Source organism: Ipomoea nil, unplaced genomic scaffold (assembly GCF_001879475.1).
Source record: "Ipomoea nil cultivar Tokyo-kokei standard unplaced genomic scaffold, Asagao_1.1 scaffold2826, whole genome shotgun sequence".
Taxonomy (NCBI): domain Eukaryota; kingdom Viridiplantae; phylum Streptophyta; class Magnoliopsida; order Solanales; family Convolvulaceae; genus Ipomoea; species Ipomoea nil.
The window spans coordinates 3,646,814-3,707,761 of record NW_017619254.1 but is presented as its reverse complement, the minus strand read 5'-3'; the positions used below and the strand labels follow the sequence as shown (position 1 = coordinate 3,707,761).

The 60,948-nt window shown below is 34.7% G+C and overlaps 10 protein-coding genes across 15 annotated transcripts; 3 read left to right on the top strand and 7 right to left on the bottom strand.

Moving 5' to 3' along the window:
• Window positions 1-3,831: 3,831 nt before the first annotated feature.
• On the bottom strand, window positions 3,832-4,677 carry LOC109158764 (F-box protein At5g62510-like). Its single transcript, XM_019306661.1, has one exon. The coding sequence runs from the start codon at window positions 4,675-4,677 to the stop codon at window positions 3,832-3,834; it is 846 nt and encodes a 281-aa protein (XP_019162206.1).
• Window positions 4,678-6,957: 2,280 nt separating this feature from the next.
• On the top strand, window positions 6,958-8,087 carry LOC109158763 (cleavage stimulating factor 64-like). Its single transcript, XM_019306660.1, has one exon. The coding sequence runs from the start codon at window positions 7,038-7,040 to the stop codon at window positions 8,085-8,087; it is 1,050 nt and encodes a 349-aa protein (XP_019162205.1). The 5' UTR covers window positions 6,958-7,037.
• Window positions 8,088-10,711: 2,624 nt separating this feature from the next.
• On the top strand, window positions 10,712-14,608 carry LOC109158930 (serine/threonine-protein phosphatase 4 regulatory subunit 2-B). Of its 3 annotated transcripts, none has more exons than XM_019306854.1 (7): window positions 10,712-10,868; window positions 10,984-11,067; window positions 11,753-11,801; window positions 11,926-12,022; window positions 13,308-13,360; window positions 13,448-13,510; window positions 13,952-14,608. In XM_019306854.1, the coding sequence occupies exons 2-7, from the start codon at window positions 10,991-10,993 to the stop codon at window positions 14,228-14,230; spliced, it is 618 nt and encodes a 205-aa protein (XP_019162399.1). In that variant the 5' UTR covers window positions 10,712-10,868; window positions 10,984-10,990; the 3' UTR covers window positions 14,231-14,608. The 3 variants fall into 3 exon arrangements, with proteins under 3 accessions (XP_019162399.1, XP_019162398.1, XP_019162397.1); XM_019306853.1 differs by having other exon boundaries at window positions 10,981-11,067; XM_019306852.1 differs by having other exon boundaries at window positions 10,976-11,067.
• A 326-nt stretch (window positions 14,609-14,934) lies between these two features.
• Window positions 14,935-17,994, bottom strand: LOC109158929. The gene is made up of 7 exons (XM_019306851.1): window positions 17,325-17,994; window positions 16,571-16,625; window positions 16,162-16,236; window positions 15,913-16,004; window positions 15,685-15,766; window positions 15,413-15,496; window positions 14,935-15,325 (listed from the first exon to the last, which is right to left on the bottom strand). Exons 1-7 carry the CDS (start codon window positions 17,723-17,725, stop codon window positions 15,200-15,202), a joined length of 915 nt encoding a protein of 304 aa, XP_019162396.1. The 5' UTR covers window positions 17,726-17,994; the 3' UTR covers window positions 14,935-15,199.
• Window positions 17,995-19,811: 1,817 nt separating this feature from the next.
• Window positions 19,812-23,134, bottom strand: LOC109158932 (TATA-box-binding protein-like). Of its 2 annotated transcripts, XM_019306855.1 has the most exons (10): window positions 23,036-23,134; window positions 22,579-22,784; window positions 21,561-21,648; window positions 21,375-21,446; window positions 21,194-21,244; window positions 20,901-20,945; window positions 20,700-20,792; window positions 20,494-20,595; window positions 20,343-20,416; window positions 19,812-20,236 (listed from the first exon to the last, which is right to left on the bottom strand). In XM_019306855.1, coding segments are annotated over exons 2-10 (609 nt in total). In that variant the 5' UTR covers window positions 22,662-22,784; window positions 23,036-23,134; the 3' UTR covers window positions 19,812-20,235. The 2 variants fall into 2 exon arrangements, with proteins under 2 accessions (XP_019162400.1, XP_019162401.1); XM_019306856.1 differs by lacking the exon at window positions 23,036-23,134 and having other exon boundaries at window positions 22,579-23,014.
• Window positions 23,135-26,169: 3,035 nt separating this feature from the next.
• LOC109159307 (short-chain type dehydrogenase/reductase-like) lies at window positions 26,170-27,197 on the bottom strand. Of its 2 annotated transcripts, XM_019307425.1 has the most exons (2): window positions 26,694-27,197; window positions 26,170-26,648 (listed from the first exon to the last, which is right to left on the bottom strand). In XM_019307425.1, exons 1-2 carry the CDS (start codon window positions 27,113-27,115, stop codon window positions 26,294-26,296), a joined length of 777 nt encoding a protein of 258 aa, XP_019162970.1. In that variant the 5' UTR covers window positions 27,116-27,197; the 3' UTR covers window positions 26,170-26,293. The 2 variants fall into 2 exon arrangements, with proteins under 2 accessions (XP_019162970.1, XP_019162969.1); XM_019307424.1 differs by having other exon boundaries at window positions 26,170-27,196.
• A 4,319-nt stretch (window positions 27,198-31,516) lies between these two features.
• LOC109158661 (short-chain type dehydrogenase/reductase-like) lies at window positions 31,517-32,485 on the bottom strand. The gene has a single exon (XM_019306554.1). It carries the CDS (start codon window positions 32,439-32,441, stop codon window positions 31,650-31,652), a length of 792 nt encoding a protein of 263 aa, XP_019162099.1. The 5' UTR covers window positions 32,442-32,485; the 3' UTR covers window positions 31,517-31,649.
• A 1,345-nt stretch (window positions 32,486-33,830) lies between these two features.
• On the top strand, window positions 33,831-36,644 carry LOC109158675. 2 transcript variants are annotated; one of them, XM_019306567.1, is made up of 4 exons: window positions 33,831-34,029; window positions 34,636-35,921; window positions 36,000-36,042; window positions 36,082-36,644. In XM_019306567.1, the coding sequence occupies exons 2-4, from the start codon at window positions 34,641-34,643 to the stop codon at window positions 36,432-36,434; spliced, it is 1,677 nt and encodes a 558-aa protein (XP_019162112.1). In that variant the 5' UTR covers window positions 33,831-34,029; window positions 34,636-34,640; the 3' UTR covers window positions 36,435-36,644. The 2 variants fall into 2 exon arrangements, with proteins under 2 accessions (XP_019162112.1, XP_019162113.1); XM_019306568.1 differs by having other exon boundaries at window positions 36,000-36,045; window positions 36,085-36,644.
• Window positions 36,645-40,281: 3,637 nt separating this feature from the next.
• On the bottom strand, window positions 40,282-42,210 carry LOC109158654 (patatin-like protein 3). Its single transcript, XM_019306546.1, has 2 exons — window positions 41,163-42,210; window positions 40,282-41,056 (listed from the first exon to the last, which is right to left on the bottom strand). Exons 1-2 carry the CDS (start codon window positions 42,087-42,089, stop codon window positions 40,700-40,702), a joined length of 1,284 nt encoding a protein of 427 aa, XP_019162091.1. The 5' UTR covers window positions 42,090-42,210; the 3' UTR covers window positions 40,282-40,699.
• Window positions 42,211-57,541: 15,331 nt separating this feature from the next.
• Window positions 57,542-60,673, bottom strand: LOC109159247 (uncharacterized protein At3g03773). Its single transcript, XM_019307343.1, has 6 exons — window positions 60,523-60,673; window positions 60,174-60,391; window positions 59,449-59,605; window positions 58,447-58,475; window positions 58,305-58,353; window positions 57,542-57,770 (listed from the first exon to the last, which is right to left on the bottom strand). Exons 2-6 carry the CDS (start codon window positions 60,378-60,380, stop codon window positions 57,736-57,738), a joined length of 477 nt encoding a protein of 158 aa, XP_019162888.1. The 5' UTR covers window positions 60,381-60,391; window positions 60,523-60,673; the 3' UTR covers window positions 57,542-57,735.
• Window positions 60,674-60,948: the final 275 nt, after the last annotated feature.

Below are 60,948 nucleotides of genomic sequence, written 5' to 3'. Positions count from 1 at the left end.
AATAAAATAACAGCACGTTTGGTTCACGGAATGAATTTTGAGGTAATAGGAATGTTATTCCATAAGGAATGGAATAGGCAAGGAATAGAATAAGAATTGTATTCTATTGTTTGGTTCGTGGAAGGAATAGACTTTAGAAATTATATTACCGTGTTTGGTTGGTTTAAGGAATAGAAATGAAATATGTTTTAAAAGACATAAATACCCTTATAAAAATATGTGGTGGTGTCGATGGTAGCGGCGACGGCGATGGTGGCGGTGGCGGTGGTGGCGATGGTGGCGGCGGCGGCGGTGGTAGCGGTTGTAGTGCCGGTGTCGGTGCCGATGGTGGTGGTGGTGGTGGTGGTGGCGGCGGCGGCGGCCGTAGCGGCTGTGGTGCCGGTGTCGGTGCCGATGGCGGCGGTGGCGGCGGCGGCGGTGGTGCTGGTGGTGGTGGTGGTAGTGGTAGCGGCGGTGGTGGTGATGGTGGTAGCGACGGTGGTGGCGGTGCTGGCGGTGCTGCTGGTGTTGGTGGTGCTGGTGGTGTTGGTGGCGGCGGCGGTGCTGGTAGCGATGATGATGGTGGTGGTGGCGGCGGCGGTGCTGGTAGCGATGATGGTGGTGGGGTGGTGGTGCTGGTGGTGGTGACGGAGGGTAAAATAGGAAGTAGAAATTTTAAGTTATTCCTGATAACTCAGTAATAGCCTAATACCAGGGGGGGCCCTGGTAATAGATATTACCTTATCTGGGGGAATGGGAAATTGCCGGGAATATTATTCCCGGTAATAGAAACTGTTACCAAACAAAGGAATATGCCTATTACTGGGAATGCTATGCCATTCCAGGCCTATTCCGTGAACCAAACGGGCCATAAGGGTATTATCCACTTTCATTCCCTTATTCCTTGTCAGCCGCTTCCCTAACTATCGTCTCTCCAACTATGGCGCTTTTAGATTTTTGTTGTTTATATTGGTGCTCTGGATGCTTTTAGATTTTTGTTTTTATTTTTTTTGTTCATATTGGTGCTTTGGATGTTGATGGGTATAAAATCACCGTAATCGTATGATACAATAGTAGGTTGACTGGTCGTGTAACGTGACCGGGAAGCTCTTAATTACAATGTCCTTGTAGGTGAAAAGTCCTCTCTCAGGTAATAAATGAGGTATATATAGAGAGCCTAGGGAGCAGCGACCGACCTACCGGCATGATCGGCACGTGCATGGTGCCCATGCACCGGGTGTCGCGAGGGCAAGCATGCAGCCGCACATGTGGCAAGCGATTTCTGACGATACCTGATCCTTCACCCTGGCCAAAATGACCCGCGGAGATACCCGGCCTAGCCAGCTGGTCCATGTCCAGACCCGGAGGTCGGCCGCCGTGCAGAGCACTGGAGACCATCTGACCGGGTAACAATCGGCACATCGATGATCGGGTAAATGACTTGTCGAGCGTTCTTCACCCCGCACTGCCCGACCGTAGGTCACCGTACGTGCAGGGTATAATCCCCATCAGATGTCTTTATATTAGAATAAATTGTCTTGATTTTGTGTTATTGTATTTTTAAAATCTTTATTCCTTATAGGATCATACATAACCAAACAACATTATTGATAATCATTAACATTTCACCCTATTGCCAAACATGCAAAATACTTTCACCAAAACTCATTACAATTACCAAGTATTATTTGATACCCATTTTGATTCCCATGTGCGAACCAAACACCCTAATTTATTAATATCCACATATTTTGGTGTATATATATATATATATATATATATATATATATATATATATATATATATATATATATATATATATACACACACACACACACACAAATAATATGTGTATTATACAGACACATGATTTACCATTTATAAAAATTTAATTAAAACATAACTTACAATTATATTAATTATATAATAATTACAAAATATGAAGAAAAAAAATATATGATAGATAGATGTATGTCTATATGATAATAATGATGGATTCATCAATATTATAATTAACATAGTTATTTCGTAATAGAAGTACTATTTTTTTTTTGAGCAAAACGTCAAAGACTTCCATTACTGACTTAAATAATGCACGATACAAGATTGTGGGATATCAGTCCACACCCCTGAGACAGACATAGAAACGGTCGCCCGAACTAACTCATGAGCCACACGATTCGCTGACCTTTTGATATGGGAGACACTAACATTCTCCATGTCACTAGCAATCGATAGGCATTGCTTCACTACTAAACCAACATACGAAAAATCGGAACTACAAGAATTAAACGCATTACAAAAGTTTAAACAATCAGATTCAAGAATGATATTACTACGGTATTGCGATTTAAGCCATAACAATGCTTCCTTGACTCCAAGAACCTCCGCCATATAAAGGTCATCTACATCATCCAAACGCCCGCTTTTAGCCGCAACAAAACGACCCTCGGAATCCCGCACCAAAGCTAGCGCCATCCCCGGACAGTGCAGCGTCAACATTGCATTTGATAGTATGTCTTGCCGTCTTGGAGGCGGAGACCAGTTGGCAGTCTGGGTTGTGGCAGTAGTCTGGGCAGTATATGCATCTTTCCAACCAGTTTGCAGCCGCAACAATTGCTCACGGGCCACCTCAGCTGATGGCTGCTTATTATGCCACACAACATCATTCTGATGGCTGCTTATTATGCCACACAACATCATTGTGCATCAGCCATATGGTCCAGAGTCCTGCTGCCAGACGCACCACTTCGTCCACCGATGAACCACCGATCACCTAAGACATATAGCTAAGTATATCTCTTCCCCGCAACACATTCTCTGCATCCCAGACCTGTTCCGCAAAAGCATAGCCATAAAAGAGATGTTCTATTGTTTCCGAGACAAAACGGCACATCGGGCAACCCCCACCTATCCAAACTCTCTTTGTACACAGAATATCTCGAACCGGCAGAATGCTACGAGCACAACGCCATAAAAAGTTTTTTACCTTTGGAGGGATTGACAATGCCCATAACGCCTTCCACGCAAGAAATCCGTGAGTGACACCGTATAGAGTCGCCTCACCATCCGTGAGTGACACCGTATAGAGTCGCCTCACCTACTAACAAACGATAACCATGTAAGACCGTGTAGCAACCGCGAATGTCTCCTATCCAACGCCAACGATAACCATGTAAGACCGTGTAGCAACCGCGAATGTCTCCTATCCAACGCCAACTTTCACGAAACTGGTTACTCACCGGGGTCACTAAAATCCTGGGTACATCTTCCACAAGAAAAATATCTCTGAGAATATCAACGTCCCACCCCAGCATCGTTCAAAAAGGCCCCCCCAAAGGGCCCCCATCATCGTTTAAAAGGCGGCTATGCACCTTGGCCTCGCGTAGCTGCTCCACACACGGGGTATGTAATTGTATATTTGAAGGACCTCCAAGCCAGTCCCATCCCTCCAAGCCAGTCCCATCCCCATATCCTTGTGTCGCGGCCATCACCGATTCGGCGAGCAACGCCCAATTGTAAAGCTCTTCTTCCGGCAAAAGCTGGGATTCTGCCCTATTTGTGCGTCCATGAACCCCGTCGTAGGGTAATATTTTGCCTTTAATAAGCGGTTGACTAAGGAAATCTGGATGAATTAGAAGTACTATTAATAACATAGTTATAACTATGCAATAATAATTTTTAAAGTAATTAGTCTCCACTCATTCTTAATCATTGGTACATAATACATTAGTGGAAGGTTTCCATGACCCCTTTAGAAAAGTGAGAAATGTGGTATACAACAATCATGGAGCAACTAACTCCATCCCTCTTCTACCAATTATTAAGGATAAACAAAATCTAAAATATTATTCATTCCAAAAAAGATGCTGCAATCTCATCATCTATATGCACAGCAGTGACAACACGTCCCGTTTTTGGATACTTAGAAACTCCAGCTATCTCAACTCTTCTCCAAACATCTCTTCTAAATGAATAAACTAAAATCAAAGGAGACATCCTCTCACATAGAAACAATAAGAACACAATCTCCCCCATACTATTAGAAGCAAACCCTATGGAAATAGCTTGATCAAACGCCTCACTCTCCTCCAATGGAACAAGGACCGTCTGCTTCTCCCACTCCACCTCAAACGTCCATATCTCTATCTTGCACTCTGAAGAGGGCCATCCTTCTTGTCTAGGAATGAACATGATAATGAACGCTAGCCGACCATTCAACTTTATCCATGACACCCACCCATAATTCCGCTGCGGGCGGCATGACTGATAACAAGGTGGAAACGGTATGACCCTCAGAACCCTCTCTCTCGCAACATCCATCGCGACTATATATGGGGATTGGTCAGAAATCTGAGGTATGAAATAGATAATCCCACGAATGTGGACGGCAGCATAGGTGTATCCAGTGAAGAGGGGTCTTATCTCCCTCCATGACTTATCCACTCCCAGAGTAAAAACCCACTGCCGATTCGAAAACAGCTTGCTATCATAGTAGAGCGTCGACTTGAAAACCTTGTATCTCCCCGAAACCGGGTCAACCCCCATGGCCGCATAAGAGCAGACCATATCGCCATTGCCAATGATACTCCCACAGCTACTGAAATACCTCTCGCAGTGGGGCGGCAGGGAAATACGCCGCCCTGTACTAAGGTCGAAGAGAGCGCCGGCTCCAGTTACCTCGTGGACCATACACATCTTCCCATCGCCACAACCCGAACCGGCCAACCATACAAAACCTCGCGAATCTAATTGTTGGGCACTCTCGGCTTGGAGGAGCCGACCGTGGCTTTCTTCACTGTAACTCACGGAGTATAATCTTAATGGGCGACGTTTACGGGATGGTAATACGAAGATGATTCTGAACGCCAAGCGTGTTGGCTCCGGTAGGTAAGAATACAAGAATTTACAACTGCATCTCAATCGTACTACAGATTTTGCGGGGAGACCGGTGAGAATTTTGACAAGTATCTCTCGCGGAAGACAAACTATAGAAGCTGAAGGGTTCATCTGTGTTTGATCTTCCATCGATCTGCAAGCGATCATCTGTGTTTGATCTTCCATCGATCTGCAAATTCAATCAAGCTAGATTGGTAATTACGAGTACAGCTTTTTGGGTTATTGATCGATTTTGATGCTGGTAAAAACGGGCCGCCTATCAGTTCCTATGCCGCCGGAAATCTTTTTATATGTAGGGTTAAGGGGGTTGCTTTCGGTCAAATTAACGGTGAAATGTTGTCAATTTTATATTTAAAGTTGAATCCCAACCTTAAAGGAGCATGTGGAATGATGTAAATCACCGCACAAGAATCTGTCCACTTTGAACATAATTTTCACATTGCCGTAGCTGGGGTTCAAACATTAGTCTCTTATCTCAAATACTGCCATAAACCATTGAGCTAAGCCCGTGCAGGTCTATAAAATCATATCTATATGTAGGGGTGGACGTTTCGAGTTTCAGTTCGACTTTTTCGATTTCGGTTTTTTGATTTTTAAAAAATTAAACCATTCGGTTTAACAAATATAGTTCGGTTCGGTTTTGGTAGAAATTCACTATTTGAACGTTTCATTTTTTGCCTGCCCGATTATTTTTTTGCCTGCCCGATTATTCAATTGGCTCACTTGGAGTTTCACTTGAAGTGTTTTGTTGATGACAAAGATGAAGAATCATCCATCTGCATAGTTAATATTTGAAAAATAAGGATTATTAAAATATCAATGGGACTTACGACTTAGAGTTGAAGTTTGAAGACTTGAGGAGTTGAAGTTACTAATTATTATAATATTAAAAAAATGTTTTGCATGTATGCCCAACATTAAAAAAATTGATAAATGTAAAAAATTACAAGTTATAGTTCAAATTATATTTCGCAATTCCTTAAAGTAGTAAATTTTAATCATCGTATTTGGAAACTATAGAAATGAACAAAATGTATAATTTGTTTATTAATAATGTAAACAATTTTGATATAATTTATACTTTGTTTTTACAATAAATAAATAAAATATATATAATACTAATCTAGTACCCGGTCACATATCTTAGTGCATGTGCGTGCCTATATATATGCACACACATGATTTACCATTCATAAAAAATTAATTAAAATATAATCAACAATTAAAGTAATTATATAATGATTTTAATAAAATGATAATTAACGAATAGGAAAAAAGTGATCGTAGGTATAGGTGTATGATAATAATGATAGAGTTATGAAAGTTATAATGAAATAGTAACGGTGTCAGGATACTTTTGTCTAACAAGAATGTAGTACGAATAATTGTGTCCATTATAATTGAAGTGTACAACATTTAATGAAAAATGTATACTTTTATTAGCATATAGAAAATGGACATAAATCAATGATATAATCATGATTGAGACTTATTATGCCTTTAGATTAGATATGTATAATAATAATAATAATAATAATAATAATAATAATAATAATAATAATGATAATGATAATGATAATAATGATAATAATAATAATAAGGGGAAATTGTAATTTATGCCCCTTACAAATATGTCAATTATTAATGTCACTCCTGAATTACCAGTGGTGTAAATGTTGCCCCTCAATTTTCAAAATGTGACATATATTGCCCCTCCCCTAATATGAAGAAGGAGAAAAATTGTTGTCGAAGGAATGAGAACAATCGAAGAAAGAAAAATTGAGGAAAAAAACGTGATCTTCGAACAAGAAAGACGACGGGTAACCACATTTACATCACTAATAATTCAGAGGAGGGGCAATATATGTCACATTTTGAAAATTGAGGGGCAACATTTACAACACTAATAATTCAGGGATAACATTGATAATTGACCTATTTGTGAGGGGCATAAATTACAATTTCCCATAATAATAATAATAATACTTACCAATTGCCCTCCGATTGCCAATAATAGTTCCAGGTGAAAAGGGACTTCTGCGAATCCAAATCCGAATTGGAGTGGGAAAGTGATGAGAGGCTTAAATGGAAACGAATAATTGGGAGGAAGGATGAAATTGAATCTGCAGTTTAGCTTCTTCTGATTTCTGATTGTATTTATGGCCAATCCTGATTCTCAACGTCGCTGTGTTTTTGTTGGGAATATGCCATATAATACTACTGAGGAGAAGCTAGTTAAAATTTGTGAGGAGATTGGCCCTGTTGTTTCCTTGAGGCTAGTTACTGACAGAGAAACTGGAAAGCCCAAGGGTTATGGATTCTGTGAATACAATGATGAAGAAACTGCCCTGAGTGCTCGCCGTAATCTCCAGGGATATGAGATCAATGGTCGCCAATTAAAAGTTGATTTTGCTGAGAATCATAAAATTTCTGACAAGAATCGTGAAGAAGGCCGTGGTGGACATGAGCCAATTGGACATGCAGTAGCTACCACTGCTGCTACTGCCATGGCTGGAGCTCTTGGAGCTGCTCAAATGGATTCAAGTTTACATAATCACCCAATTGATCCTTTGTCACTTTATCTTTCCAAAATGTCAAGGAGTGAGCTGTATGAAATTATTTCTGATATGAAGGCTATAGCAACACAAAACAAGGAACAAGCTCGCCAAATATTACATACAATTCCTAACTTACCTAAAGCAATCTTCCAGGCACAACTAATGCTGGGATTGGTTACTCCTCAAATGTTACCTCAAGCAGGGATTGTTCAATCTGCTGCATTCCAGCCTTCATTGGCACCAAGCTCTTCGGCATTGTCTACTCCTCTGGACAACATTATTAAGGGTTGTCTTGAAACCCAGATTGTTGCTAACAATTCTGCTTCGCTCAATAAAACAATTCCCACTTCAGGTTTGCCAAAGAGAGCTAGAGCCCCAAATGATAGTATAGATGCGATGAATCATCGCCCATCAAAGTTGTCAAAACTAAATGATGGAAGGAGTTGCTATTCACCACCTGAATTAAATGTAGTTCTGAGAAGAGAAGAGGCTTCTAGTTTTGAGAAGCATGCTCTTCAGATAACCCCAGATGTAGAGTCAGCCTTATTGCAGCAAGTGATGAGTCTCACGCCACAACAGTTAAACTCATTGCCCCAAGATCAGCAACAACAGGTCTTTCAGCTTCAACGGATGCTTCGGCAGTCAGCATAAGCCAAAGTATCGGACTGAGAGTTCGGATCCCCAGTTATCAGTGAGCTGCTCTTCCACTCATCCGAACAAATATCGAAAGGGGGTCATCATCAGCACAGCCACGAAGCAGAATGTGTACAAAACGGTTGCCTTTGTGGCCATATAAAGTATGTGTTCAGTGTGGCATGCAATGCTAGCTGTTTCTTAAATCAATTCTCCTGTTGTAAATTTATCTTATTTTGTAAAGATTAGCATAGGATAAATGATAGAAAGGTTTTCCATTCATGTAACAATGTATTAACACAGATTGAATAGATAGGGAGGAGAAAATTTTGGGATTTAAAAAAAAAAAAAAAAAAACCCCATAATGTTAGGTCAAATGTTGGTTGTAATTGTTTTTTAAAATAAATGGTTGATATTATTTTGATTTTAATATTTTTTAATGATTTTCCTTATTTACCATCTATTATATTATTTTCTCTCTTAAATAATCCTAAATTTCGTTAGTATAAACTTTAGTAACGGAATATTCCATTAATTATTTATTATTCTTAACTTACTCATTAATTTGGATAAGAAAGTTCTTAGGTTCGAACCTTATCACAATTAAAGTTAGCATAATTGTTAAACATGTACTACGAATATGTTAAAATATATTAAAAAAATATAATATAAAATTTAACATAAAGTTTGGTTAAATAATTAGTCCGACTAAATACATAGCATTCAAAGTTGAACATCAAAGATATAAATTAGGAACTTTGAAAATAATTTGGTTTTATTGCATTAAAAGAAAAAAATATGCTATGTTTTTTTTTTATAGTTGAATTAATCTTCTTTTGATTATTTATAACAAAATTTAATATTTCAATTATGCTTTTGCATTATTTGATGATTTAGGTCATTATGTATTCATATTTTTTTGTATGTATTTTTATAATGGTACAATTGTACATTACTTTGCAAATATTATACTATTATTATTTTACCGAACAAAATTGTTCTTACATCATTGTCAGACTTGCGCGACCTAACTACAAAGTTGTTGATCATAAATACAATTACAATTGGACTCTAAAACGTAACGGTAGGACCATTTTCAACAATGTTGACATCCCACGGGCTCCAATTGAACAAGTTTACACATCATTGTTTTATCAATGCATTAAAACTTCTAAAAAAATTTGTTAGTTAATTTTTACTATATCATTATAATATCTATTGACCAGCGAATTATATCAACGGTTGTAATAATAATAGTTGTTTTAAAAAAATAAAAAAATAATAATAGTAATTTAATAAAAGAAATAAAATTTTTAAAAAATAAAAAAATAAAATAAAACATATGGGGAGTCGAACGTTCGGTTGCTATTTGTTTTGCCACTTTTACCACATCGGTAGGAAAAGTGGCATGGGAGCCTTGAGACTCCTATAAAAGGAGCCTTAAGGTTCCGATTTAAAAATAAGCTTGTCCATTCGTTGATGGGCAAGCAGTGAGCCAGCGAAATTGACTTTTGTTATTCAAGGAGTTGAAATGTCTCAAGAGTTTTTTTTTTTTTTTTTTTTTTTTAATATAGAGGTGTTTTGTGGAAATCATTCTCAAAAACGCTAAGTGACAATATTGTAAATTGCAATATTTGTATTTTATGTGGCTTGGAACAAATTGTTGCTTCAAACGGTTGAATAACCAAACACTTTCTTTAGCATTTTGATCTTTGTATTACATCATATTTACCGATTGTCCAATATCTTTGGGTTACATTATAATTAAAAAAATTTAAATTTTTACTACTTCATCTAAATTTCTTATAATTAGGAATTTATTTATCCATAATAATTTATTCAACAATAATTGTTGAACTAAATGAACACTGAGCAAAACACCTAAAGGACTAGTACCGTTGATTCATTCACTGATATTGTATATGTGTGCATTCATTAAATATATTAGAACCATTTGCAACAAAAATACTTGATTACTATTTAAAAAAAAAGTTTAGTAACAATTATAATGAATCTCATATATTACATTGTATTCATATATTATGAGTTGCATATTTAAATAAACAAATTTGACATTAAATTACTTATGTATGAACTTCTCATATATAATCTTGCATGATATACTTTCATCTCCGACATGGCAGTGATTTTTTTTTTAATTAATTTTAAATAATTATTTTAAATTTTGAGTGACCTATTAGAAACTTGAAAAATCTTCAAATTGAACTAATTGTATGAAATTGATTAATTTAGAGACATAATTTTATATTTTTTAAGTTTAATGGCCTAATTGAATTTTGATGTCTAATTTCATAACCTATTTGACCCATTTCTTTTTTATGAGTTCTACTACATAGACTCCCAAAATTCTACTCCCTCATTTATACTCCCTGAAGTGGTAATTCAGGATTGATTATTTTCATCATGTGGATCCACAGAAAAATGTCTACATCAAAAACATGTGAGAGAAAATACAAATTGAGAGTTTAAAATAGGAGTACACTAAGTATTTTCCCTTTTTTATTTTGACCGGACATGTCTCATCGGACAAAAATTCAGGAGATGTCTTGTCATACCAAATATATATATATATATATATATTTTGAAGAAGTACCAAATATATAAGAAGGTATAATGTAATTACTGTCAAACGGGTCGTTTTGAACTTTCGGGGCACAAGCCACAAGGGCATTGGGTCCAGTCAGTGCTATTGTGAACCAGACCCGCTTGAGTACTCAATTAGGGTTCTTCCGGTCCTCTCGTATTCATCAATCGGTCACCTTCTTCCGTCCTGTTAAGGCAATCTGCATTCTCTCTCTCTTTTATATGATACACTTTCGATTATGTATATGGTTTTATGGTTTTTCCGGTACCATACTTGAACTTTTTATTTGACTGTGGTGTAGAACCGCAGCGGAAGAATGGCAAACCAGCAAGAAATTTCTATCGAAGAACGTATACGCCTGCTGGAAGCAATAGCAGCTACTGGCAAGTTTTGGTATGCTTTTTTGTTTGTTTGTTTATTTGTTTCTCTTTGAAGTTTATATTTCCTGTCTTTTGCTTCAATAGGTTTTATAAGCACATTTACAGTGTGTTCTTTAAATGTTAACTTTTTTGCCACTATTCAAGTGGTTCCATTTGCATTAAGTGGTTTCTGTGTGTGTGGAGTTATGGAAACTGATGAATTGGCAGTCGTAGGATTAATCAGAATCCTGTAACATAATAATCTGGTCCTTTTCTGTTTCCTGTAATGAAGAAATAGTAAATTGTTATCTGACTGTTAATTGCCTGGTTTTTAAGTCTAGTTCTTCATCCATACTATTAGCTGGGCATTAAGCAAAGGCATTCAATGATGAAGTATATATAATCCAGAAAGCTTGTAGGAGTCTGATGGTTGATAATGTTTTGAAAATAATGAATAGTTATGCGAAAAGATTCTCAGTTTAGATGTAGTCTATGTCTATAGTCAAAATAGGGAAAAACAATCTACCCTATCTAAGTTCTGCAATTAAGGTTTGGCTCATGTATGACTTCTTGGACTTCTGTGTGTGTGTGTGTGTGCAGTCTGCAATTACCACATTGTTGACTTGGATTTTCCAATGCCATGGCTCTTGTCATTTTTTGTGTCTGCCATAAATTATAATAGTCTTCCTTGTAAATCATTGTGAACATTTTCCTATCAGGCATGATTGGGATAAGCTGAAGAGTATTCTATCCTTCCATCTTAAGCAGGTATGTGATGGTATACTGGACTGACAGCATATGGCAGTTGATTTCCTACTTCATCTTAAACTTAAATAGAATATATTCTTTACTTTCCTTTGTATGTTTACATGATTTTGTATCTTATGATAAGGTCCTGGAAGACTATCCTGAGGCAAAAATGACCAATGAACTGCAAATTTCTTCATTAGGAGAGCCCTTCCCAGATTTGGCGAAAAGGTTGGATGATGGTACTTCCAGTCATACCTTTCATTTTTTTTTTTCTTTGTATGAGTTCCTGCTAGTATTGTCTGATAGCCATTCCCAGGCTTCAAACACTTTAAATACTGCTATATCTTTGTCATGTTTCTTTGAGGTAAAATAGCCCAACTAAGCATTAACAGCATTCTAATTGCAGCCAGCTATGTCTCTGAAATTGAGATTGCAAATTTTTTATGTTCAATGTCAACACATTACAACCCTCATCCTTTGCCTAAGCTTGGGAAACAACATGGGCTGAGATTAAAAAATATATATTTATGTAACACAGTCCATGTAATTGAGTGCCATATCTGTTGTTATCTTGTTATTGCTTTCCACAATAGTTTTTCAACTATGTAAATGTTTCTCTTAGGTAGGGGTGAGCGTCGGTCAGTTTTTGGTTAATAACTGATTTTTTTTTTTTTTTTAATACACTAATACACTATAACAGTATAACTGACCGAAATAACTGAGCTTCTTCTCATAACCGAACCGATCAAAACCGAACTTTTTTGGTTGGTTATTTTTAACCGAACTTAATAAACTAAATGCTTGTAATTTCTTAAAAAATTTAGTCTAAACTCAAAATTTAAACACTAAAACACATTACTAGTTACTACAATAAAGCCACTTGCAAATTTCAAAATCAAATATCCAAGTTTAAACTTTAGAAATTTTATCTTCTAGAAACATGCTCATTCTCTCTTGTACCAAAGCCCAAAGGTAGCAATAAGCACTTTAAAACAATAATATTAAGTTAAAATATATTACAAAATTACTAGTTTTTTTTACTTGTTTAAGCATCGGTTTTCGGTCAGTCATCGCTTTTCATCAAGAAAATTGATGACCGAAATAACTTAAAATTTTTGAACTATAAAACCAATAACCTAACCGAACTTTTCGGGTGGTTCAGTTATAAGTCATCGTTTTTTTGCTCACCCCTAGTTTTAGGGCGACTTTATATCTGGATGAAATGATGAATAGACATAGATCTGACATTTTTACCATGGATAGTGGTGGAAGTTTACCTTAGGGCATCAGGACTTATGGTGGGAAAGAGGAGCAGTTTATTGTGGGATGGTATTAAAAAATAGAACTTCTGAATAGAATTACTTGAACTACTCTAAAATCTGGCTGAGAACAATTTGGTCGCAGCATCTAGCCTTTTTTTTTTTAACACCTTGTTTTCATGCTTCAAGTGTGAAGTTAAAATTTTTAACCCTTTTGCTCTGTTTTCACAGTTAAACTAAATTCATTCTGGACTTGCTTTTGCAGCTCTTATTAGCTTTGTTGATGGTCCACCATTTACATTACAAAGGCTGTGTGAGGTGTGTTAACATATTTTCTACCTTCTGTATATCTTTCTATTTGTTTAATATTTTTGTCCTTTACCCATTGCTTCTGGTATTGAGCAGATTTTGTTGGATGCACGAAACATTTACTCGAAGCTCTCAAAGCTTGCATTGGCACTAGAAAAGGTCTGATCTTGAATTTGTTTTGCACATTTATTCAACACTTTCCAGCTTTAAAAATTCCATTTGAGAAGTGGAACTTTTTCAGCGATATTGTAGAGTCATATAAAGTTTTGAAGCTGGTCAATGCCAAACTTCTCATCTGGTTAATTGAGGAGTCTCAATTAGGTTTCTGATGGATCCGGCCCGGGTTATAATATGTACTCCATTAAAAATAAAATAAAAAATCAAAGACCAAAAATCTGACAAAGTTTAGTGTCTTTGAATTATCACCACATAGGCACAGAGTAGTTACGGTAGATGTTGTAAATCAAAATCTTGCTGGCAAATATATTTTTCTTGGAATAACATAAAATTACGATTCTTTCCAAATTTATTCAGGGGTTTAATTTTGTTTGCTTAGACCACATTTCTGGTGTTATATAATGCATCTTCACCTCATTGCAGAATTTGTTGGTTACATCTACATTGACCATATCTGCTGATCCATCTGCTACGATGCTAGAAGCAGCTGAAGTGGATACAGAACCCGAGGGATCCCAGCAACCGTCAAATTCAGTACCAAATGGCATTACACCTACGGGTCAAGATCCTGATGAAATAATGGGTGAGGTCGAGGGGGCTGAAATTGTTGATGATGGTATGACAATTGACATGGAAACTTTAGAAGAGATGGTCAGATCTGAAACAAATTCTACTATTGCTGAACCACCTGGAGATTCATAGTTTCCATGCTGGGTATTGTTATAAATTAGTATCAGCTCATTTTCATCAAAGCTTGCAACTCCAGCCTACTTTAGCAAGCAGGAAAAAACTGGATTTCTGGTCTCATTCCCAAGTGGAACAAATCCATGTGCCGTATAGCCGCTCGTTTCATGGATGTTAGCATGTATCATGGCTATATTGAAGTTGTATGAGATCCCAAATATTCATTTTCCCTTAAAAGTTTATTCTCAATGTTGCCAAGATGGTTTTTAGGCTCTGCTTCCTTGTGATCTTTAACCTCAGATTTATGTTAGCTCAAATCATGAGTGGGATGTATTGAAATTGTATGTAATGGACTAATGGTATGCTTGTATGAGTGTGTTCTATTTCTAGTCTTAATAGAAGTTCCATTATTGAATTAGCTATTTTGGATTTTGCCTAAAACAAGTACTAATAATTATTCCTAAAAGTCTAATTATAACTCACATTTTCTGAGGCGTGTTTTTTATTTATTTATTTTAAATTTCATTGATTTGAGCCATTGATCTAGATTTATGGTTCAGATCTCATCCCATTTTTCACCTGGAACTATCTCCGCACTTGAACCGCTTTATATATATATATATATATATATATATATATATATAGCGGGTTATCCCACTTTGTATATAAAAGATCGAAATGTCATTGTATTTAACGACATTATGTTCCTGGTTGTCAATTGATTGACACAGGATTTTAACATTAGTGAAATTGACTTGTTATACCAGTCATTCAAAGAGAGGTTTATGATACAGCATATGAGCAATTGTTATACACAGGCTTAGAAACAATAACAGCATCAAGGGGATGCTTGCAGGGATAGAGCAAATGTGGGTTTCTTCTCCCAGTAAGACTACTGCTTTAGCTTTAGCTTTACCATTTTTAGCAAGTAGCAAGAGGGGCAGAATTTACAGGCTGCAGGGGACACCCTTGTTGTATGTATGTATATCAGGGTGCTGAAGATGGCATTGAGAGATACTGCCTCCATTCTTCAGGAGTCCCCTTCCTCTTCTCCAACATCTTTATAGCCGCCGCGGTTAACGGTATGGCAACTAGGTCATACTCCTTGGGAGCCTACAATATCACCAAAACGAAGAAATGGATCGAAGATTGTTCAATGTTGGTCTGAAATATCTGATTGCGCGACTAATACAACAATACCTTAGGGACACTCATCAGCTTCATATTTGCTTCTTCTAGTGTCTTTTGCCCTTTTCTTGAATTGCATCTCGCACAAGCAGTCACCTGGTGAAAGGTAAATGGAAATTTTCATTGGTACTAATAATTGGTTTAATGTCTAAAATTTCTGCACTTTCTATGATAAGCATGCCAGACGTTAGTTATCCATACTCAGCCATCACAAGTTCCGTTTTTACAAATAGTTCCACCAAGCAGATGATACGAAAAAATGGACAGTTTCAAGGTCATCTTACCAGATTTTCCCAGGTCCATTCCCCACCTCGTGCAACTGACACAACATGGTCAATAGTCAAGTTCTCACGAGAAGAACAATATCTGTAGTCGCAAAAAAGAACATTAGAACATTGCTAAAATGAAACAGTCACAACTATAATCCCCCCTTGGAACCATCACATACAAGAAGCACAGCACCATTTGAGAACACTGTATATATGGTATCCATCCATTGACAAAGCACTTACTGACACGTAAAGTTGTCCCGATAAAAGATATTCTTACGACTAAGTGCCCTCTTGACTCTTCTCCTTTTGACAACCTGAAGTAAATGAGGAACCTGGAAGAATATATGGAGCATAGGATCAACAGCAAGTCTACATATATAGAAAGGAATAGAACAAAGAAGCACACAAATAAGAAACTCGGGTGCCAATTTATAACAATGAAAAAAAAATGAATTTCCAATGCAATTGATGCACTCGCGATATCTGTACCCTTAGCACAGCAGGTATATAGAAGGAACCACTCGGAGAGTTCACAGTTTGGTCATAATACTCCAAAACATCTGCCTGCAAAACGACAATCAAGGGAGTTTTAGAGATAATCGTGAGTCCAATAGATGTTCTGTTTAAATAATAAACCAAGCACGACTTGATACTAAAATGTGCTCCCAAACCAATATTAAGATACTGAGAAAGAGACAAAGGATATGGATTCTAAAGTTCAGAGTTAAACATCTATCCTCATTCCTAGGTATAGTACTATAATTTGTAAAACAAAGTATTGTCTGGTTCTATAAACCTGTGGATTCATATACAAGTTTGCATCATCTTCTCCATAAGAAACGCATAGATAGAGAGAGTGTAAGAACAATAAAGAAACAAGAAAGCAAAATTGTCTGACCTTCTCCATAAACTCTAAACAAATAGCTCGCTTCCAGCAGACAACATTGACAGGTCTGCATGATGTTTCGAAAAATATATAAGTTCTGCCAACTCCAAAACAGTTATACAAAGATCTATAATAGCACAGAAACAAAAATGGATGTTTGGTAAATAGCTGTTAGCTAATTGGGTTAGTGGGTTTCACTAATTGATAGCATTAGCTGATTGTATAAAAGTGTTTCGTAAATTAGTTGTTAGTGGATAACTAATTACATGTAAAATGACTATCTCAAAAAGCTTATCGTTTGAATTTTAACATTTTGGAGCAATAAGCTGTTACAAAAAAAGCTAATTAATCGAACACTCATATTGATTGTTTAACCAAGTCAAACAACTAATAGTGATCAAATAAGTCAAAATTAACTGACTATGTTACCAAACAGGACCAAAGTCTTTGGTCCTATTCGAGATTAGCCTTTAGTTAGCTAACCTGACAAACTGATCACATTAGTTGTGTGTACAATAATGTTTGAATTCCTAACATGATATACAAGGATATGAGTATATTTTAGTATTGTTATATACATATTCTTTGTAAATAACTGTTTTAAAATTTTCATCAAAATAGTTATATCTAAATATATATATAATATTATACACACAATTCATTCATGATACTAGTACAGAAGATCATTTGCAGTCTTTGATTATATATATTCCTTGTAAGATAATTATAGAAAAAAATAGAAACATTAAAAGAAACAAATTTACACCTGTAAGCAAGGTCCAACACTAAACCTCTGAAGGAAGACAGCTCGTCCCTCTGGATCTCCGAAACCTCGTCCATGATCTCCTCAAAGAAGTCGTCTTCGCCGCCGTCCGGCACAGGATTCGAATGTAACTCCTTGGATTTGCCGAGCGACGACGACGGAGATGAGGCATTAGCGTACACTCTAGTAATCCTGCCGGGACCACTAAACCTGAGTCTGAGCTCTTGAAGTTGAAGAGGAAATGAAGACGTCACCGCCGCAGCGGCACTGAATCCGCCGCCGGAAGCTTTGAACCGGCGGCGCGACGGCGGCGACGAGGAGGAGGAGGACGGAGACTTGTTGAATTCGAAGGCGTCGCCGTTTAACAGAGGCTTTAAGCGGCCCCTCACTGTGAACTGCGCCATGTCCCAACTCCGAAGGATCAAAGTGATATTTTTGCTTCTTCTTCACACAGAGCTTTAGCCTTTAGGGATGATCGTTACTTCTTTGTTGGAACGGTTGATTGTGTTGTCTTCTTCCTGAGGAATATATTATTACAAAGCAAAGCAAAGCAAAGCAGAACGGATTACTGATTTATTGTTATAATTTTGATTTTTTTTTATTTATTTTTTTTTTTGTTGAATTTCTTCAAGAAAAAGCAGTGATCTCTCACCACACGTTCCCCCCAAATATTCCACAGTTGGAGCTAGAAGTATCTGTGTTCACAGCCTAAAATTACACGTTTGCCCCTCCACCCATTTTAACATGTGACCAACTAATCTCAAGTCCTCCCTCGTTAATTGGAAATACATCAACACGCCATTTGCTAGGAGAAAAGTTTGATTTTTTTTGGAAATTTAAAAGGTTAAAAAAAGTTACTTCTTCCGTCCAATTTTATGTGTCTAGTTCGGTTAACGAGGTTTGATCAAAGTTATTTTTAATCTAATTTTTAATAATATTAAGTTTATTATTAGTATACAAAATTTATATATTTAGAAATTACATTAAAAGTACTATTAAACACAAAAGAGAATTGGTTCAACCAATTAATAGTAAGTAGGACAGAGGGAGTATAGTTTAGTATTAGTATACAAAATTTATATATTTAGAAACTACATTAAAAGTACTATTAAACACAAAAGAGAATTGGTTCGACCAATTAATAGTAAGTAGGACAAAGGGAGTATAGTTTAGTATTAGTATACAAAATTTATATATTTAGAAACTACATTAAAAGTACTATTAAACACAAAAAAGAGTTGGTTCGACCCATGAATAGTAAGTAAGACAAAGGGAGTATAGTTTAGTATACAAAATTTATATATTTAGAAATTACATTAAAAGTATGGTTGGGTAACGATTTAGACTATTTTACAAAGTCCAGTACGTGTTGATTAAGGCTTGAACTAATAACATTCTATTTAAGAAAGTCACTTCATGCCATTCGACTACAAGGCTATTGACAAGTGTTGATTAATACTTAAATGAGTAAATACTCTATTTGGTCAATCGACTATTAAGATTTCACCACTTTGGTATTACACTTCCAAAGTTACTCAATTTAATCCCCAATTATGCAATTTTTATCTAAAATAGTCATTTTTCCAAACCAAAATAGTCCTTATTAGGACCATTTTGGTTAAAAATTACATAGTTGAAAATGAAATTGAGCAAGTTTAGAAGTCGAGAATCAAAGTGATGAAATCTTAATTGTCGAGGGACTAAATCACGTATTTAAAAGTTCTATTGCTAAACTGATCTTTTAAAATAAGTTTGGAACAGTGATACAATATCACAAGTAAGGTTCACTTATTGGACAAGAGGAGAATATTCCACCTATATCACAAATTTGATGCCATGCATTCTTGCAAGATGACTTTACATTTTTATTTTTATTTTTTTGTATTTTTAAATTTTTAAAAACTTAAAACAAGCTTATGTTGATTGCAAGTTTTCACTTGGTATAAACTTGCAATCTTACATTTAAGCTGTCATCCAACAACCTTTTCAATTTTTTAAAAAAATTATTTAGTATTTCATTATTATATTATAATATGATGTGAAAATAAAAACACTTTTAAAAATGAAAGATTTTTTAAAAGAGTATTGTAAAAATGTTTAGAAATAACCTTATAAATGAAAAAAAAAAATAAAAATACGGAGTCCCGATCGACATATGAAAAATTGAATACATCAAGTTTGTATGTATATATACGTCCAGTCGCCCACACACATATAATAGTAACATTAATTTTAACATTTTAGTCCAACTTTATGGACTTATTCAAAATTAGAGAATATTGTAAATAATTTTAACAATCAATTATAATTAATTGAAGTGGATATTTACATTATCGCGCATGTATAAGAGGTGGATGTTTAAAAATCTCACCCGGTAGTGAATTTAGAAATATGATTCAAACCGTCCAATTAGCATTCATACTTATGTAAAACAACACCAAACTAATTTGTAAAACATTGTCATCCTTGAGCTTAAAAAGGTTTGTGTTCTTATGTCCAAATTAAAATAAAATAAAGTAAAATATTTATAATTCTCCATCATACATTTGGTTATCTTTAAGTCGAGAACCACAAGGAAAGACAGCTACCTTTACTGATAAAAAGAAAAGAAATAGAAGATTGAAAGCTTCTGTTCTTACAAATGTGTAGGGAAAGATCTTCTTTTACTAATAACAAAGAAAAAAGACCAAAAAAAAAAAATCCAAAAATGGACTGCACGTGCCATGTGGCCTTGCAACATCTCCCAGGATCAGACAAACCAATTGGTAATTGCGTACAAGAAAATCACAATTCACATTTATCAGATTATGTGATCAAGGTTTGAAGCCCCATCACTTTGTGTGCACGCACCAGTATCCAGTGTTCAAGTTTCCACCATGCCCATCATAATTCCCATAAATGGACATCTACAATTTCTTTTTTTTTTTGTTTTGTTTTGAACATATCAATTATCGGTTAAACAAAGATGTCAGTCAACCTATTAAAAGGAATATAAAAGCTTGTGAGAGGGTATAGGCATACCATTGCTGGTTTTTCCTGAACTCCGTAAGGACAGGGTAAATGTTCTCGAAAGCCGTGTATGTCTCTTCTCGTACCTAAAGTATAGGATGACATGCGGTGTTGGAAGTTGGACTAACGTTAAAACTTCATGGCAAGGAAAATAATGATTTACCTTCGCTCCTGTGAGGACTATCTTTCCAGACACAAATATGAGAAGCACAATTTTAGGTTGCTTCATTCGGTAGATTAAACCTGGAAACAGTTCCGGCTCATACTGCGTGAATATAAAACACTAGATCACATAACTGCAACAAATAAAGATTCCATTTAAAGAATATGTAGTAAGGCATTGGTTGGATTACAAATTCTGATGCTTACACTTGAAAAGGCACCATGAGAATAGGCCAAACCTTCAAGTCTGATGGGGAATTTCACATCACAAGAGCCAACGATATTCTGAATCTTGAAATCCTACGAAAAAATTGAATACACAAAATGTCATAAAGCCATGTGAATACATGCTTTGAATTAAGGTGATGTGAATTTAAATTCATAATTCTGAGAAAAAGAGACAAGTACCTTAAATTTTGCGGGGAACCCAAGCTTCTGGATGATACGAGCATACTGAAAGACACAAGAAAAACACAAGACAAGTTGAATAGTGAAGTTCACAACATGCTGAAAATTTTGGAATCCAATATTTTTTTTTAAAAGAGCATTTCTGATTTATGCATGAGATCTACTAGCTTTCTTAAATCAAGTTTGTATAATCGAATGACAGCTAATAAATTTTCAGATTAATAATCCAGTTTCACCCATCACTCTTTTCAGATTAATAATCCAGTTTCACCCATCACTCTATTATCACATACCTTCCTAGCTGCAAGCCTAGATTGTTCTTCACTCTTTGCTCCAGTGCAAACCTAAATCCAAACAGCAAAAAAGATTGGAATAACTAAAGATTTGAGAAGTATATATATATATAAAAATAAAAAAATAAAAAAATAAAAAAAAAAAAGCTCAATAAAGAAAGTGAGATCGAAGAAAATTTACCATCTTTCCAGATGCAAAGATCAAAGCTGTAGTTTTTGGATCCCTTATCCTCATGATAACCGCAGCAAAACGCTGATCATTTGGAAAACATCAACAAGAAGAAACAATCAAAATAAATGGAACAACTAAAGTTAAGAAATGATCAAATAATAATTAAATAAGCATGAACTTCTATATATTGAGTACCTTTGGATTATATTCAGCATTGCGAGCTTGCAATGCAATAGATTTAAGATCTAATTTACAGTCCAAGTTGACAGTTGAGACAATATTCCTGCAGGAAGTAAGCCATAGACAGATATCACATTAGCATCATAATAAATACATGCAGTACATTACAGTATCTACAACCTGACCACCTTGTCAGGGATGCCCTATCAACTTCTTAAAGCGTAGCAATTTTTAAAGTGTTTTCTTGACAAGTGCCCTTGTAAAGGCTATACATTAATACCATTTAGGTTATGTTAACAATAGTGAACGCGGTAGCCTTAGACCATTGTTACATAGTGAAGTCACTTTAGTCGGTGACTACTTAAGTCAGTAGTCACTTAGGTCTTGCCACTGGCAACATACAACTGTCACGATCAGTGGCCAGTTGCAAAGTGAAGTATGTAACCTATGTCAACTGAGGTCACAAGTCGTAGCCCATAATAGCCTCTCTTAGTCCTTGTATTTTAAGTTTAATTTTTTTAAGAATTCAGCACATTGTAAGTTACTCCACTACAAAATCTTTGTTCTAGCAACTTAGTACACCCACATTTCTCAATCCATCTAGCAGCATATGCACAATTGTTTTTTCCCTTTCTTGCATTCTTTCATTGCACATCCTTCACTCAATCTATTTATTTCTTATCAAAAAATAAATTAAAATAAAATATTCTTTGTCCCATGAGATAAGATGATCAACTGAAAAAGGTCCATTACCAAAACTCATTCCAAGGTCTCACACACAGAAAGAGAGAGGGAAAAAACCCCTTGGAAACTGACCCAAGGTGAAGTAATAGAAAAACCTACTCTGCAATTTGCAAACATGCAACTGACCCTTGAAAAAGATGAAGTAATAGAACAACACATTTTCCTTGGTCTCGAAAAAGTACTTGGAGAACCAATAAACTTGGGGCATTGTTCTTAAATAAGAAATCAGACTCAATTTTAATGCTCGGTATCAATAATTTGTTTAATTTGTTTATATGAGAAGACTTACTGGAGGGTTGGCACAATTCCAGACGGGTGCTTAGAAAGATCCACTGGCTGGCTCCCTTCCATTCCCTCCTGATTAGCCGCCATTGACACACAGCCCCTACCTTATATGTGGTTTCTTTTCAGCTAAATTCAATAATTTAGCTCAAATCTCAAAACAAGTTCAATTAGGGTTTCCGATCAGGACACCAATTCAAGAACAGGATTCAACTACACAAAAAGAGATCCGATAACATTAACTATGTATCATCAGATTGCAAGAAATATTTTACAAAATAAAAAATTTCTCTAAGACACAAATTTACAAACAAATCAGATGAAATCCAGTTAAGTCTACAAAGAAAATCAGGGAAAATCGATGTTTGAGCGCCAAAGCCTTTGAAAAAGTAACCCTTTTATAGATGTCGGATACATATATATATAGTATATGGATCCATATATAAACGTAAGTGTATATGTACCCTGGGTGGAGATGGTGGAGATCGAGAGAGGGAAGAGGTCCGAGAGAAGCGATCGAAGAGAAAAATATATACGCGATGGATGAGAAGGGGAAGACTTTTGTACTCCCAATGGGGTATTTATAGTGAGTGACTGGTTAAGCCGACTTCTAGCCGGTCTAGGAAACTTCTAACCGGCTATTGCCAGTTGCCACATGTGATGGGTTTGCGGTGTCGTTTATGTGTCGTTTATGACATGAGCTGATGTATGTTATAAAACTTTGGATTATGGCCTGTTTGAGTGTTTGTTGGGCCTGGGCTGATATTATTTAGTCGTTATATTGTGAACCGCGGTGCACATGTACCGCGATCAAAACGGCACTGTTTCTTTAAGTAAAGAAACGATGCACCGTTAGTGTTAACGGAATACGTATTTTTTTGTATGTTAATTACCAACAGACACTACAGTATATTTAAATTGACACTGCCTCACGTATTATTTTATATTATCAAATGAAACTGCAGTTATATCAAAATGATACTGTAGTTGTAGTGAAATGAAACTGCAGTGGATATAAAATGAAACTGAATAATATTTCACATATTTGAGTGTATATTGTACAATGAAGTTGTAATTATATCAAAATAATCATGTAGTTGTGTTTTAATAAAACTATAGTTTATATAAAATAAAATTAAATAACATTTTCACATATTTGAGTCTATAAATATCGAATGAAACTATAGTTATATCGAAATTAAATTGTATTTCTGTTGAACTGAAACTGCAGTGTATACAAAATGAACCTGAATAAGAGAGTTACTTTTTGCGAAAGGGTGCGGAACGGCGGGAAACAGATGCCGTTTCTTTTAATTAAACAAAACGACGTCGTTTTGATGCGTGGTGTATAATCGATTATGCACCGCAGTGCACGATATAATTTGCCGATATTATTGTGTTCAAAATCCTCATATCTTCCCTTTTTAGTGACGTGCCACAGTTATACCATGGACCCAGATTTAAAATACATAATTTATATACTGAATGTTTACCATTTACATATTGAATGTTCACAATTTGAATTGGTATTGAATTTTATTATCGAACAAGTTATCACAGGCATATTGTGCGAATAGTCTGATACTCAATATGTATTTTGAAATTAGTGTTTCAGAATTTATCAAAATATCATTCTGTACTGTATCCTAGTGTATATTAATGCAAGATTATCAAAAATTTCAATAATGCATAACTAACTTATGGCATAAATATTGAATTAACTGGTGCAATGACAATTTTAGAGGAGCGTACCGTCACTGAATAGTACCCTAAGCATAGTTTTTGCAACACAAATTTTTGGCGTGATCCATGCTTCATCTTGTTGTCACTTCGACTATAAATAATTTTTTGATTTGATGAATTTATTATTTGATATAGTCACCTAGACCCTAGTGTGTTTCACTGAAATTTTAGTGCCTTGACGCAGTGCACCTTAAAAATATAACCAAATCATCCTTCCCCTAAAAGACAATGATAATGGGCATAGTTTATCATATGTGTTGAATATATACTATAAATTAGATGTACTGTTTTATCAATACACAATGCGCAATTCTAATTAATTGACAAAATTCATCACGATTTTAATTAATTGACCAAATTCATAAATTTTATATTGTATTTTTTTTTTTAATACACTCTAACATATTCATAATGCATGTTTAATAATTATTATGTCAATTAATCGTAACATGTTGTAATATTGTGTCTATTAGTTCTTAACTGGTGAATTTGCAAGATAGATAGTATCAGTATAATTAACAGGGAAAAAGAAATTGCAAAGAATAATCGGCAAAGATGAATAATAGAGAAACCCCACTCAATATCATTATCATTAACAAATCCTTTATATAATAAAGCTATATGGTTTGGGAAATATTTAATGTTACAATTAATGCAACAACATCCTTTATTATTAAAAAAAAAAAAGCACAACATTTAAAAAATAAAATAATTATATATTATATAATCATATAAAAAATATACTTTTGAAAAATAAAATAGCTATATATTATTTAATCATATAAAAAATGTGTTCAATTAGAGTTTAAATTTACACCTATAAAATTTAAAATTTGCTTTCCAAATGTAATTATCTTAGTTATTGTTCGTATTGTGAAAATTATAATATAGATGAAATACAATTAAGAATAAATCAATGTAATTATGTAAATTTTCTCTATAAATTTATTTGAATATGCATATAATTAGAGATTATATTAACCATACAAAATTATAATTATAATTATAATTATAATTGTAATTTTGTATTCTATAAAAATAATAAATACTTGATCAATGGAAGCTCAAAAATATTTTTATATTAAATAATTTAAAATATTTTAGTTTTTTTATTTTTTATTTATATTTATAATAACATAATTTTTTTCGTGCATCGCGCGGGTGAATTACTAGTATATATATGAATTAATTTCACTTTTGGTCCCACAACTTTTGATGTTCTATCACTTTTGGTGCACAACTTTAAATTTTTTTAATTTTGGTGCATAACTTTGTTATTTTTATCAATTTTGGTCCTTTCGGCCAAATTGACAGCTAAATGTTGCTGAATTTTATATTGTTAGGGGTAAAATCGTCATCCCAAGGAAACATCTTCAGTATCTAAACAAAATCACCGTAAAATCATATCTATAGGTGTTTGATGATGAGAATAATGGGGAAGATGAGCAGAAACCAGACAGATCTATGGGATTTATAGTTTCGAGCATTGGAAAACTCTTCTTTTCCTCTTAATATGATTTTTCTTTTGTTTAAATATTGAAGATCTTTCCATGTGATGACGATTTTGCCCATAAAATATAAAATTCGAAAATATTTTACCGTCAATTTGGCTGAAAAGACCAAAACTGATAAAAATAACAAAGTTAGGCACCAATATTAAAAAAATTTAAAATTATATACCAAAAGTGATAAGAACTCAAAAGTCGTGGGACCAAAAGTGAATTTAATTCTATATATATTACATGAAAGATCAGTTACAAAACATCACCATAAATTCACCTAAATATAATAATATAATAATAATAATATATTATTATTATTATTATTATTATTATTATTATTATTATTATTTTGTAATAACAAATTTCACTTTAATTTCACCTTATTCTTTTTCTACTTCATAAAATTACAAATTCATTTCTACCATAATTTCATCTTTCCAGCCAAAGGCCTTGTAAAATTTCCTTCCTTCTCTTCTACTACACATAGCCACCATTGACTCGAATAGTCTGCCCGTTGACCCACTCGCCGCCGTCACCGGCCAAGAACGCAACCACCGGAGCTATGTCCTCCGTCGTCCCAAGTCTACCCATGGGGTTCTCGTCTATTACCCTCTGTATTACCTCCTCCGATTTCCCCTCGAAGAACATCTCTGTCGCCACCGGCCCCGGCGCCACGCAGTTGGCGGTGATCCCCGTCCCTTTGAGCTCTTTAGCCAGAACCTTCACCATCGCTTCTACCGCCGCTTTCGAGGCCGCGTACGCCCCGAAGCCAGGCCTCAGCGCCACCGCCGTGGAGGAAGTGAGGCAGATAATCCTCCCGCCGCCGCCGCGCTTTATCCTGTTGGCAGCTTCCTTGCAACAGATGAACGCGCCGCGCGTGTTGATGTTAAAGGTCTTATCGAAATCCTCGATCGCGGTGTCGGCGACGGAAGGGTACTTGGAATCCAGAACGCCGGCTGAGTTGACCAGAATGTGGACTGGCGAGTTGAAAGCCGACTCGGCCGCGTCGAAGAGGGACTTCACTTGGACTGGGTCGGAGACATCGGCTCTTACGGCGATTGCCCGCGGCGAATTGGCACCGCCATCGGCCGCAGACGCCGCTGAATTGAGTTGGGAGACGACGGCGTTCGCCAGATCTGGGTTGGTGGTGTAATTGACGACGAGTTTAGCACCAAGCGAAGCCAAATGGAAGGCAATGGCTTTGCCGATTCCTCGCGACGAGCCCGTGACGATGGCAACTCGATCTTTTAACGGCAAGGCTGGGCTTGACTGCTTGACCACGCTGCTTCCTTCGGCCATGAGAATCGGCGGCGGCGGCAGACCTAATTGATAATGGAAATAGGAATAAAATGGGAAATTTGGCAATAATTGCAGAATATAATATAATAAGTTATAAAGAGCATTTTGGCACGGAATGCCACGGATAAGATCGTGTAGGCCTGTATATATTGATAAGAGTCCACTAGTTCTACATGTACTCCCAATTTATACTCTTATTTCGTACTCTCTATGGCTCGGGACCCAGGAGTCGGCTCGACCCGAAGGTCGGCACAGGTAGGGGGTCGATTTAACTAGTCGTTATTCTTACATTATCACCCATAAAACCTATTTACTACCCTATTATTACCTAATCATTATTCCAAATGACTGAACCCCAACCCTAAGGGCCCCCCACACCCTACTTACTAACTAGCCGTCAGACACTTTATCAACCAACTTAATACCCATAACTCCCTAATTATCACCCATCAATACCCTACTAATGGTCCAACAGACACTTTTGGGGGATGAGCTAGCTATAAAAAGGAGAAGAAGAGCACAAGGAGGGAGGCACTCATTCATCTACATGTGGGAGGACTCTCCCAAGTACTATTCTCCCACTCACTACTCTTTCTCCTTTAAGATAAGACCTCATTCATTCATACATACAATCTTCCTACACCACTCTCCCAAGAGAAGGCAATTCATATACACAACAAGAAGATTATCAAGAAGACTCCATTCTACCACAAAGAAGCATACTCCATCTCTATATACAAAGTATAGCTCCTTCCCTACACAATATTCTCATACTACATGTAGAAAATAGCTCTACAATATGTACAAAGATACCTACAAAATGCATAGTGGAGTTAGGCTTGGCACCGCCCAAAAAGGCCCGTGGTTTTCCTTTCGGTTTCCACGTACAAAAAGCATTGAGTTATATTCGTTCTATTTATTTTTCTATAAGCCGCATGTGAAAGGTGAATCCACCGACCGAGGTTGTGTTGGACCTCCCTGGGCCTGAAAACCCAAAAACCAACAGTTGATGTGACATGTTTTTTTTTTGGGTCATATTTTATAGGAGTTAATTACCAAAATGGTCCCTTGACTATAGCGAAATTACCAATTTGGTCCTTGGCTATTTTTTAAACCAATTAAGTCCCTCAACTTTAAAAATTTTAACCAATTTGGTCCTCCGTTTGTTTGACCTTTAACTTGGGACCAAATTGGTAATTTCGCTATAGTCAATGGACCATTTTGGTAATTAACTTTAAGAATGGACAATTTGGTTTAGTTTTCTCGAACCGAACCGAGCCGAACTAGTTTAGTTCGGTAATATACCGAACAATCGAACGGTATTGGATTCTTGTATACCAAACGGTTCGATAAAAAACCGATCCGAACCGATCCGAATTGTTCGGTAAAAAATTGAACTGAACCGAATATCGTTTGATTTTTTTATAATAATAATAATAAATAAATAAATAAATAAAAATTAAATCCAAGTCCCTTGCTGCTTGCTTTGCCGTTCAACTCATATTCTTACGGGTATCTCTTGTAAATGTTTTATTTGATTTCTTTATGGTTTGTTATCAAAAGTTCTATATTATGTGTTATGGGGTTTACATAGTCCATATCCAAAGTATAATATATAACAAAATAGTAATCCAAAGTTCAAACAGTATTCGGTTCGATTTTTACCGAACAATTCAATTCGGTTCGAGTTTTACCGAATCGTTTAGTATACAAGAATCTATTACCGTTCGGTTGTTCAGTATATTTTACCCAATCTAACTAGTTTGGTACAGTTTAGTTCGAGAAAACTTAATCGAATTGCCCACCTTTAAAGTTAATTATCAAAATGATCCCTTGACTATAGCGAATTACCAATTTGGTCCCAAGTTAACGGTTGACTAACGGTCAAACAAACGGAGAACCAAATTGGTTAAGAATTTTAACGTTGAGGGACTTAATTGGTCAAAAAAATAGTCATGGACCAAATTGGTAATTTCGCTATAGTCAAGAGACCATTTTGATAATTAACTCTATTTTATAGTCAAGATTCAAGAGTGATTTTGGAAGTTTTTTTCCTTAAGATAAAATATAGAATTGTCCACTCCAGATGCTCTTATATATTTATTTACTATGTACAAGGAGTCCCTTTATTTTGATAAGTTGATTTCATACTAACGTTGATGAGACTCACTCATTGGTCTTGTGATAAATTATTTTACCGCTTAGATGGAACCATGAAAGAGAGAGGCTGACTTAGAGGGGAGATAGGGAGGTGAAAGAAAATTGCAGGTGTTTATTAACAAATTTAAAATTTTATTTAGGAATAAGGGTCAAATAGGCCACTGAACTGCACACCAAATTACAATTAGGCCATTAAACTAAAAAAAGATACAATTAGGTACCTGAACTGCACAAATTCATGCAATTAGGTCTAAAATGACCTGTTTACCTGCTAGGTAGGTTGCGAATTTTAAAAATAATTTTTAAATTAATTTTAAACAAAAAATTAATTAATTAAAAAAAAACAGAACGGCCGGAGACGAAATCGTCTCCTAAGGGACGAAGACCTTCGTCTCCTGCCATGGAGACGAAGGTCCCTTCGTTTCCCTGCCATGGAGACGGTTTTTAAATTAATTTTTTGTTTAAAATTAATTTAAAAATTATTTAAAAAATCCACAACCTCCACGTCAGCAAAGTATCAAGTAAACAAGTCATTTTAGACCTAATTGCATGAATTTGTGTAGTTCAGGAATCAATTACACTTTTTTTTTTTTTGAGTTCAATGGCCTAATTGCAACTTAGTGTGTAGTTCAGTTGCCTATTTGACCCTTATTCCTTTTATTTATAAAATAAACTTTTGTATCTTTATTTATTACTCGGTTACAATATGTCACTATTGTAGACTCTTTTAATATCTTCTAAGCATGCACCATACAATATGCCACTTTTGACTTGTAAGACTCATGCGCCGGTACCTATACCTCTAGCTTCATTATCAGTTAGCCAGGTCAGCGTAAGAGTTTGAATTCATCATCAATGTATACAATTTTATAAGTTTTTGTTTTAATTAAAGATATATTTATCAAACTATAAAATCATATCTTGAATTTAAGTTTTTTACTCTTTATAAAATAGAATGTGACTCTTTAGAGCAACGTCAATAGTGTTGATTTTTTGAAAGTTTTACAATACCAAATAGGAAAGAGAAGGGGGAGAAAAGAGAAAAAATAGAAGAAAAAAAAAGAGTAAAAATTTAATGCCATTATATTCATGCGCCCAACGCATACCTGTGACACAGCTTGCGTTTCATCAATTCTAATGAGTCCAAAAAAAAAAAAAAAAAATCTTATTTGCACTAATAAAAACCACTAAAAACTCTTCCTGTTGGTTTTTGGGTTTTCGGGCCCAAGGAGGTCCAACACAACCTGTGGTTGGTGGATTCACCTTTCATAATAAGGCTACTAAAATAGAAGAAATATGACTCGATGATTTTTACGTGGAAACCGAAAGGTGAAAACCACGAGCCTTTTTGGGCGGTGCCAAGCCTAATTCCACTATGTATTTTGTAGGTGTCTTTGTACATGTTGTATGGCTATTTTGTATATAGAGATGGAGTATGCTCTTTTTGGTAGAATGGAGTCTTCTTGATAACCTTCTTGTTGTGTATGTGAAATTGCCTTCTCTTGGGAGAGTGGTGTAGTATTCTATGAGAGAAAGGATGGTGAGTGGGAGGATAATATTTGGGAGAGTCCTCCCATGTGTGTAGGTGAATGAGTGGATCCCCCATTTCTTCTTGTCTTCTCCTCCTTTTATAGCTAGTCCATCCCCAAAAGTGTCCGTTGGACCATTTAGTAGGGTAGTTAATAGGTATTAACTTGGTTATTAGTGGGGTAATAAGTGGGAGACTTAATAGGTAGCCTTTATTTGGGGGTTATGGATGAGGTAGATAAATAGGACTTTTAAGGGTAGATAATTAGGAATAACGGCTAGTTAGTCCGACCCTCTACCCGTGCCGACCTCCGGGTCGGGCCGACTCCTGGCCCAACCGACTCCTCGGTTTGGCTCGTATCTCTTTTGGTCTTGCTCCATTTTCTTCTTGGGCTTCCCTTCTTTGTCTGGGCTTTATCTCTTTTCTTCTTGGGCCCCGAGCCCACGGGGTTCACACCCCATCACTTCCCTCACAATTCATGCTTAAGTTTTTAGATCTGAAAAATACCCTTTAAAAACCTCTAATAAGATTGCTCTTAAATTTTAATATGACATATCATTGCATTAACTTGTTACAAACTATTTTAAATTATCATGTTAACTATTTAAAATTACCCAGCAAATATATATGTGGGGCCATCACATAGCATACGGGCACAAGGCAATTTTTTTTTTTTTTTTTAAACTCACAAGGCAAATTTGAACAAGAACGTATTATAAAAAGTCCCTACCATTTGACTATAAAAAGTTCTTAGCGGATCCGTACATTTATTTAGTTACCAAAAAAAAAAAAAAAAATTGTCGCATGGAAAAAAAAAAAAAAAAAAGATTTTGTCTACAGGGTTGATCACACAAAGCCACCGTTAACCCGAATAACCTGTCCGTTGATCCACTCACCACTGTCACCCGCCAATAACGCAACCACCGGAGTTATGTCATCCGTCTGCCCCAGTCTCCCTAACGGCGTTAAATCCATAAGCCTTTTTATCATCTCCTCCGTCTTCCCCTCGAAGAACAACTCCGTCGCCACCGGCCCAGGCGCCACGATGTTGGCCGTGATCTTTGTCCCCTTCAGTTCTTTGGCCAATATCTTCACCATCACCTCCACCGCCGCCTTTGACGCCGTGTACGTAGCGTATCCGGGCAACAACGCCCCCACCGTCGAGGTGGAGAGGCAGATGATCCTCCCTCCGCCGCCGCGCGTGATCCTGCTCGCCGCTTCCTTGCAGCAAACGAACGCGCCGCGCGTGTTGATGTTGAAGATCCTATCGAAATCCTCGACCGGGGTGTCGACGATCCTAGGGTACTTGGGATCGGCCACGCCGGCGGAGTTGACCAGGATGTGGACCGGCGAGTTGAACGCCGACTCAGCCGCGTCGAAGAGGGATTTCACCTGAGCCGGGTCGGAGACGTCGGCTTTGACGGCTATGGCTTGCAGTGAATTTGAATTTATTTGGGAGACAACTGTATCGGCTTGGGCTGAGTTGGAGGTGTAATTGACTACTACCTTGGCGCCGAGTGACGCCAAATGGAGAGCAATGGCTCTGCCTATTCCCCGAGACGAACCGGTGACGATGGCTACCCGATCTTGGAGTGGAAAGGGCTGCTGGACGGCGGCGCTGCTTCCTCCCTCGGCCATTGTCGGCTAAATGACAAGGAAAATGTATGAGAACTTTATTGCAGGGTAGTAGCAGAACGTGAAGGCGGATATATAGGGTGGCGGCCGGCGGGAGAGAGAAGCCACCTCATTGCTCACATCACTACTCAATTAAGATGGCAACGTGCATGTAGTTGACTTTATCAAATGACTCATGAGTGATGACTGATACACATTAAAATACTATGTGTACCCCTTTTCTACTCTACATATATTTTGATGTAGACATTTGTATTGAGACTTGAAGAAAGTACTCCCCGCCACATTTAAGAGTAACATTTAAGAATAACTCGGATACGCATATATGACACTCGACCGTTTGGATTGCATTGAATAAGGGTAATTCTACATATACTCCTATTTTACACTCTTTATTGACATTGCATGCCTTGATATTGCTTAATTTAGTAGTGCCCATGATGTTTATCTTTCTTTTTTTTTTTTCCTCCCTCCAATCAAATTTGAACACAAATAAGAGTACAAATTGAGAGTACATCTAGTATTTTTGATTGAATAATACTCCATGTTCAAAACTTTATGGTGGGCTCGGTCCTAATAAAATCATCAATACTTTACATAAATGCACTTTTATATCGTAAAATATGTGTTTACATAGTTTATTTTTGAACTTTTACTTGTTTAAAGTATATATTTTCATACATTATGGTTTTTTTAAAGTAATGTTACATTAATTTTTTTTAAAATAATTTATGCACAAACTCAAGTAATTCAGGTGAAATTTGATTTGTTCATGGGTTGTAAATTATAAATGTTACAAAATACAAATATTTTATAATAATTTGTCAAAGTTTAGAAGTTTTAATTATTTCTATACATAATTCGATATAATTGTTACAAAACATAAATATTTGTGTTTTTTTTACTATATTTTAAAAGTTTGAACAATATATAATTGCCATAAGACGTAAATGCTTGTGTTTTTTCACCAAATTTTAAGGATTTGTATATGTTTGTCAAAGAGAATTATTCAATTAAACCAAACAAAATAAAGAAAAAATGAATGAAGTAACAAATAAAATATTTGGATGAAAACCTGCCACCACAACTTAAAAGGTGGGTAAATTCGCATGTATAATAACCCATAAGGTCATAAATATTTGGAGATAGTTCGATGAGGCTAGCTGAAGTGATATATATTTTGATGTAAAGTCAGTACTTCCGAGCCGAGTGGGGATTTGATTTCCACAGAGAACATCTTCTTCTTCTTTGGAGAAAAAACAGTAAGGTGAGGATAGCGGTGGAATTAAGGAGAAAGAATTAAAATTGAAGGGTACCCTCCAATTTGATCAAAGGGAAGACAGTGAGACAGAAATTCTTGCCCGAAAATGCGGAAGCTCAATCCATTCTATAGCCCCACTGTCATAAAATCTTTAATACAATTTGATTTCTTTCCCTTTTCAGAATCTCCATTTTCCCATTTTCGAGGACTATTTTAGTTAAGGCACGAGTTTTTGGTAATTCATGAGCTATTCTTAGACGATGAACCAAGAATCCGGAGGTTGAAGCTTGAGATGGTGAAGGGTTCATCACTGATACGCAAAGGTTAAAGGTATGTTGAAGCTCTTTTTTTTTAGCCAATTCCCATGTTTAGTTCAAGTTTTTTGCAGATTTGAAGAGTCTAGCTTTAAAGAAATCTTGTTTAGTAGCGATTGCTTATGAACGAACACCCGAACTTCCATATATGCATCTGAACTTGCAGAATTTTTGAATCTTCCCATTTATTTTATGAGTGGGTGTGTTGTATTTGGCGAAGTTTTACTAATGCTGATCTGATTTCATTGCAAACTCTTAGTGAATGGAATGGGAATTTTGTTGGTGAAATACCCAGTTATGGTTGTTTAGAAATGATCTTACCCATAAAAGACGAAATTCTCTCATAAATCGCAGTGACTCAGCAGTCAATTAGGTTGGAGGGGTCAGTGCGAGCTCACCACATTGGTTGTGGGTCCCACACTGCGGCTACCAAGGTTCGATCATGTGTCTTTATCCACAATCTACTATCCAGGATTCCAGGAACCAACTAAACTGCCTATGCGGGCTGTTTAGAAATGATTTGACATAGGGTTAAGGGATAGTACTAACTGAATTTGAGTACAAGAAAATGTGGTTTATGATAATGGTGGTCTTTGGTTGAAATTTATTGTGGTGTGATTAGGGTAAATGATGGGAAGAAGTCTTAGCCCTATACTTAGGAAAGAGTTGGAGAATCTTGACAAGGATGCAGATAGTAGAAAATCAGCCATTAAAGCTTTGAAGTCATATGTGGGAGAGTTGGATAGCAAGGCGATCCCCCTCTTTCTTGCCAAGGTTTCTGAGACCAAGGAGACGGGTACTTCATCTGGTGAATGCACAATCTCGCTTTATGAGGTTCTTGCTCGTGTCCATGGACCGAAAATCCTCCCTCAGATTGATAACATCATGGCCACCATCATCAAGACCTTGAGATCGAGTGCAGGGTCGTTTGCTCTTCACCAGGCTTGCTCGAAAGTGGTGCCAGCTATTGCTAGGTACGGGATGGACCCCACAACTTCAGAAGAGAAGAAGCGGTATATCATTCACTCTCTTGCTAAGCCCCTTTCAGATTGTCTTTTGGCCACTCAGGAGGGCTTATCGTCGGGAGCTGCTCTATGCTTGAAGGCTCTTGTAGAGACAGACAATTGGCGGTTTGCTTCAAATGAGATAGTGAATGAGGTCTGCCGAACTGTTTCTGGGGCATTGGAAAAGCATGCTCAGGCGGGTCCCCACATGGCCCTCGTAATGTCTTTGGCTAAACACAATAGGTTACTTGTTGAAGCCTATGCCAGATTGTTGATACGATCTGGATTACGTGTTCTGAAATGTGGGAATGGGGAGGGAAATTCTCAAAAACGTTTGTTAGCCATTCTTATGATCACCTCCCTGATGAGGTGTTTGGACCCCAGAAGCATATTTTCTGAGCTGGGAATGGTTATTGAACACCTGGTGATGTGTCAATCAGATAAGATGCAATTTGTCAGAGGAGCAGCATTTGAAGCACTTCAATTGGCTAAAAGAATATGTTGTGAGAAAGGCTCAAATTTGGAAAAGGGCATCGAGCCAACCAATGGCTCAAATTTGTGTGAATCCGATGATCAGTCACCTATAACTACATCACCCGAATCAGAGACTGCTGATTCACTTCTTTCGTTTGATCCTATACTCGACTCCTCAAATTCAACCAGTTTGATCTCTCGAGATTTGGGTAGTGATCAAAAGAGTGTGAAGAGGAGACTTTGGAGAAGGTGTGGAAATGGCGCCCTTAAAGAAGAAATTTTGTCACAAGTTGCCCGCCAAATTGCCATTCAGAACTCTGAACAAGATGAGCTTACTACCAATCACGGTGACTATAGTGATCTATTTGCAGGGTATTTTCCAGGAAATGGTCGAAATGGATTTGTCAGGAACAGAACTCCCAGTCCACAGGTATCGTTTTTTTGCAATGTAGTATGAGTATGTGAGAATGGGCCTTGCATTGTTATAATGACTATTTTCGTTTTGCAGAGGTCACGCTCTCATATTAAACCTGAAAATTTAGCAATCTTTACAGCTCCAAGAAACCTCATTTGTTCGGTTCAGGACATAGATCATAGCAGCTTGGATTTTCTTGGAAAGAACACTCGTCCTTCTTCGTGCAAATTGGAGTCCCCTAGGAGGTACAGGGAAAACGGGGAAATAAAATCATCTGTTGAAAGCGAACAGGCTCATCGAAGCTCAGAATCAACATCTTCTTCGACAGAAGATGCGTTGGCTGATACTGAATCTCAATGCTTCACCAAGGCTGAACCTGAAAGTAAGACAAAATCTGAAGGTGCGTATACTCAACAGACTTCAAAATGCAAAATGATCTGTGGGGTTTTAGTTGCTGTGCTTTCCATTCTTGCATTTTTGTTGTGGGATGAGGATCAAGATGGGTTTTACAACCTCGTACCCACCTAAATTTTGTGGTATGCTAGAACTTAGAATTGGATTTTTGTTGCACCATGAGAGTTGGAAGCTGTTCTGTACTTTGATTAGGATGTTTTCTCAATCTGTCCACTTTTGCTTCTCCAAAAACATTCAGGTTTCAGCATCACAAATCACATGCAACTATGTCATTCTGACAAGTACAAAACAGCTATGGGCAACTTAGGTTGGTTTATCTCCTTATCGTTCTTTGCCGGCTAGGGTCAGTTTCATTTTAAACACACATTCTGATGGTAAATCAAAGCTATGCTAATCATCAGATTTCAGCTTTGGTGCTGCATTGATATAGCTACCACCAAATTCTACACAAACATCATCACAATAAGCATATATTGAATTCAAATTGAATCACTTCCAGAGTCAAACTTTATGTCTCAAAAAAAAAAAAAATGGACAAATTATCCCCGATGGAATTGGGAATATGCTTTGGTTAACGACAAATTTGTGGACCCGATCTAAAATAACATTTAGATTATGTATCTACAGTTAATATATTATGGGTATGCATTTAACCGATGTGACTATAAATAAATTGAATGCACATAATATGTTAATTATAGTATACAGAGACAATATCTAATTAACATATTATATGCATGTGTTATAACAATTGTTGTTTAACATACATTGCACTGTCGGCGCAGCCCAGCAGGTACATGGTTGGATTCATTGGACTTGATTACAAACTTTTCATGCCAACTAATTAAGTTTTGTGTCTGTCTCTATTCCTAGTATTTTTTTCAATGAATTAGTGTTCATTCATAGTTTCATAAGGAAAACTAAACCAAAAATTAAAAATTAAAAATATTTACCCCATTATGTATACGTTTTTAGAGTCACTATTAAAAGTTTGATTAATGATTAGTTGAATTATTATTATTTTTGGAAGACAATATATATATATATATATATATATATATATATATATATATATATATATATATATATATATATGATGATGCTGACTGGTGCATGATGAGAGGTGATGAACTAAAGTTGAGCACCTGGTTGCCCTTTGTTTCGGGTCAAACCCGGCCCTATCAAATCTTGCACCCAACCACCCACCCACTAATAATATCACCACTTTTTTTTTTTTTTTTTTTCTCAAAAAATATTTGGCCTGAATAAATTGAACTGACTCCAACTCTCCAAGCTTGATTCATGATTAGTTGTGAACTATCCATTACGAGTTGTGTCCATTATAATTTCATACCGCGTTCATTACACCACCAAGTCATTTTCATCATCATTTCAAATTATATTCATCGCAGTTTTAATTACACTTACCATGGTCTTGAGTCACATTTGTCCTGAACTTGAGTCAAATTTATCAAATTATATATACATGTGTGATAGAGAAAATTAACTAATATTTCTAACGAGGGTAACTTGGTTTTAAATTTAACTTAGTGGCACAATAAGTTTATATATATATATATATATATATATATATATATATATATATATATATATATTTTTTTTTTTTTACGACTTGAGCTACCTCTTTAGTTTGCAAATAGAGAATAATATATATATTATCACCTTCAACCTTTTGTATATTTGAATGCCTCCTATCATTTGTAATAACATACATAGTGATAACTTGCAGTTATTAATCACTCCAAATATAGTTATTTACCTTAATCACGCCGAGCAATACTAGTTTTATTAAAAATATCATTTTCATTCTACCATAAAATATATATATATATTTTTTAAATGTGTGTTTTATTTTTGCAATGACTTTCTAAGTTCGACTTCGCATGAGAGTTATTTATTGACCTTCTTAATTTGAGCCGGTTAGCTAAGAACAACTTAGACTAGTTTACCTCTTTGTGGTCAGTTAGAATACACTTTTAAGTAGCGACCATACATTTTTTATAAACTAAAGATAGATTATAATCTATTTTATACATGTATGGAGCTTTTCTTTTTGCAGAGGATACATACAAAGGAACTAAAATAAAATTTAACTTATATTATTATTTTTAATACATCTATACCTCCAAGCACACGTTCACAGGTAACAAATTGAGCGTGACTGACGGGAAATAAAATGTGTTTGTCCTTTAAACTTCAGCCATTACTTTGACTTTGTAGGTGAACTGCCTACCTCATAAAGTTGTGTACATCATACTATTTTCTTATGGTTAGATGTTAAATATCTTATGCAATATCAATATTTCTTACCGCGATGGCGCGATTTATTTACATATATTAGAGTTATAATTCAAGTCTTATTAAATCTCATCTAATAATTTTTTATTTACTTAGTTATTTGCACTTTGTAAAATCATTCGGTACCTAGTTTTGAAGTCATTAGGTTACTTCTAAACTATTACCAACCTGTCATACAGTAATCTTTAGGACATTTGGGTCCGAGCATTCCCAATAGTTAAGTTTTTGCACAAGTTTTTAAGAGCTAACTAAGAAAGATAAGAGAGGTGAAAAAACAAGAAAAATGAGTTTTTCGAGAAAAAAAAAAAAGGAATGGTTAACGAGCGGCCTCCACGCGCCCGACTGTTTATTTATTTATTTTGGTGGACCCCACTGATCAGAGTAAAAATCAACCTCTTTGGCAAAGATTTAAATCCTTCTCTCGCTTCTACATGTGCTTTAAAATCTGCAAATGTCTCGTCGGTATAACTCTTTCATTCGCTTTGATGTCAAACAAAAATGACATTTGTTACCAATACCAAGCTAATATCTCTACTAGCAATCTTTAATTTATATTCTTATTGCTCAAAAAGTTACGTAAAAAACTACAAGATATATAAACACTAAAAACATAAAAAACAATTTCGAGCATATATAAAATTTAATTTCATAGAATTTAAACCAAGGGTATTGTTGCTACTGTACAAATGAAATATGTTGTTAATATTATCTGTGGGACAAATATAGAAGGAAGATGCATTTTAGGTCGTTGAAGGCAAAGACAAGTTATAAACAGTGTTTACTTTTCAAAAATGAATTATGGATTGGTTGTCTATAGTGGTCCAGACATGGAGGAGGCCAGGAGAGGAGTGTGGCCAGGGGGGTTACTCATGTTTAATCATGTCCATTATGTGCTTTAATTGGAATCAATTACAATAATTCACTTTATTCTCTATATGTTTCAAAATTAACTTAATTAGAATCTATTTCAATAATTTTTAAAATTTTTTAAAAATGCACCCGAAAAAGAAAAGCATAACATAGTATAGCATGTTACATGAATCTCGATCAAACAATTTCGATTAAAATTTGATGGGATAAATAATGGGCATGGGTCAACCTAATAATTAGATTATCATAGCTCAGTTCAATTCAAAAGCACCACAAACGTGTCTCGTGGCTGAAGTACTACGTGAAGCTTCTTGGGCCAATCCATTGGTAGCAACCGACAGGGATCAACCTAAGATGATCTTGCCTTCGCTTTAAAGACTTAACTTGACAAGGAGTATATGGCTAAAGACTTTGCATGCATGAGTGCCAGGAAATGACGACCCTTTAATAACTATAATAACCACAAATGTATAGTGGGGACGTATACCTTAATTGTGAACTTAATATTGAGAATCTAATCATCATGGATAAGTATCATTTGACTCTACTATTGTAATTTCATTATAGTAAAATTAAACTATGACCACATGCATAATTTTTTTTTTCTTGATTTAACGTCATTTTCTCATTGTATCATAAAAAACATGCAATAAGCTAGTAAAGGCGTGCCTCTTATGATTTAGTAACCAATTTACACATATAATTATCTCAAATAATAATAATTTAACACTATAAAATTTTAAAATCAAAATAGAATGTTTACCAAGATTAATAAATTTCAATCATCAAACTTAGCATATATGCCATAAACAAATTCTCTCTTAACTTCAAGAGAGACCATATACATATTCATCAACACTCATCTCTAATTTACATTTAATAATTAGAGACCAACCCAATCCCAAAAAAAAAAAAAAAACAAAAAGCAAACCTTGGCAACAAATTAAAAAAGAAAGAGATTTATCAGTAGCTCAGCACTAACTCGGATGTTTATGCTCATCTCGAGTGGCAGCAAACTTAACTCGACTCGACTTGACTCAGTGTCCAATGAATGGGTGGACCAAACTTAATACTCTAACCTACCCTAATTAATATAATATGGGATAGTTACTAATATTTAATATAATATAATATTTGATTAGTTACCTAATAACCCATAATAATGTAGGTAAGATGTGAATAATAATTAATTAACACGAAGAAATTGAGGATAGTGTGGTGGCGGAAGATGTCCTCGGAGATGCCGACGCCGCTTGTTTCAAGACGACGACGGGTAAAACGCTGGTTTTTCTCCGGTCTTGTTCCTTCACCAATTCGCCGGCGAACAGATCCAGCTTTTCCAGATTTGAAGTCTGGGCAAGCTTCTTCCCTTGGAATAGCACTGATTCCACATTCTTCTGTGCCAGCATTTCCTCCGCCATGGCTTCCACCTTGCTCGCCGACTCCATTTTCCTCTCCTTCTTCCCCAATATTCCGTGGCCTTGAACGCGGACGTAGTTGCTTTTGCTGCCCGACTGACCAAACGCCATTGATATAGCTTGATCTACCTGTAGAATATGCTCTGTTTGGTAAATACAATATCTTATTTTGAAACGCTACTCTTTTCTCGTGGCTAAAAAAACACATTAAAAACAAATAAGAATAAGAACGTACCATGTCGGCAGCTCCGTCTCCGACGATATTAACGAAAGATGCAGGGGATGGCTTCAGATTTCCGGCACTGGAGTCCGACGACTCGCCGTTTCCCAACGACACGACCAGCAAATCTTCAACGCCGACGGAGAAAGGGAACTCGTGCTTGTTGTTGAGGACGTGGGTGAGGGCGGCGGCGGTGGGGTTGTTCATGGCGACGCCGCCACCGACGGCGGAGGTTTTGGTTCTGCCGTCCACCGACTTGAGTTCCAGTGCACGGTGAGCTACGGTGGCGGCGCACACGTCGGCCATGAGGAAATCGCAGGCGTCGATTTCCAGCGCGTCGGCGCGTGAAAACAGGAATGGAGCGCCGGTGGTGAGGTCATAGCAGGGGATCAGAACGGCTTTTAGAGTGTCTTTTAAAGTCGAATCTCCGAACACCTTCTTGAACGCCTTTGACGGCTTGAATGTCCTCCGGAAAACCCGGCCCGGCTCCTGCCGGGAAATTTTACGGCCGTTCTCGACGATGAATCTGAGAGCCTCTTGGGCAGTAAACAGGGGCCCGCCGTCCTTCCCGCGGGTGAAAAGCAAGGCGGCGAGGACCCCTCCGACGCCGGAGCCAGCCACGACGTCGAAGAAATCGGCAATGTGGGCATTCGCCTTCCCAGATTTCCGGCGAAGACTGGCTTCCAAATGCGCCAAAGATTTGGCGGCCAGGACCCCGTCGGTGGATCCACCGGCATCAATGGACAGCACCCGAACCTTTCCGGTGTCAAGGCTCTTGCCGCCGCCGGCAGCCGCAACCGACTGCGCCATCAAGGGGCTGCCCTGCATGGGATCGTCACATCCGAAAAGAAACTTGTTCTCAAGAATGGAGAAGATTTGGTTAGTGAGCTTGTCAACTTCCATGGTGGAGTCGAGCATGGAGACTGTGGAGACTGCCGCCATTAATGATCACTGGAAATGCGTTATCTCGCTTTAATTGCCGACGACTCGAGCGCTGGCTGGCAGGTAGCTGAGATGTTTAGAAATGGAAGTTAAGAAGTGTATATTGAGTATGGAATGAGGAAAGGAAGCGGTTGATGTTCGTATATATAGAATAGAAGAGAGAGAGGTGGGGCAGGGTAGAGAGTGGAGAGTAAAGGAGGTATGACGACTATCAACGAACATTCCTCAGGGGGTCGGCAACGGTAAATGTCTTGCCGGCGAATGTTTTTGACTTCCATTATTTCCCCTATTTCTTAAAAAGATTTTACACGGATTTAGCGGGAAGAAAAGAAAATGTTGTTTTCTTCCCCTCCTAAATTTCACTTATCAAAAATACAATTTAATTACCAATTATATGCTGCTAGGAGTCAATGACATAAACTGGTTCTTCCAAATGAAAAGTTATGGGTTTGAGTCCATTGAAATTTTATTGACTCTTTATGTTTCAATAGATTAAGAAAATAGTTGTAATACTAAAAACAATATGCTGCCAGAGGGGTGGATTGGAGAGGGAAAAAAAAAAAAATTCTACTACATATAGTTCTTATTTCCACAGCCAGTCCAGGCCATGTTTTGCTGGAACGACTGCACAGAGCCCCTAATTTTTGGGGGCTCAATTTTTTTTAAAAAATATTTTAGATAAATCTATTATTTTTTATACTTGATAATTTTTATTTTTATTTTTGAATTTATAGATGGGTCTTACTTGATTTTTTTTTTGAATTTATAGTTTGGTCTTAATTGTAATTGAAAATAAAATATTAGAATCAATTGACATCGAAATTTTGTATTTAAATATAAAATCAAAATTTTGGTGAATAATTTTGTATTTGATATTATTTAATTATTTTTAAAAATTAAATATTATTTTATTAATACAAATGACACGTATGATGCCACATAAGCAATTACCTACATTTATAGGTAAATATTCGATTTTTAGGTCTAAACGATTATTAGCACTATTTCTAGGGCATGAAAGAGAAAGGAAGACATGCTTAAAACGATGCAACAAATCTCTAGGGCAAAATTGCAAAGAGGAAAAGTCATTTCAACAACTCCAACATTCATGTTTTAACCCAAATAGGATACTCAGTTTACTCACTACCCGGTTTAGATCTTTCTCATATACTGAAGGGTAGCTTAATTCTAGTAGTAGAAACCTTCAAAGATAATGAGGGATGATGATATTTGGATGTTATAGTAGTGAAGTATCATTGAAATTCATCCATAACTAAAAACTTTACAATAGTAACATAAAGAAGTATAAATGACGCTTGAACATTAAGGGTCTAGATTTGGGTTGAGTTTATTGTTCACAAAAATGTATAGTTTGACATTGAATTTTGAAGTTAAATTGGTTAAATTTATTTTCTCACTGGCCTGAAGGCAAATTCATGTATTCGGTATTATAATTTGACTAAATCAAAATTTTTTAAGTTATATATATATGAAACATAACATAAATGAGGCTCGAAGGATACCCGGCCTCGTGCAACACTATCTTGGAATTGAATCATTTCTATTGTCGGTCGACATCCATTCCAAAACTATGACATCCATGTCAATTCAAGGAAAAAAAAAAAGAACAATAAAAGATGAAGAAATATAATAGTACTAACATAAGGAATTCATCAACATTATTTTCCAAAAGTAAAGATGAACTGAAAAAGTGGAAAAATGATAAATAAAATTTCCTTTTTCATTTCAGAAACATAGTGCAATAATTGAATACATTCTATGTTTTTTTTTAATCTTTCTATAATTCTTTTTAAATTCTCAATATTTTTTCTAAAACTATCCACAAATAAGTAAATCCAACTTTATGGTCGAGCGGTATAACTGTGACTCTTCCAAATGCGATATCACAGATTCGATCCTGACATATACTACAATGACCAATGTAATAGAATCAACAGTACTTAAAAAACCAAATTACAAATTAATTAAATTCCCATTATTAATGAACATATCACCCCTTAAAATGAAGTACATGATAAAAGATCCCATCATTATTCCCAAAAAAAAAAAAAAAAAAAAAGAGAGTAAAAAATAGTAAATAAATGGGGTAAAAACTGTATCAGTCAAGGGGAAAATCCACAGGTAGGGACTGAGAAAGATGTGGTGGGTCTTGGCCAGACTACACTTTTCCAATATTACCATCCTAATTTTATTTTTTTAAAACTTATAATAAAATAATAATAATAAATATTATTATCTTGGTTTTGGTTTTATTGTTGTACGGTTCACGTACCGACATCTGAATCAAATGTATACCAGAATTACTGATGTTCAATTTATGGATAGTCCTTATTCATCACCTACAGCTGTACTGCTCAAACAGGAAGATACACAAATTTGGGTTAAAATTCATGAGGGCCATAACCCCCATGAGGGGCATTAAATGTGTGGATTCTTTTTCCTAACCATTTTTAATATGTGCACCTACACAGGAATCAATGCACAGACCCCATCTCTATATAAATATCTACAACAATATATACACATTTTTTTAATGCTCAGTAACTCTTGGTTGATTTCGATATTTAATTCGCGTTAAATATTAAATGATCTGAAGGTACATTGTTGATTTGGTGTTAGATTTCGTGTTTTTAATGTGTTTCTTTAATTTTAATGCTCGCTGCTATATATATTCATAGTGTTTGAATTGAATTAGATCTGAAACTTTAATTTTGTTTGAGTACAAATCAAAGTCTTTTCGGTCCGATTTGAGGGTGGTGATGGCCCCATTATTAGTATATGAAAAATCTCATGAAATTCAAGTTTCAATTAGTATCTAGTGTTAAGTTCTCGTGTATAATTTGTTTCATATATACATTTTTTTATGCTAAGATAACTCTCGATCTACCAATACCTAATAGTCACATTCACGTTTAGTGTCAAGTAGCCGATTCGTTGTTGAATTTTGTATTTAATGTGTTTCTTCTTATACTGGTCTGGTAACTATATTTACGATTTTTAAATTGGATCTAAAATTTTTATTTGACAACAAATTATAGTCTTTTCAGTCCAACCATTATTAGTATGTGAAAAATATGATCTAGTACTTTGCAAGTTTGCAGTACCATTTTATTATTATCTTTTTGTTCATAGAAAAATAAAAAATAAAAATTGGGTATGTACGAGAGGAGTGAGACGGGCTACCAAACATATTTAGGGAAAGTGAGAAGTTGGAGAATTATGTGATGTTGCAATCTTGATATCAACTTTTGCTACAGCTGTGAGATTTTCACTACGTACATCAGGCATCAGCTGCAGCCATTGATTAATGATTATTAATCTCTGCCACCATTTTCACGTCCCTTAGATCTCATGAAATAATTATTGTAGTTCAATGTTTCCATTTTTTGTGCTTCTGCGAGAGCATTGACTCTTTGTGCTTCAGTAGGTTGAGAAAATATGTATGGACAGATACTACAATGTAACAAGTCAGTAGTATTAAAAAAATAAAACCGACTTAAATTAGACTACAATTACAATATGAAATTAGTGCGATTAATTAATATATATATATTAATTATGTTAATAGTCAAATGAAATTAAACTTATAATCTTATACTTACCAAGTTAATAGTCAAATGAAAAAATTGAGATTGCTTCTATCTTCATAAATTTTATAAAGGTGGTAGATAGCACATACTTAGGACAGTACCATAATGTACGAGGGAAGATATAAATGGGGGCCTCTCTGTGGCAAGGTTTTACTGCTAGTAGTAGCAGTAAATTATAAATAGTAATAATACTATAAGTGGTTAGCAAACAATGCTTCTTTTAGTCTGCTATAGTGTCGCATTTTGCAAAAGCAATAATTGAATAGGGATGAAAATGCAACTTTTTCAATTTATCTAAAAATAGATAAATTAAATTTTAAGATTTTTTATTTTTTGTAAATTATTAAATATGATTAATTTAATTTTAAGTTAAAATTAAATAGATCAAGATACCCATGTTTCCTTCTTTAACCCTAACGGAATTACTAAATATACTCGTAATCCACTAATCCTAACAAAATTGACCAATTATTGCCATTGTAATAAATAAATAATGTTGTAAAAATTGGCCTAGGCGGCCGACTAGGCGCTCATAGCCCGAGACGATTTCAGTCCTTAGCGGCTTTTAGTCGGCTGACCGACTAACCGGCCGAATAGGCACCCTAGGCACCGACTCAGCCGAGTTGAGAGCCTAACTCGGCTAAGTCGGGCGCCTAACTCGACCGAGTCGGAGCGTAACTCGGTCGAGTTGGCGCTCAACTGAACGAGTGGTTTTTTTGTTTACTCGGCTACTCTTCTTCTATATTTCTCCAGTCATATGCTCAACTAACCATCTAACATATGCAGTTCACTAGTTTAGGGGATTATAACAATATAAGAACTCATAGTCCTGAGTGAGAAAAGTGAAGACGATATACTTAAATTATTAGGCCACTGCCCACCTAGATGCACTCCGGACGCCGGACTAGTGTCTAACGCATTTTGCAATATATTGTAAATAAATAATCAATGAATCTTAACTCATTTTGTTTGGTATGCCATTGACTTCAAGTGGCCAATGTCACATCACAAGATCCAACACTAGCATATATTAAAGGTTAGTGTCTTTACTAATCGGTTTTTTTTTTTAATTTTTTTATATACAAAATGGGTAACTAAATAAATTTAAAAAATAGGAAAACATGTTTAGATGTATATTTGAAAAACTGGAAAAAAGAAAATAATGAAAAATGAAAAATTGAAGAAAAGAAAATTAGAGAAATGAAAAACATAAAATTAAAGTATACAGAGTCTTTATTTCACTATTTTCACTTTTAGTTCTCCGATTATTTTATTTTTAACTTTTAAATCTCAATTTTGAAATTAAATAGATTGGTATCTAATTTTAAAGTATAAAAATGACACTTTTAGTCACTAAATTATAGAAAATTAACACTTTTTATTCTTAATTACACTGTTGTGATTTTTCGTATATTACTACAATGTACAATTTTTATTTTTATTTTGTCACTCAATTATTATTATTTATTGGTGAAGTAGCTTTTGTGACACAACCCTATCAGAACTAAGGGATGAAAAAGTCATTCCGTAAACAATTAAGGAACGAAAAGTAACAACGTGTATAATTCAAAAATAAAATTTACTATTTTCTTATAATTCATCATGAACTAAAAGTGCATTTTTCGTTGCAAAATTTTCACTGTCAATTCTAGTCAAGTACCAAATTTGGTCCGATCCTTAGAAACTAAAAGTGACAAATTAAAAAAATTCTCTTTTCCTATAACATTCTTCTTTTATTGACATACAATATATACGCTTTGACGACATTTCTAACACAATTATTTTTTACGAATTATTTTTTACATTTACCAAATGAATAACATATTTAGATTTTTGGCATGTCTAACTTATTTTGAAACGAGATAATATTTTAAAGTAAATTATTATTTTAAGCTCTTAATATTTCACTTCATAAAATTTATAATTTATTTATAGTTTAAAATAAATTGTACCGAAGTTTGTGGCGGGTTGAGTAGATATGGTGGGAGAAAAGACAGCATAAGTGATCACCGACGGAACGGTAGAGTGGTGAGACTTTGGAAGGAAAAGAAAACTCCAAAAAGACATAAATAATCTTTGAGATTTATATGCGACAGCGAGATAGCAAATACGATATTTTGTGTTTGGCCCCGTGGGGACACCGCCCTATTAGGCAGCTGTTGCAAATGCCATATATAATACCATATTATTAGTCAAACAATATACCATAAAATTTTCAATATTTTTGCTAATAAATCCAAAAATTAAAATTAAAATTAAAAGCCCCACACGCACGCTTCTATGGTCACCAACCCATTAAACCCAACCTTCATTAGATATTCATTCTCTCTCCCTCTAAAGGAAAATGCTAGAAATGCTTACTTGTTTCTATTTAAAAAAAAAAATTGATTTATATCATTTCATTACTTAAATCAATTGTCATAGTCATTTGCTTTTATTGAATATATTCATGATCTACAAACAATAATGTGAATGAGATGAAGTCAAATCATTTGAGATAAAAAATAATGTAAAAATAAAAAATTAATTAAAATGGTTAAATTAATTAACCGTTATAGTTCTCTGAATATATACATACATACTAGGCTTTACCAAAAGATATTAGTTGAAGCAGAAGCGATTTGAGTTATTTAAGACTTTAAATATGATATTATAATAAAATTTTTGACTCATATATATACATCAACACACTTGAGAGAGTTATTCCTATAGTACTCAGAGTATATATTCAACTAGGGTTTCTTTATGAGTTTTATTTGTTGAGAGATTTTACCAACTATACATGACTACTTGTAGAGTTTATGGAAAAGACACCTTAGGTCTAGAGCACCATGCAAACATTCAAACACGTGTGCTTGATCGACCATTGATGAAGATTCATCAAGTGATAAGAGATGATAGTATGGGTACGGTGTTTTGTGGCTGAGAAATATCTTAGTGTAAAGTTAGCTTTGGCTGCTTGGGGTCACCCCATAAGGTGTCAATAGTGCGATTTACTTCTCATATGTAGTTTGTAAGCTATTATACAAGAGCAGAACTTACACAGTTCACACTCTTATTAGGTAATGATTGTGTGTTGCCCATCATAACTAAAAAATCTCCATCTGTCTCCAGAGTAGGAATAGTGATGGACCCTTAAATGTAAAGTTCAAACTTATATAAATACTAGTATTTTATATGCGCGATGCGCAAAAATATGTCTAATATTAATTATATTAAAATATTTTATAAGTAAGAGTATATATAGTTGATAAAGTCTAGCATATTATCATATTAAAGTAACAATTTTAGATATTTCTTATTTTACTTTTTTTTTTTTTGGAATAAGGGTCAAATAGGCCATCGAACTGCACACGATAAAACAATTAGGCCACTGAACCTAAAAAACCAACAATTAGGTCCCTAAATTAATCAATTTCAAACAATTATTCCAATTTGAAAGTTTCCAACAGGTCAACAGGTCATCTCCCAAATTAATTATTTTTTTTAAAAAAATAAATTTTAAAAATTAATTAGTTTTAAATTAAACTTAAAAAAAAAAAAAACTGGAATCCAGCCGAAGACGAAGAAACTCTTCGTCTCCAGCCGTGGAGACGAAGAAACGGCCGGAGACGGTCCGGAACCAGTTTTTTTTTTTTTTTTTTAGTTTAATTTAAAACTAATTAATTTTTGAAATTTACATTTTAAAAAATAATTAATTTGGAAGGATGACTTGTTGACTTGTTGGAAACCTTCAAATTGAAAAAATTGTTTGAAATTGATTAGTTTAGGGACCTAATTGTTGATTTTTTAAGTTCAGTGACCTAATTGTTTTATCGGGTGCAGTTCGATGGCCTATTTGACCCTTATTCCTTTTTTTTTTTTAGTATAGATAGAAGTAAGAAATAAAGGATTTTTTGGAAGTGCGAGGAATCAAACCCCGTGCCTCTCGCATGCGAAGCGAGCACTCTACCATATGAGCTACACCCCCTTTGACAATATATAATAATGTCTATACACATTATTACCATTAAAGAATACTAGTTTTTTACGCGCATTGCGCGATTGAGATAATGTCCAATGTTTTTTTTTTTTAATAAGTACTTTAAAGTATATCAAGGCAGGATTATATTAGAATTGTTCATGCATAAATAATTGAAACCAAATACGGGATATAAAGGGAGAGCAAATAAAAATTAGGGCATAAAATTTTAAATATATACTAATATTGAAGAACTAATTGTTGATTGTCAAACAAGGACATTGCGAGGTAGTTTTCTACTCCAATTTGTTGTGTAGTTTGAATACTCTTTTTGTAAATAAATCCCCCAAGTAGTTAATATGATTGGCTTAATTATATTTTTTATTTTTTTTTTATTTTGTAAAACAATTATTATTATTATTATTATTATTATTATTATTATTATTATTATTATTATTATTATTATTATTATTATTATTATTATTATTATTATTATTATTATTATTATTATTATTATTATTATTATTATTATACCCTTAGGTCATTTTACATGTTAATCTAAAAAGCTAATTTTTTCAAATATCTTTTTACCAACCGTTGATATAATTCGCTGGTCAAATCAGCTAATATAATCCGCTAACGCTAACCGCTAACTACTGATTGTCAAACAAGGACATTACGAGATAGTTCTCACTTCAATTTGTTGTGTGATTTGAATACTCTCTTTGTGAACAAATTCCTCAAAGTAGCTAATATGATTGGCTTTATTAATTATATTTTTCTTAATTTTTTTATGGTACTAATAAAATACTTGGTAAATAAATATATAACATTATTTTGTATTATAACTTTGATATTTAATTAAAAAAATAGTGCACAAAAAAGATAATAGACAATGTAGTAAATATAATCAATTGATGAATTTGAATGTAAAGATTTTTTACATTGGCGAAAAATAAAGACAATATAATATAATAAAATTATTTCTCTTAATTAATTTATTGATAATGAATATATATATATATATATATATATATATATATATATATATATATATATATATATATTATTTTTTTTTAATAAAGACATTGTAGGGACAATGTAGCGAATATAATCAATTGATGAATTTGAATGTAAAGAATTTTTATATTGGAGAAAAATAAAGACAATATAACTAATGAAATTATTTCTCTTATTTAATTTATTGATAATGAATAATTTTTTTGAATAAAAACATTGTAGATACATAATTCTAAATTAAAGATCGAAATGCATATGTATTATATTTTGTTGTAACTACTAAATTATTATTATTTAATTTAATAAAACTAAAATAGAGTACTAAATATGCCAACTTTGATTGGGATGGGGTTCGAACTTCAAACTTAATACCTTTTTTATTGAAATCAATGAATAAGTTAACGGTGAACTAACAGAAATTAACGGAAAAGATAATATTTAACGAAAAACTTAACGGATAATCATATTCATTAAGGATAAATTAGTAAATCTTAAGAAAAAATTAAAATCTGATCAATCTGAGCCATTCATTTGATTAAAAAACTTGACCGCCATTTTTTCTACCTATTATAGGCCTAACTCTCTTGGCCTCTTATTAGTATAGTAGATAGTAGATATATTAAAGAATATATATATATATATATATATATATATATATATGAAAAGATATTGTGTATGTATGTGCATAGTAATAATAATGGAAAAAAGATAACAGAAGTTATAATGGTAGAAATATTTTTATCCAAAAATGTTTATAGTGCAACTCTTATAGCATAATGTATATATATAAAAAAAAAATTAACAGAAAAAATAAGCATAAATTAGAGGTATAACCTAAATTGAGACTTATTATATTTTTAGATAATACATGAGTTGTCATAACGTACTTATAGATATTATTGATTTCTATGAAAATTAATCATGTAAGTATTTTAAATTTTGTGTAGGTTTGAGGACCTATCAAAGAATTTAAATTGGACCCAAAAGTGTGTCCCATTGTAATACATACATAAGATAATCGTAATTTATTATTCATTAAAATTGCTTCTAATTAAACTTATTGTTATAATCCGCATGCATGAAACTACATGTCTAAGCCACGAAATTTGACCTAAAAGCGACAAAACATGCGGGCAGGGTGGAGGGAATACATTTGTATGTTTCGTTAATTACTCAAAAAACAAATGGTCTCCTAATCATGTCTAATTAGTGGACTTTAATGATGGGGTTAGTTAACAATCATGATTGTGTTTGCTTCAAAGGTTGTTATGCTGATGATTATTCATTTTTAATGGTCAGGCTTATATATATATTGGCGTGGTGTGTATTGTGGCGTTTGTTAAGACTACAAGTAACCAATTACTAACTAACAACAATTTAGAAAAGGAATTTCATTCTTTCTAATTAAATAATATATTGATTTTATGAGACTTGTGAATATAATAATACGTAGAGATGATTACGATTTCGATCATGCTTTCTTTAAAGACAAAAACCATACAAAATTCCTAATGAGGTGGCAACTGGTCCTTTTTTTTTTTTTTTTTGGGTGAGAAAAAAGGATCATTTTGAAAACCCCCCTCAAAAAAAAAAAAAAAAAAAAAAAAAAAAAAAAAACTTGAAAATTACTCGAGAATGGTTGTATCCCTGTCCCAAGCAATTCAAGCCAAGTTGATCGTCCTTTCTTAGGAGACGTAGTCCGACCTAGACCAGTAGATACCTATAATAGGAGGTTTAAGGAGTATTCCTCAAATCCATCTACTTACGTGACAATATATGATTGATTCTTTTTGTATTTGATTAATAAGTAACTTTTTTTTTTTTTAATATCAATGCACAATAACCAATGAATAAAAAGAATTTAATTGTCATGTCAAGATGTGAATATTAGGAAGAAAAATAGTACGGAGTATTATTCTAATAATAATAATAATAATAATATACAGAGTAATTCATAGTTCCCAAAAGGTTGAATTCCGATCCCAATCCTAAAGGCCCCCACGTCTCGACCCGACAAAGCATACGAGAGGATGTAAATCAGCTTAGTGCGCACAAGGAGCCCCTTACTTTGAGAGGTTGCTCCCACACTGTCGCGGGTGAGACTCAATCACAAGTCATTATTCCCAAACTTCACTCCTGTAATCAACTGAGCTGCCCATGCTGAATATACAGAGTAATTCATTCTTCCAAAAGGTTGAACCCCAACCCTAAGGGCCCCCACACCCCGATCCGACAGAGCATTAGTGAGGATGTAAATCATGGTAACTCAACTGAACATGAACCACAGAGGCTGGACCTTTGCTTACTGTGTACAAGGAGCCCCTCATTTTGAGAGATAGCTCTCGCTTACTGTGTACAAGGAGCCCCTCATTTTGAGAGATAGCTCTCACACTGCCGCTGATTCAGAGTAATTCATAAGTAAATTATTAGGTGTGTTTCGGGCTATAACTTTTTAAACTTTAGAATTTAATAGGCTCTTTAATTTCGGCGGGATTAATCCCGTGATTGTTGCTTTCTTCAGTAATGAGCAATGGGGGCGATGAGGGAATGGCAGCGTGGCAAGTGGGCATACAAAATTAAATCATTTCTTCAACTCTATACACAAACGACCATATATACGTGCAGTATACTTATATTATTATAAAGTAAAAAGCCTCGTACGGACTATAGTCTATTAATGTTATTTGATTTCTAGAATAATATTTTAAAACATATAAAATTAATTATTTAATATATCACCTTAGTACTATTATACCTTACCAAAGATGCATATATATAATAATAATTATACTAATAATAATGCACCATTTTTATGACTAAATTAATATTTGTGTATTGAATGAGACGTCTGAATTGAATCAGAACAAATACTGCTCAACTATTTTAGTTTTTAGTCAATTCTATGGTTTTATTCATTCTCTCTTTTTATTGTTTTTTTTTTTTTTAATTTTATATATCTTGAACTAAGAAATATTCCTCAATCAATTATTTTATTGAGTTTTCATTAAACTATGAGTAATATCTACCCTTTAGTCACTCAAATTTAGCGTCAGAACAAGTAAAAAGCGATTATATTTAGTCTAACAATCATGGCTCATCTAGTATATATTATTGTAACTCAACTTTATATTACAATCAACAATACACAAATTACCATATTTTTGTTTTATAGTAAACTTTAGAATAGAATATAAAATGAGACTAATTCTAAGACTAATTAAACCTCAAACTAACCCTACGCATGTACACACATGCACACAAATTCTAGAAGAAACCATTTTTTTTCAATCATTTGATATAACCAAAATATATACTTCAAACTTGATCTCTCTCTTTTTGATAGTACACACTTATATAATACGAAGTAATTTCTTATGTGTCAACCAATACAATCATATATGTTAATTGAGTTGTATTAGGTGTTTAATGCAATCAAACATATTATATGTCTATATAGTTATATTGTACTTGATGGGAATTATTCTTGACTATATCACACTGAATACTTAGTCAGTATCAAAGCTCCTTGCCGAGAGGATTGGTATCCGAGCGTGGCCAACCTCTTGACACATCTACCCGACCTAGATCGTTGAGCCAAACATAGTTCTGCCTATCAGCAAAGTCTGCTTGTCATTATTTCGCCCCGATCATATTTGGTTGGACCGACCATCTGACCCGCGATACTTGAATCTTTAAGCATTGCTCACTTAGCCAAATTCAATAGCGGTAGACCTGGTAATTAAAGTCATGAATCTTTAGGCACGTGGAAGGGTCAGTCTGGGCATGTGCCACTTCATTCATCCTATAAATACCGCATTAAATACGGAGATGAGGGACTTTTAGGCATCTTTTACACGTTTGAATTTAGCTCGAGAACCTCTGATTTGATCCACTGTCACGTAATCCGAGTCGAAAGACTTAAACAAACAAACTAGAACAAGACCCCATACGATCAGCCGTGCGAGAACCTCTGACCCACTGTCACGTAACCCGAATTGAAGGACATAAACAAACAAACAGACTAGAACAAGATCCCCTGTATGTACTGTACGTATCCATAGGAATCACCGTATTTACTACATTAGTACTCAATATGAAAAGTATCTACACCTCAAGTTGGTAGAGGAAGACAAAGAAATGACAGAGGCCGGAGTTTGGTGCACGTTTGGGAAAGGGTGTTGGAGTCAAACAGTGGTGGTTGTGTGGTGGCACCCAAGCTTCTTAATTTGGCCTCTACACAATATTATTATATTTTTAGGGTTCAGGCTAAAGCTTGTTTTTAGTGTGGGTACATGAGGCCCACCATCCGGACACGGGTATGGTATTGGTATGAGATTCCATCTATCTCCCCCGATAACGATGCTTTATGCTCCCTAATTTTTTATTAATTGCCTTCCCATACTTCCTTATTTTATCATTAGTGCTCTAATTATTGTGCTCCCTGAACCTTCTTCTCATCTTCTTCTGCTCTCCCCTTTGCTTAACAAATTCTGTTAATATATTCTACGTTTGTACTTAGTGACTGTTGTTGGCGTGGTATTGTTACTAAAAAATTTGAAGGTGGACGTGCATTTTGTAGTATTTAATTTTGGGGAAATTAAAGTTTTAGCAGTGTTCTATGTACCATCCGAAATTTAATTAAAGAAGTAATGTGGGGTTGTTAGCATGCAACAATAATTGTAATTAGGATTGATATCCCAAATGAAGAAGATTGGTCTACCATACTATGCATCTTGTAGAAGACACTTCCATGGGTTATCCAGAATGATGAGATAAGGATGGATTATATATAATTTTTATGTGTCGGAATACGTGTTTAGTAAAATGCCAATCCTTAAACATGAAGTATATAATCTAAGGTTGAATGTCGAAATTTAATATATTTTGCTGAAAACCTAAGTTTCGATCCTAAAAAAATAGACAGGAATTTAGGGGTGGTTTAATTCATTTCTTTGTTTTTCATTCTTCAATTTTTTAATTCTTATCTTCATTCCCCTGATTTTTCTACAGTTTTTTTAATTTTCATTCTCTATTTTACCAATTTTTCATTTCTTCAATTTTTTAATTTCATTTTACAAAAATTCAACTTTTAAATAAAAAATAATTCAATACACTAATACTATAGGTGTAAAAGGTAACAAAAATTAATAAAAACATATTACTAAATAAATTGTAACTATTTCAATTACGTGAAGGGATGAAAATGGAAGGAACTGCAATCTGCAGTTATGAACGTGAAGGGAGAAATTGAATAATATTATAAAAGTTAATAAAACATATTACTAAACAAATTATAACTATTTCAATCTTACGATTACTATCCTTATTGATTACATAATTTTGTTATTTAAAATTTTTTAATAAAATAAAAAAATATTATTTTAATATAATAATCTCCACATCAGCAAACTAACAGGTAAATAGGTCACTTTTAATTCAATTACATCATTTTACATTATTCAGGAACTCAATTACATATTTTTTAAGCTCAATAGCCTAATTACATTTCCATGTATAATTCAATAACCTATTTGACCCAATGACCCGTATTCCATATTTTTTAAAAAAGATTGTCCTTCCATTGGATTATTTTATAATGGTGGATCCATAGCCAATTTTAACACTTAAATTATTACAATAGTGGCTCTTTTCACCTATAGCTGATGAGAACAACAATTCTAGAATATTATTCGCGCTGAATAAAATTTTTCAAACATGATAGAAGTTTTATATATATATATATATATATATATATATATATATATATATATATATATATATATATATAACATGATAGAAGTTTTATAAAACCTAAAATCACATAAATAACAAATGAATGGTGAAAAGAGCCACCGACTACGGATAAAAAGTGATCGGAAATAATTCAAAGATTGAGTTAGTCATTTTATTTTTATTTTTATAGATTTTCAAGTTGGATTTCGAGAAACTCGTATATCATTGAACAAGGCCAAAGCAAAATACATTATGACTACATGAATTTGGAGCTATAGAACAATCCACGGACAGCCTGATCTCCAGAGAGACTGTCAAAATCTACAGTCTAAGCTATGTTAGGCAGTTTTCAGCAACAGTTGATTTTTATTGTTTTTGTTTTTTCTCACATCAAAGATGGCATAGCTAGCTTTCATTTGTCTGTCCCTCCAAACAGTGAAAGACAAAACATTCACTAATACAACATTAAGGAATCGTTAACATTCAAAAAACCAAAATTCTCACAAATCCAAATCATTCTGTCTATTTAAGAGCAGACAAAAAAGGGTACTCCGTATACAACCTCATTCACTGTGGATGGAACACTGGATAGTGGATACAAACATGATGGAATGGGGAATTGAAGAAAAAGTTTAAATTTATGGAGTGAAACTATATGATGGGGAAAAAAGCAGCCTTCATGGCACAATAAATGGCAGGATAAATAATGAAAGTGGGTCAATGGGGAATATAATCAAAAGAGGAAAACTAAAGAGGTAAAAAGGAAGGGAAGCATGTGTTATGATGTATACACCCCTTACCTCAGTTTTCTACTGTATACTGCAAAGATCCCACCATTGTAAATTTTCATCCCAGCAGCTTGTAGGTCACAAAATCCCTGTTTAGTTGTATATTTTCCCGTGCTTTTCAAAAGTTGACGATTCTGCAATCAGACACATTAGATGCATGGTGATTACTAATATTAGCACTCATGTCCCATAAGGCCATAATGGATATTTTTTCCGTTGTATTGAAAAAATATGAAATAAGAGAACTCTCTAGTCTTCACGATATGAAATAGTAGAAGGCTACCCTGCAGAATGTCCGTAAGCTTGTCAAGTTAGACAGCACTATAATTCACCCGGGAGTTGAGAGGGAGGGGAAGGATATATCATACAATCATATATATGTCTGAAATATAGCCAGTTAATAATCCTCGAAAACGAGCAACATCTACATGTTTCAGTAAGACTGTCTTGGTAATTTGTTACACAAGCCAAGTTGTTAAAAGCAGCCTCTAGGACGTGGCTGCTTGTGCTTCTGGAAGATTCATAGTATTGTGTTAATTTCCTCTAGCTTTCTCCAGGTCAGGAAGATCTGCAATAAAGACACAAATTGGAAGTCACAAGAAGAAGCTGATGGAATTCCTCCCCTTCTATATCTAGACTAAATTGATGTATCCTCTTTTTTTTTCTTCTTTCTCGGAGAAATTGGACTTTTGGGTACGCTAGGGAATTAAAATAAGCAGGTAACTAATGCAAACAAGAAAACCTCAGATTGAATGATATGAATATTGTAGTATTGTAGCAATTGCAGGCAATACAAATATATTAGAGAAACAAAACTAATGCCTTCACATGCAAGATTGTTTAACAGAACAGCCCAGAATTTGAATCCCCCCAAATACCAACCGGAATGAAATAAAGTAAAAGAAATGCAATGCTTTCATATATTCAGGCCATTTCTTAAGTATAAATTTTGAACCACCTTCCCTTGATTAACACAAATTTATATCTTAGGCCAAACTATGTCTTGGAAGAGTGACTTTAGTACTTTACTACTTTAGGAAGGTCAATATAGTGGCATTGTCTTTGACTCTTTGTATATGCACATATGAAGTTTTTAACTTACAAAGCATTCCTCCATCATCACTGCTCTCATCATCTTCACCGCCAGCATACTGCAAGAGCATACCACTCATGTCAAACAACTAATAACAAGTATTTGTATTTTTTGTGCATCATGTAGAGAACAGCATAAGGGATGAAATTACCGCAAAATCATCATCAAGGGCCACATCAGCTGCATGGACCAGAAAATATTTGTTTAGATGTATATACCCATAATAAACAATAAAGATCTTGCACTTAAGCCACACATGAGTATAGTTTTGTACTGATGGCTTTACATCACTGACGTAACATAAATCAGTGCTTAAAGATATTGTGATATCGTATTAAATATTATCAAAAAGGTATATGTCATGTTCAGCAAAGTTAAGTTCTTGTTTCATATACCAATCACATCTAGTTTCAAAGTTGGTGACAAGGTGATGATTTAGGTGGAACTGCATTGTAATTCTCCAAGAGAGGTCAATTTCTAAACCCCAAGCATCAACACATTACAAAAACAAGAAAAAGATTAAAACATTTTACTTCTATATCTATGATTAAAAGGCGTTGAAAATGTGTTTTAGTGTTTTGACAGCATTTTTGTCATTTTTGTAAATTTCACTCTGCAGACTCCATTCCCAAAACTTTAGAAACATCTATTCCTGAAATACAAGAAAAATCAGTTATCAGATCATGCTGATAAACATCCTCTTCCATGCATAATTTTTGCATTCTAAACACCAAACACATTTATTTTTCCTTGCTTCAATCCCATCCAAAACAAAACTAAAGCTGGACTTAAAAGCATAGAAGAACATAGATCAGCAAGCTACTAATTAATTCCCACTCTTTTTATGTCTTCTTTCTACTACCCACTTTTGACTGCATACCTGGCACTAATGATAGTAACAATAACATATTTAGTTTTAAGATGCATCTTTTCAGCCCCTGTGCCATCACCAAATTCATCATGTTAAACAATTTTGCATTCCCATTTCAATGTACGGGAATGGTAGCTCAAAATCCCTTGTGCCATTATAGAGAAAACAAAGTTGTTTATAGATTTTTTTCTGTTAAAGAACTTGAGGAACTTTATACACCTGAAAAATGCACCATAATATTATAGATTTCTTTCAAGTAAAACCCATTGGATAGAAACTTACAAGAATCTTCATCGTCTTCATCACACCACTTGTTCCAATCAACCTTAATGTATGGAGCAGGCTTTTCTTCCGACTTCAATAATCTTGGCCACCAAGACTTTTGCTCCTTCTGAACTGAGCATAGAATGTTCCTCAAACCAATATTGGTTTTACAAGCCTGGAATAAACATTCAGAGAAAAGGGAGTGTGAATGGAATAACAAATACTCTGAAATTGTTAAATAAGAAACATATTAAAGCATGTTCAGGGACAAATATCAATGGCATAGGCAACATTGAATTAATTCAAACAGAAAGTTCCAGCCAGTACAGTTGTGAAGCTTATTTGATACAGACTAACTGGCTAATAGCAAACCCCACATATGGACATTTAGCCATTCAACATCTCTATTAAGGCACTCAAATATGTATACATGTGTTTCATTAAGTAGTTAAGACCTAAGACGTTATTATTTCAACAATATCTCAAATTATTACTCATTTAAATTTTTGTAATCAGAGAACTGTTGTAAGATCACTAATTATGAACACATTCCAAGTTTAATCACAAAGTGAAAGTGCACAATAACATAGCAGTTAGTACTTATCACCAAAAAGGTCTAATGCATACTAAAGTCACCCTTCAGAGAATCAGACAACAACTGCATTGTACCTCAGGCTTCATAAGGAGTACTAAACAGGACAGAGAACTGCTACTTTGGTTTAATAAGCAAAACAAACAAAAACCTGGGGGGCAATATTGCCGTAGAGCTGGAGAGAGAAGGAGAAGGGTTCTCCCTGTGCGCCGACCGCGGAGAAAGCGAAGAGTCCTGCCGCCTCCGGCGTGACGGAGATGTCTTTGGCATCCGGAAGAGAGACGGTCAAGTAGACCTTGTCGGATCGCTGAGCCCACAGCACCTCCGGCTGCCGGCTGCAATTTTTTCCAGTTTCCATTTTCGCAAAGGCTATAAACAAATTTTGCATACGAAATGAAATTTCTTACGAAGTATATTTATAAAAAAAAAAAAATGCAATAGCTCATTATCATTTGTGAGTGAAAAAGGGAGAGACGAATTTTGATCATGGAGAAACAAACCTAATTAGCAGAAGAAGGTTGTACTGGTTGTATCAGAAATCTCCGGCGAGCGTACTTGTTAAGCAGAAGTCCGAAGTGAAGAGACGAGGAAGCTAGGGATGTGAACCGGGAGAGAGGTGAAGTGACTGGGGTCCGACTTCATACGCGCGCGCTACTCCGCATGAAACCAAAAACCTTCTTTTACAATTTTTTAATATAAGAAAAGGGACCATATTAACTTTGACTTCTGCTAGATGTAGTGATGTACTTTCAAATTTTATTTATTTAAGGGATGTTTGGTTAGTAGAAAATATTTTTCTTAGAGTAGGGGAAAATATTGTTTTTTGGTATTTGATTTATAGAATTTATTTTTTATTGGAAAATGAATTCCTTAAATTTGGGGAAAACCAAGAATTTTGGTTTTCAGAAAAGATGGAAAGAAAAAGT

Bases quoted from the DNA above. Each gene is read 5' to 3' on its own strand.
- LOC109158764 (XM_019306661.1), bottom strand. From the start codon at position 4,677: ATGTGTATGGTCCACGAGGTAACTGGAGCCGGCGCTCTCTTCGACCTT.
- LOC109158661 (XM_019306554.1), bottom strand. From the start codon at position 32,441: ATGGCCGAGGGAGGAAGCAGCGCCGCCGTCCAGCAGCCCTTTCCACTC.
- LOC109159247 (XM_019307343.1), bottom strand. From the start codon at position 60,380: ATGGAAACTGGAAAAAATTGCAGCCGGCAGCCGGAGGTGCTGTGGGCT. The intron at 59,606-60,173 runs GTTTTTGTTTGT...TGTTTATTCCAG, and splicing joins ACGGCAATATTGCCCCCCAG to GCTTGTAAAACCAATATTGG. The intron at 58,476-59,448 runs GTAAGTTTCTAT...TGGTCCATGCAG, and splicing joins TGAAGACGATGAAGATTCTT to CTGATGTGGCCCTTGATGAT.
- LOC109158929 (XM_019306851.1), bottom strand. From the start codon at position 17,725: ATGGCGCAGTTCACAGTGAGGGGCCGCTTAAAGCCTCTGTTAAACGGC. The intron at 16,237-16,570 runs GTCAGACAATTT...GTCGTTTTGCAG, and splicing joins GTTTAGAGTTTATGGAGAAG to GCAGATGTTTTGGAGTATTA. The intron at 15,497-15,684 runs GTAAGATGACCT...ACCTTTCACCAG, and splicing joins AATGGACCTGGGAAAATCTG to GTGACTGCTTGTGCGAGATG.
- LOC109158654 (XM_019306546.1), bottom strand. From the start codon at position 42,089: ATGGCGGCAGTCTCCACAGTCTCCATGCTCGACTCCACCATGGAAGTT. The intron at 41,057-41,162 runs GTACGTTCTTAT...CATATTCTACAG, and splicing joins GAGACGGAGCTGCCGACATG to GTAGATCAAGCTATATCAAT.
- LOC109158932 (XM_019306855.1), bottom strand. From the start codon at position 22,661: ATGGCGGCTAATCAGGAGGGAATGGAAGGGAGCCAGCCAGTGGATCTT. The intron at 20,946-21,193 runs GTATGTGATAAT...TGTGTCTTTCAG, and splicing joins CTAGGCTTGCAGCTAGGAAG to TATGCTCGTATCATCCAGAA. The intron at 20,793-20,900 runs GTACTTGTCTCT...ATTTTTTCGTAG, and splicing joins GGTTCCCCGCAAAATTTAAG to GATTTCAAGATTCAGAATAT.
- LOC109159307 (XM_019307424.1), bottom strand. From the start codon at position 27,115: ATGGCCGAAGGAAGCAGCGTGGTCAAGCAGTCAAGCCCAGCCTTGCCG.
- LOC109158930 (XM_019306854.1), top strand. From the start codon at position 10,991: ATGGCAAACCAGCAAGAAATTTCTATCGAAGAACGTATACGCCTGCTG. The intron at 11,802-11,925 runs GTATGTGATGGT...TCTTATGATAAG, and splicing joins TATCCTTCCATCTTAAGCAG to GTCCTGGAAGACTATCCTGA. The intron at 13,361-13,447 runs GTGTGTTAACAT...GGTATTGAGCAG, and splicing joins CATTACAAAGGCTGTGTGAG to ATTTTGTTGGATGCACGAAA.
- LOC109158675 (XM_019306567.1), top strand. From the start codon at position 34,641: ATGATGGGAAGAAGTCTTAGCCCTATACTTAGGAAAGAGTTGGAGAAT. The intron at 35,922-35,999 runs GTATCGTTTTTT...TTCGTTTTGCAG, and splicing joins ACAGAACTCCCAGTCCACAG to AGGTCACGCTCTCATATTAA. The intron at 36,043-36,081 runs CAGCTCCAAGAA...TTCAGGACATAG, and splicing joins TGAAAATTTAGCAATCTTTA to ATCATAGCAGCTTGGATTTT.
- LOC109158763 (XM_019306660.1), top strand. From the start codon at position 7,038: ATGGCCAATCCTGATTCTCAACGTCGCTGTGTTTTTGTTGGGAATATG.